Genomic DNA, 72,089 nt, shown 5'->3' with positions numbered 1-72,089 from the left:
TAGTTTTATTTAACTAATTTATTTTATTTTGATGATTTTTGTGGTATAAATCAATTTTTAATTAAAAGTGCATGAAATAATAGAAAAAAATTTGTAAAAATGATTTTCATGATATTGACTGTAGTGTAAAACCTTAACTAGTAATTCAAACAAAATTTCAAAGATTGTGGTAATGAAACATTACGACGATCGTGGTGGCAAATAGTGTTTAAATTCTATAAAATTAGAACGACGTCAGAAAATTATGAGATTTGCCGCAGCTTCATGCTATTATATGTGGAATGTATGGTAAAAATTTGAGCACGATACGAACATTTTGTCACGATGATGCTTACAAATTGAGAGTTTCCCGAAGAAGTTTCAGAGAGAAGAAGAGGATGAGGTTAGATTTGTATGTGTCATGATAGAAAAATTTGAGTTTGACTTTTAAACTTTTTCTATAGACAATATGCGATAATGATTGCTTCATGTTGAATTTTCATATTTTTCGGGTTCATTTGGTATTTTTAATGTATTAATTGCAAGTAAACTATTATAATTGATATAAGTACGTTAAATGTGATTAATAATGACATGAAACAATAGAATGAAATTAGTAAAAAAAATTATCATGTTATTGAGGCCATATAAAAAATTTAAGTGTTTAGATTTAATGATTTTTTGGAAAGTTCATTATCAAACAAGTGCACACGAAATAATGGAAATTTTATTCGCCGTGTGTCTAGACTAAGACAAGCCATGTGTCGCAGATCTGGCACACGGCAGCACACGGCGAATTGTTGCTCGTGACTTAACCAGTGGCCACCACCCGCGCGCGTCACACGCCCACGCACAGCCGCCACCGCCCCCACCCCACCACCACCGCCGCCGCCTTCGACCGCCGCCGTCCGCCGCCGCCCCCTCCTCCTTCGCGCGCCGAGCTTGGCCGGCGCCGCCGCCGCGCACCTAGCCTGGTCCGGCCAGACCCCACCCCCGAGGCCGCCCCCGCCCGCCCCCACGCCGCCCCCGATGCCGCCGTCCGCCCCCTCACTCGCCGGCTACACCGCGTAATTGGCCCCGCGTCACCGTCGGATACTGCTGGCGGCCCCGTCCCCTTCGCTTGTCGGCTCCACCGCTTGGGGAGGCTCTCCGCAGGCACCCGCACCCGTTCTTCCCCACTGCCGGCACACGTGCCGCGGTGGCCGGGCTGGAGCAGGCGCTGTTCACTGCTAGCCCCACGCCCCTGGCCCGCGCGGAACCGGTTCCTCTGCAGTACTGCAGAGGGACTCGGTGCCACTGACTTGCGGGCCCCATGGTTCAGGGGCCACAGGTCAGTGGGAGAGTCTTCTTGCAGTACTGCAGATGAGACTCATCTGGCCCGCGCGCTGTGCAAGGAGCGCGCGGGGGCTCTGTGGTGGCACTGCGGTAGGCGTGCAGCCCCGCCTCCGCCTGTCAGGAGCGCCGCTGCGACGGCCTATCTCTTCTCCTCCGCTCGTCCAAGGCGGTCGTGCGGCCGTGGCTCCGTGCTACGCTCGTCAGCAGGCCTCGGCACCTGGGTTCAACAGCTTCTCCTCGGGCTCGCCACCAGCATTGACGCACGTTCCCAATCTGCAGCCACTTCACCCAGGCAAGCTCATGGACACTTTAAAGATTTCTTTTGTTCTTGTGTTAACTAGAAGCTGCATGCCTGTGTCGACGAGCTATATGATAAATTGAGAGATCGATTGCAAATTGGGTAATGACACCTGGATTGCAGAATGCTTTATTTATAATAGTTAATGTTTGCATCTGAGTTATATTTTGTGGGACATCTGGATAATTATATCAAACTATAATAAATTGCCCCTATCTGCATAATATTTTGTGGCACATCTGGATCGCTCATTGTTTGCCCAAATCAAAAGCTGAATAGTATTTTCCTGTGGCTAGTTGAATATACAGATTACTTAGATAAATGCAAACTATAATAAATTGCCCCTATCGGCATAATATTTTTTGGCACATCTGGATCCCTCATTGTTTGCCGAAATCAAAAGCTGAAGCGTATTTTCCTGTGGCTAGTTGAATATACAGATTACTTAGATAAATGCAGTATTGCTAATTTGCTTTCCCTATTTACTCCTTGTACAAGGTTTCTATTTACTTTGTTTGGCTCTAGGCTTTACTACAATGTATGTGTTGCATGCTGCTTGTACTGTTCTATACAATCTAAAAAAAGCTGCTTTTAGTTGCACGTACTCTACAATGAACACCTGAGTTCAATTCAATTCAGTCCATATTGCTAACATTGTTTTTTTTGCAGGAATTGGTCACTGTGACCTGGTTCCCGCCTTCCTCCGCCACTGGGCCACAGCCGCCATCGCTATCGACTTGTCCGTTTGCAGGACAGCAAGATGAGGCATACTTGACCCTCAATCCGTATTATATTCGTAGATCACGAAACTTAGTTAGACGTCTCCCGTTCGAAAGAGATACGGTTGGAAATATGCATATCTTTGCATATGTATGATCGTATCTGTTTCGAATTGTTCACGTTTTTTGAACAGCCCGAGTATGTGTAGATGGGTTTAGTTTGCATGGTCTGCTCCGATCCGAGACAATTTCGGCATCGCCATCCTGTTGTTCTCCGAATACACAATTTCTTTGTCAGGACGTGTACTCTACACCCTAGGTGTAGAATAGTATTCTACACCCAGCACCAACCAGCCAAACCGACCGTCCTCCGTCCGACTCGATCGAGCCATCTACTTGGCCCACGGCCCACTCGCAGTCCAATTACCCCCACCCCCCTCTGCGCACCTCCCCTTCCCCATCGGCCCCCAACCCAGCCCACGTGACCAGGGGGCATCTAAATGTCATTTTAAGCGACTTCAGGCGACAACATCGTAGAAGCATGGGCGGGCCGCGGGGGGGCGCGCGCCGCGTGCGCGTCAGCATGGTGCGAGCGGCAACGGAAGCTGGGGGCCCGGCCCATAATTGGATGTTAGGACTGCCATTTGCTTCAGAAGTGGACAAGTGGTATTTATTGGGAAATGTTCTGATAAAAATTGTTTGGCAATGTTCTGTACTTCTGAGTTGTTTTCACGGTTCAAAATTCTTTTGTTTTGGCATGCGGATGCGCTTCAAATTGATCGCTTCATTACACTATATCCAATGAAGCGAAATTGTATAAGGGTATTTTGTAAATGTTCTGGAAAATTTATTTTCCTAATGTTTCGATAACAGTTCAAATTGTTTAAGGGTATTTTGTAAACAATTTTAATTGTTTAATACTTTACAGATATACTTGTTTTCATAATGCCGCGGTTTTTCAAAAAGTGTTCTGGAACATTTCAAAAGCGTTTAGGAACAATTTCAAAAATGTTCCGAAACATTTCAAAAATTGTTCTGCAGTATTTTCAAAAGAGTTCCAGAATATTTCTATATTGTTCCAGAACATTAAGACAGTCCTCAAAAGTGTTTCTTTTTCAAAAGTGTTCCGGAAACATTTCAAAAGTATTCCGAAACATTTTAAAAAGTGTTCTGGAACATTCCAAATTGTTCTGGAACATTTTTAAAAGTGTGCTCCGGAACATTATCACAAGTGTTTTGGAATATTGTTCCGGAACATTAAGACGGTTTTCAAAAAGTGTTCCGGAATATTTTCAAAAGTGTTCTGAAACATTTCTTTAGTGTTCCGGAACATTTTCAAAAGTGTTCCTGAGCATTTTCAAAAGTGTTCTGAAATATTTCAAAAGTATTTCGCAATATTTTCAATAGTGTCCGGGAACGAAACATTGTCACAAGTGTTTTGGAACATTGTTCCAAAACATTAAGACGATTTTCAAAAATGTTATGAAATATTTCCAAAAGTGTTCCCGAACGTTTTTCAAAAGTGTTCCGAAACAATTCAAAAAAGTGCTTAGGAACATTATTCCGGAACATTAAGACGGTTCTCAAAAGTGTTCCGGAATATTGTCGAAAGTGTTCCGGAACAATTTCAAAAGTGTTCTGAAATATTTCAAAAAGTGTTCCGCAGTATTTTCAAAAGAGATCCGAAAGAACATTAAGACCGGAACACTTTTGGGAAACATTTTCCAAAAAGTATTTTGGAACATTTTTATAGTGTTTTGGAACATTGTTCCGAAACATTAAGATGATTTTCAAAAATATTATGGAATATTTTCAAAAGTGTTCCCGAATGTTTTTCAAAAGTGTTCCGGAACAATTCAAAAAAGTGCTCAGAAACATTGTTCTGGAACATTAAGACGGTTTTCAAAAATTGTTTCGGAATATTTTCAAAAGTGTTCCGAAACAATTCAAAAAGTTCCGAAACATTTCTATAGTGTTCCGGAACATTTTCAAAAGTGTTCCTAAACATTTTCAAAAGTGTTTCGAAAAATTTTAAAAGTGTTTCGCAATATTTTCAAAAGTATTCTGGAACATTTCTATAGTGTTCCAGAACATTGTCACAAGTGTTTTGGAACATTGTTTCGAAATATTAACACAATTTTCAAAAATATTCTGGAATATTTTCAAAAGTGTTCCCGAACATTTTTCAAAAGTGTTCCGGAACAATTCAAAAAAGTGCTCAGCAACATTGTTCCGAAACATTAAGATGGTTCTCAAAAGTGTTCCGGGACATTTCAAAATGTGTTCCGGAACAATTCAAAAAGTGTTCTGCATTATTTTCAAAAGAGTTTCGAAATATTTCTATAATGTTTCATTGTCACAAGTGTTTTGGAACATTGTTCCGGAACGTTAATATGGTTTTCAAAAAGTCTGTCAGAATATTTTCAAAAGTAATCCGAAACAATTCATAAAGTTCCGGAACATTTCTATAGTGTTCCGGAACGTTTTCAAAAGTGTTCCTGAACTTTTTTCAAAAGTGTTACCGTATGAATGGTTGGCTTAGCTTGCGTGTGCCTGCAGAAGATGATGAATGGTTGCAGAATCAATCGGTCTGGCCCTGGCTGGCGCTGGCTGGAACAGGCTGTCAGTGTTTGCATGAAAAGTACCCAATAAATAGTGTTAAACACTTTATAATGTTTTGAATGATTAAAAAATATTTTTAGGTTTGTTTAGAAATATCTCAGATTGTTTCAAAATATTTCAAATATGGTTGTAAAATATTGCAGATATGTTTGGAGAAATATTTCAGAATTGTACTGGAACATTAGAACATTTGGAAAAAAGTTCTGAAACATTGAGGACTTTCTTTGGGAACATTTCAGAGTGTTCCGGAACATGCTGATTTGTTTGGGAACATGAAAAGTTTCCAATAAATAGTGTTAAACACTTCGTAATGTTTTGAATGATTAAAAAATATTTCAGGTTTGTTTGGATAATATTTCAAATTGTTTCGAAACATTTCATATATGTTTGTAAAACATTTTAGAATTGTACAGAAACATTAGAACATTTGAAAAAGTTCTGAGTAAATGTTATAAACACTTTAAAATGTTCCAGAATTCTAAATGTTGTTTAACACTTCAAGACGCTAAACAGATTGTACAATAGAATAGGGGGAAAGCCTCCGGCGACGCAGCTGCGCGCAAAAAGCACGCGCGATGAATAAACGCCCCGTACCTAATGCACAAAGGCAAAAGCTAAGACTATGTTTGTTTCCATCAGTTTTTTTAGCCCCTATCACATCAAAAGAAATCTTACTGTTTAGGAGTACCAAATAAATTTTGTTTATAAATTTTTTTTGACAGATTAGTGCTAATTTGTGATACGAATCTAATGAGCCTAATTAATCTATGATTTGCTACAGTAATGCTATAGTAACAATTTATTAATTATGAATTAATATACCTCATTAGATTCGTCTCGCAGTTTAGCCCAGAATTCTACAGTTAGTTTTACAATCAAATTTTATTTAATACTAATAAATATCAAGATTCTTTTTGATGTGACAGAGTCTAAAGTTTAGTCCCTGAAACCAAACAACTCCTAAATCAAATTAAAGAAGTAAAATTAGGATTAGAAGAAAGAAACGAGAATCCTACGTGTCATTGGTCCATCCTAATCTATTAACAAAATTAAAATAATGGTAAAATGAGGCCTACAAATTCCATATCACCTCTTAGGTAGAAAATCGAGAACTAAGTAGCTGACGAATTGATACGAGAACATGTGTTGAATTAATATGGACCAATCTAATAAAAAGTGAAATAGTATTAGATGAGCCGGATAAAAAGAAAGAAAAAATCGATGCCACGTCCAGCGTGCGGAACAGCCGAACAACACAGCGGAACTCCGTAGCGACTTCTGCGCTCCTCGGCTTCTGCGACGCGATGGCTGGCAGCCACGCGCGCGATAAATAGAATTGCTCCGTGACCACGCTCCCCGATTCGGCAGCGGCGACGGCAGATTCTAGGGAGCCTGGCGGCGGCGCAACCGAGCGCAGGCGGGAGCGTAGCCCACGAGTGGCGCTCGCGTTGCCGGTTCGAGCGGCAGTGACGGCGAGCGGTGGAGGTGGGCGGCCCCGAGTGCAAGTAGGAGCGCAGCCCACGAGCGGCGGCGACGGCGAGCAGCGGAGGCAAGCGGCCCCGAGCGCAGCCGACGAGTGGCGCTCGCGTAGCCGGTTCGAGCGGCAGTGATGGCAAGTGGTGGAGGTGGGCGGCCTCGAGCACAGGTAGCAGCGCAGCCCACGAGCGGCAGCGACGGCGAGCAACAGAGACAAGCGGCCCCGAGCGCATGCGGGAGCGCTACCCACGAGCTGCGCTCGTGTAGCCTGCTCGGGCGGCGGCAATGGCAAGCTAGCGGCGGAGCAGCAGCCCCGAGCAGCCTCGATCTCGCGTGGCCGGCACGAGTGGCTGCATGATTTGGGTGCGCGCTCTGCCTCGGCGATCGCGGCGGCCTCGAGCGTCCCCTCTGGCCATCACGTAGGCCTCCTACCTCCCCCCCTCCCTTCCTGTTTACTCGCTGCTGAGCTACGCATGGTAAGATCAGGTGAGCATCACACGTATGCCTTTTTTGTCTACAATCCCCCAATCTGTAATTGGTGTGCATATATGTGCATTTTTTGATCGATCAGGAGAGGGTTAGATCATGCAAATAAAGCATGCAATAGTCAGCTCTGATTTAATAACCCATCATGATGTGCTCATGCAGATTTCTATTACGGGATTGGATGAGTGAGACTGAACGAGTGTGTAGAATTGTGATAGTATCCTTCAGAACGGCTTTTCCTTTTTTTTTTGTTGCACCATTTTGGTGTGTGATGGATCTGTGGATGCTCCATCTTTTTTTTTTGAAACCTGTTTGCTCCATCTTGGTGGTGTTGATGTAGAAATACGCTTTGTTTCTTTTTCTGACTGGCTCATGAGGGCATGGCAACCCCCTTTTCGACTCATCGCCTCATCCATAGAATTAGCTATTCGGTATTATGCACTTTTTTAGTAATTACTCAGGTTTTGGTGAATTATTTTTCCAGGAACACACCATGTACAAACTTGGATTTAGTAATAGGAGATTTAGTTATTCAGTTTTTTCTTTTATGTAATAAATATTCAGTAATTGGATTCAGTAACCGGGAGATGCAGTAATAATATTTAATATTCTCTTTTTTTTTACATTGGATGGATTAGTAATTCGGAGAGCTAGTTATTCGGAATTTTTTTATATGGATATGCATTTGTAGATTCAGTAATCAATAGATCCGTCTAATTAGTATTTTACGCGGGCCAGTAATTGTTGCAAATAGTTCATGTGTTTGGATTCGGTAATCGGGAGACTCGGTAATAAATATTCAGCAGATGCCTGCATTCAGTAATCTAGTAATCCAGTTATTCAGTAATAAATATTCAGCAGATGCTTGCATTCAGTAATAAATATTCACCAGATGCTTGCATTCCGTAATAAATATCAGGTCTTGCTCTATTTTTTTCAATGATCTTTTTTAGAGTTTTCCAGTGGCAGGTTCATATGGGCATTGCACCCTTTTTTTCCAACTCATCGCCTCATGCATACGACAGTGATGGTACTGAACTTTACAAGGGAGAGGATTCCAAGTAAAGAGCAAGATGGTTCATGTGTTTTTTGGTGACTTGGGACTTTTCACCTACACTTTTTTCATTACATGGATTCAGTAATCCTGAGATCCAGTTACTCGTAACTTTTTTGTAGATTATTGATTCAGGATTCCATGAAGGTCAGTAATTGTTGCAAATTGTTCATGTATTTGGATTTAGTAACTGAGAGGATTACTAGTAATTGGTTATGCAATCAACAATGGTGTATCTTCCAGTAATGTTGATAATGACCTAGTAGTTTGTTCAGTAGTTATTCTGGCTGCGATGGATGGGAGGCTCCCCCGAGCCTACGCGTGGCTCTCCGGTGAGCATCACAAGCTTGTTGCCCCGTCACACCCTCAAAATCACGTCCTCAATTTGGTGTTCATGGATGTTCTAGGGTCACAATTTGGTGAGCATCACAAGCTTGTTCAGTAGTTTGATTGATTTTTTTATGTTCTAGGGTTTCGATTTCTCGAGATTCTCTAAATTCATGGAGATGGTGGCATGCTGATCACTCGGTTGTGACGTGAGCCCCCCCCCCCCCCCCAAATCTTTTTGATTCTTGTCCAACAACCATAGTATTTCAGTTAGTCCAGTAAATCACATAGTAGTGTTTTTAGTAATTCCTGAACCAGTACCGTTTCAGTTATTCCATACCTGCAGTGCTTCAGTATTTATTATCTCCTTTAAATTTTCATCAGGTCGGCCATAATCTGCACAACAATTACATTTTTACTTCAGTAATATCCTTCCCAGTTATCTAATTCAGTAATTAATCTTCTTTTTTCAGTAATTCATTATAGTAATTTCACTACTTCATCTTATCTGTACTGTTAGCTTTTTAGCTTCAGTAATAGGCTAGTTTAATAGTACAATGCCTTGAAATGCAGCTTCAGTAATATTTCCCTTCAGTAGTTTACAATTCTTCTCTTTTTGTTCAACTTTTTTTAATATACATGTGTTGCTTGGCCCCCTCACACGTTTTCAAATGCTGCTTCTTGAATTCCAGTATAGGGCACAACTTTTTTACTACGTTTAAATTCCACAAGTGCAACATCAAAGGCCCTTTCCTGCTGAGATTGTACAACTTGCTCCAGTCTAGCTGCAACCCATGTGGCTGTGGACATGGCACTGCTTGCTACTTCTTTTGCCTCATGCACACAACACTCCAAGTACATAGCTTCATGTGAATGGCCCCAACAAGTGAATAATAAGACGTACATGATGGAATGCTTTCGGGAGGAAAAATTTTACTTTCAGATTGACGAGCATTTGTATGGACATGCTGAATGTTTGTGCTCAATGTTTTTCTTTGGTAATACTGGTGACGATGTAGCCCAACTGTTGTACTGGCCAACTTCGAGTCACGTGTATACTCTTCAGTAATTTTCCTTGTCACCAATATTTGATGGGTTCAGTAATTCCTTATTCTCTCTGAAAGATGCATCTCCGTCAAGCTTCTCTCTTCCATGGTACTTGCTGGCCTAGCTTGCGCCTGGCAATCTTAATTTGTCCAGTAATTCTTTTTTTTGTACCCTCGGTAATACCAACTTGTCCAGTAACACTTTTTGTGCTCTTATGTTAGGAATTTACTGAAGATTTGTATTTATTGAAGATGCCGAGGAATGCCATCACGCAGTTACTTTACGAAGTTGAGTGCCAGGCTTGATTGACTCGGCGTTGCATCACCACTAGCCATCCCAGAAGCAGATTCTACTGAGATCCGATCCGAGGACTTTTTAAGCATCTGGAAGTCCAGAGATTTAGGATCCGGCTTTTACCTGAACACCTTTTGTGTTTCGCTAAATGCTGTTTTAGTATTACTTGTAAATTACTGCTGAGCTCATGCCATGTTTTTATATTCAGTAATACTATGTAGCACTTCAATTATTCTCAGTAAAGCAGCAACTCAGTAATTCAGTATCCTGCCAGTCTTTATCTATTTTTCTCAACAATCTTATTTCATAGTTGTACTGGTGGTAGGTTCATATGGGCATGGCACTCTTTTTCCAACTCTATCACCTCATGCATGTGACTGTGATAGTACTGAAACTTCACAAGGGAGAGGGTTCCATGTGCACATGAGAAAGAGTCCTCAAGTGTATTTTGAAGATTATTTTCAAGGCTTCACGATACAGTTATTCGTGACAAATATGTGTGCATATGTGTAGTCACCACCGAACAATATATTTGTATATTTGGATTCAGTAATCCATAGAAGCCTTTTCATTTGTATATTATGCAATTCTCCATCTTTTTTGGTGTTGCTGGTGAATCATTATTTTCTCGCAACACCCTTGTACATGCTTGTATGCTTGGATTCAATGAAACGAGATCTATTTTTTTAAGTACAAATCCAATAATGCTTATGCATATGCAAGTTCATTATTCATGCATACGCAGATTTAGTATTCAATTGATTCAGTAAATTAGTATCCCATGGTAGGCTAGTAATTGTTGCAAATTTGAGAGGGGAGGAGAGATCATTTTCTATGGATTCAGTAATTTTGATGTGTATATAGTCACTGTGTTTGGATTTAGTAACCGAGGGACCCAGTAAAAAAATATTCAGTAATCCATAAATATTCGGTATTTTTATACATATCAAGCAATGCTTATACATAAGTCGATTCAGTAATTGATAAATCCAGTAGTATAGTATTTCCATGCACTAAATCCAGTAGTTTAGTATTTCCATGTAGTAAATCCATGGTAGTATCCGCTAAGTTCGGCATTTCCTATATATGCCTTGGATTCAGTAATCAAGAGATGTGGTAATAAATAATTAGCAATCCAGTAATCCATTAGTCCTTTATCATAATCTTTTTATGGGAAAGCTGGCAATCTCAGCTTATGCTCCATACACTGTGTCAGTAACTTTTCACATCATCATAACAGCTAGTTCAGTAATTCATACACATCTATACACTTGCTCTGTAATTACTTGGATCTAGTTTTTTAGGTTACAAGTACCAAAGAAGTAGATGTGTAGCAACACTAGACACATCTCAAGCACACATCTATTCATACATGCTCAGTAATTATTGGCATCCTTTATTTTCAGAAATACAACTATCAAAGAACCCTGATATACTATCTCTTTACTGAAACCATCTTAGAGCCGGATACTGATCTCGGTGGTTCAGAACAAAACTAAAAATCATGTCATAAATTACTGAACTCGAATCACAGAAGAGAAGTTAGAACAAGAGTAATAGCTCACTTACGGAGAGAAGAAGTAATATGCTCCAACATTTTTTTCAAATTCCAGGGGAAGCTTCAGTAATTTTATATTTTTACTACCAGACTACCAATGACTTTCGATGGATCTACATGAGATTAAAAGAGCTTACAGCTTAGTAACTAACACTGCTGAAACTACAAAACAATACAATGTATTACTGGAATAACACAAGCCATCTGAGATTTTAGAGCAGGGCAGATTACTGAACTTGATCGCTTGAAACACACAAGAATACAAAAAGAGCGCCCTGAGCTTCTGCTCCTCGAGATTGACCAAAATTACTTATCAAAATCAAGGGGGTAGTGAAATTTTTGGGTACGAGAGCCCAGTTACAGCAAAATCAGTGGCGATCCCCTGGCCTAGGCCTACATGTGCATCTTCCCAGTTTCAACTGATTAGGGTCAATCATGTCAACCTACCATACTCGGCCTAACTGATTAGGGCCAATCACGTCAACATGCCATACTCAGCCCAACCAGTTAGGGTGGTCTGGGTTTTAGGGTTCGACTCTGTCACCGTATGATTCGTCTACTAGGAATTTGGTATATCAGGGTTGCCCTGTCATACTCATCCCAACTGATTAGGGCCAATCACGTCCACCTGCCATACTCGGCCCAACTGATTAGGGCCAATCACGTCCACTTGTCATACTCCGCCCAATTGATTAGGGTCAATCATGTCAACCTGTCATACTCTGCCCAACTGATTAGGGTCAATCACGTCAAGCTGCCATACTCAGCCCGACCAGTTAGTAATTGTTGCAAATAGTATCCCATGCAGGCTAGTAATTGTTGCAAATTTGAGAGGGGAAGAGAGATCATTTTCTATGGATTCAGTAATTTGGATGTATATAGTCCCTGTGTTTGGATTCATTAACCGAGGAACTTAGTAAAAAGTATTATGTTTAGGATTTCATGCAGGCCAGTACCTATTGCAAATAGATCATGCGTTTGGATTCAGCATTCAGCAGATGCTTGTATTCAGTAATCAAGTTATCAGTATTATGTACATCCAGTAATCATGTTTGGATCCAGTAGTAATCGAGAGCGTCTGACACATCAAGTAATTTTTTTTCCACATTTTTTGATGACTCAACTTTTTCATGTACACCCTTTTTTTTTACATCAAATGGATTCAATAAAATGAGATCCATTTTTTATATACAGATCCGATAATGCTTATGCATACACAGATTCAGTAATCTATAGATTGTGTTAATCAGTATCCCACGTAGACTAGTAATCTATTGCAAATTTGAGGAGGACGGAGAGAGGAGAAATCGTTTTCTATGAATTCAGTAATTTGGATGTATATGTGCCTATGTTTGGATTCAGTAACCAAGAGACTCAGTAAATATTATTCAATAATCAATAAATATTCAGTATTTTTTACGTAGATCCAGTAATGCTTATATATCTATATGTGGATGCAGTAATCCATAAATCCAGTAGTTTAGTATTTCCATGCATGGTAGTATCCATTAAAAGTTCGGCATTTCCTATGTATGTGTTGGATTCAGTAATTCAGAGATGCAGAAATAGATAGCTTGCAATCCAGTAATCCATTGGTCCTTTGTCCTGTTCTTTTTTGTGCCTTTTTATGGGAAAGCCCACAAAAATACTGATCTAGTAAATTTTTAAATTCAGCCCTGTGAGACAGCCTCTCTGAAGAATAGCCCGAGGCATAGTCCGACCTTGCTTTGACTGCGTCGGATAATCCGGCTGATTTGTTTGGATAATCCGAACCTAGGGTCGTCAGATTATCCGACCCCTCTGTCACTTATCAGAACGCGTACAATTCAGTATTTATTTGAGTTCTTTCTTCGTGTTTTGCTTTGCTAGGGCTTTTTACTTCATTCTTGGGACCTGATGAGATACACTTGACAAACACGTTAGTCCCATTGATTGCGTTGTCACTCGATCACCAAAATCACTCGAAATGGCCTAATATGGGGCCATGTTCGTTACATCCTCTCCGACCTGCACTTCGTCGCCGTGCATGTGGCCCATCACCCCGCGCCGCTGATCATTGCCGGCTACCACACAGCCAGCTCGGATCATGGGTTCCTATGCAACATCGTGGACCTCTCTGGGCGCGTCCTTAAGCGGGTGCGCCGGACGTCCGTCGACAACGAGTTGGAGTGGGTGATGTTCACACAGCAGGACCTCATCGGCATCATCAAAGGGTGGTCCACGAGCTTCAACTTGCTCAACCCAGCCAATGGAGCTGTGCTTGCCTTGCCTGAAGGATTGGCAGAAGAACACGCAAAGATGGACACCGACATCCGTCACTACAGGATCGGGATCATCTTCGGACTGGTTGCCTCAACGGGGGAGTACAAGGTGCTTCGTGTGCTTGACTGCATTTTCTTCTGGAAACGGTTGTGCGAGGTCTTGACGCTTGATGCTGGTAGCAACTATTCTCGGTGGAGAGGAAAGGAGGCCCTCCAGGTCGTCTTGAAATGCAGAGCGGAGTGGTCATTAACGGGATTGTGTACTCATTCTCAGTGGAGGTACATCTGATGAGGACATCACTCCTTCGGATACAACCAAGACTCCTCCGATGGACATGCAAGTTCCGATCACAAGAGCTAAAGCATGACAGTCAATTTTATCGGTGAGCTCGTTTCTAATGCCTTCTTTATATGATTTTGAGAATAAATTGCTACCTAATGATTTAATTATTGGTAGGAACCATGGAGATGATGAGAATGATGTTGGAGAGGGGCGTGGAGGCGTGGAGGGGCCAGCAAGGTCGGCCAAGTCCAGTTAGAGGCCCAATACAACTCAACTTTGAGTCCACCTCGGAGTCCAGGAGCTGTCTGCGGTAAAACGGACGCCCAGGCCACATACGGGCTCGGATTTGGACGTTCTATATATGGATGGAAACAGAATTTCATAGATCTTCCAATGGAACTGGTCCCATATCTAAATGAGGCCTGAGTCAACGGGAATCCTCGAAACAAGTGGACGTCCAGAATCTGTCTCAGGCGCTGCGTCGCCGTATTTTGGCCTTTGGGCCATGTTTCAAGTGTGGTCCACTGGGGTGTCGACCAGGGGGTCTAGCCACGACCCTAGGGGCTTCATAAACAGCCGCTTCCTCATCATTAGGGCTTGGGTTTTGTTTAGATTAATCTGTCAAGAACAGTTTCGCCGTTCAACGGTTTGTGAGACCCCAACTCGTGAGTTTAATCATACATCTGCAATTTGGTTGCATCCTTTCGTGTTCTTGCTTGTGTTCTTTGATTCACAGGCAGGGATTAGCCTTCTAGGCGAGGTCGACCGTGCATCCTCCGGTCGATAACCTAAGGAGATGTGGTGCTGCGTTTGCGGGGTTTTGAACGTGTTGTTCGGAAGCCGGATCGACGTGTGTCGCGACTCCACCAAATCGTCACTTATCTAAACCTTTCGGAAGATCGGGAACCCTAGCTTCCATCAATTGGTAATCAGAGCTTCAGGTTTACCATCAGGTTCGCCCTTACCCTAGTTTTGTTTGTGTCATCGTCCTAAAACTCCAGAAAATTGCCCCACAAAAATATATGTTTTTATCGTGCAGCTGTCCTATAACCCTTTTGTGCCCTCAATTTTTCTTTTCAGTTTGCTTCTCTGAATCTTAGTCCCCTGTTGAGTCGTCGTGATTGTTGGTTTAATTAGTCGAGGTCTAGTGTATGCTCGAGTGATCTTTCTTTTCTGGTTGGCCCCGTGCTTTAATTCAGAACTTGTGCCAATAGTTGTGGTGTCGAGTGCTTGCTTCATATGCATGTTGAAGGAGACAGGAAAGAAGGGAATTAAATATTGTGAACTGTAAGCCAATTAGAAAGAAAGAAAAGTCATAAATCTATCAGTCTGGTTTCCTGTTGTCTTTTAACAGAAGCAAAGGGAAGCCCTGCCGTTGTTAGATTTGGTGTAGACCCATATTTTCTATTGGAAACTTAGCTTGTTTTGCTTGGCACCCTGGTGATATATATCTTCTTAAGCAGCTGGCTTTTCTAAAATATTATTTGTATACATGCCTAAGTGTGTGCAGTATTCATCCATATAACTAGCCATCCAAGAGTTATTTTGGTCACGTAGGCAGAGATTTAATGCAGCTGGGAGCTCTATGTTCCATTGAAATTTGCAAGATTTGAGTTACCTTTAGTTGTACTCCTGCATTGTAATTATCTTTGCGGCTATAAGGATCGATGGACCAAGAGGGGTGAATTGGGCCTTTTTCAAATTTCTAAAACAAAATAAGGCAACCTTAACCTATGCAATGCTAGTAAGGCTCAATTCACCAACCGGCTAACTAAGCAACCTACACAAGCTACAAAGGATACAACAAGGTATAAATCTAAGCAAGGTAGAGCTAAGTTATGATCTCTAGGGTCAAGCACCTGAATAAATTGCATGAAAGTAAGTGTTTGAATATAAAGAGTTGGCAAGAGACGACCGGATTTTTTCCCGTGGTGTCGATGTGTTGGCACACACCCCTAATCCACGTTGTGACACTCACTAAGAGTCTTGTCACCTACCATGTCACCAAGACGAGGGTGCTCACTAAAAGTCTCCGTTCACCATCCCGGCGTGGTGGAGCTCAAGCCACGTACAATCTTCTTCGGGCTCCCACAATCAACTTGGCAAGCTCCGCAAAAAGCACCTCAATCACCAAGATCGCCTAGGTGATGCCAATCACCAAGAGTAACAAGCTAGGGCCTTCACTTGAGCAAGAACCGATCACCAAGAATGGATGCACACAAGCTTCTCTCTACTCAAGTCCTTAGCCTTGCTTCTTGGATGATTGAATGATCAAATGAGTGGAATGTGAAGCTCAAGGTGGCTCTCAACAAGAGAATGAGTGTATGAGTGTTGCCTAGTGTCAAGAGACTTCAAAATGACCCATTGGAGGGGTATATATAGGCAGTTCATGTGGATAGAGCCGTTGGAGAAAAGCTGCCAGAAAAGTACGCAACGCCGGTTAATCTGACGGCCCTCCAAAAGTCATCGTCGGTTTAACCGATGAATGTAAACTGCCCATTTGAAATACTAGCCGTTACAGCTCGGGCAATTTAACCAATGTATCATCAGTTTAACCGGTGAGTGTAGTTGTCCACCGATCAACTGAAAAACCAACTCTCTGGACAACTGCACCGACGCTAACTCAAATCATTCGTCGGTTTAACCGGTGAGTGTAAGTCTGAAAACCCTGAAAAACCGACTCTCTGGACAACTGAACCGATGTTAATTTTAAATATCATCGGTTAATCCGGTGAACACTGTGTCCAGACTTCATCAACTGCGTTTAACCGACGTATAGAAAATTGATGCCGTCGGTTAAACCGGTGATAAGACTTTTTCTTGATTTTGCTTTTTCTAATCTGAGTCTTGAATGAAATCCAAATATTCTTGAGATATGAACTGAATAGCACTTGTTTGAGCTTCCAAGAACCTGAGTGACCAATGTGTGCATCCATTTTTGATTGACCATGTCCATGCTCAAGTTACTTGGCATTAACCCCTCTTAATAGTGCGACCTCTACAAAACTATAAACCTATACTAACCTAAGTGTCCTTCTCAACCTTGCGACATTTAGGACTAGAAAGATCCTTAGTCTTGTTATATACTTGAGTTGAATACCGAGATCGCCTTTTTGAATAATGAAATTTAGGGGCCTCTTTAACATATGATCCAATGAGCGATAAGATTTCATTAAGCGGCACAAACTCATTAGTCACAATAATAATTGTCATTAATCACCGAAACATACCTTGAGGGCCTAGATGCTTTCAATCTCCCCCTTTTTGGTGATTAATGACAACACAAATAATAACTTAAACGAGTAAAGCAAGAAAGGTTAACGCGCGAAAAGAAAAGCATCCATAGACATGTCATAAAGAGCAACACGCACAAGAGTCAAATATACATGTCCATGAACCAAAAACCAATGAAGATACACCAATCAAGTCCTGGCATCTACGAGCACTCTGCTAGCTCTACCCTCCCCGTGACTCCCCCTAACTCTCTCCCCCTTTGGCATCAAAGCACCAAAAAGGCGAGCTACGGGTCCTGCTGTCGCGGCACGGCGAGGAAGCGGTCCAGGTCGTCATCGTCGTCGTCGGACGGAGAACCCTCGGTGACGGACAGGAGCTGCGGGTCCGAGCTGACTGGAGGTGTAGCTGTCGTGGAGGCTCTTGTGCTGGCACTGCCTAGGAGAGGATCCGTAGGAGTCGTAATCGGGTCAGCAGAAGAGGTGTCAGCATCTGAAGACGTGACTGCTGAGGCTGCTGGCTGTGTCAATTGTGGAAGTATGGACTCCTCTCCTCCGCCTCCCCCTGAAGGTAGTGCCTGTGGTACGATGGGGAGGGCGACTGACTGAACCGCTAACGGTGAGTCCTAAAAAAGCGTAGTCGCTGGCAGTGGCGAGAAGATCTGACAACTGGTAGACCCAAGAAGTGCGGACAACGAGAATGTGGTCTCCGGTGTTGTCGAAGAAGCTGGAGCTGCAGTAGAGCCTAGAGCTGGAGTGACTGTGAGTGTAGGTGCTCCCATACCTTGAAGACCTGGCTGCTGTGGGGCTAGTCCGGAGTGAGAGTATAGCTGTGTGATCATGCCGAACATAGCCATCATGCCTTGCTGCATCTGCTGAAACTGAGCGTCTGTCCTCTGAGTAACTCTGTCAAGTAGGCCGACAAACCGCTCCTCAGATGCAGCATGCTCTAGAGCAGCCTCCCTCTGGATGGCAGTGAGCCAGGCCTCTGTCGCGAGCCGATCCTCTCTCTGCTGACTGACTAGCTGCTGGAGTAGAGAGGTGAGCTCAGACGGCTGAGTCACCTGAGACAGTAGTGCCTCGTCCTCCTCTGCCACTCGGGCCTGCACCTCAGCTGGTAGCTGTGCCATGGCAGCTCTCTCGGCCTATCTGCCCCTCCTTCGGTCCTGGGGAGCAGTCGGACGGTAAACTGGGAACCGTGGGGCCTCATCCTTATGGTAGACAGCACTGATCGGCGAGTCAGTGGGCACGATCATAGAACAAATATAACTTATCCAGTGTGCATAAGGAAACTGCCTCACGACCCCCATCCCGTCAGTGATCACATCCTCGATCTCAGCCAAAATAAAGTCCACAATGTCAAAAAGGCTCATGAGTGAGGATGTGGAGTAGTAGTAGCTGCTGCAGTCCTGTGAACCCCTTTGGGTAGCCACTCCTCGGTAACAAAGTCCTCCGGAGGGCCATGTGTACTGTGTAAGCCTCGGCTGTCAGCAGGCAGGGAACCCTAGCATAGGTACCAGGGAACGACTGACGGAAACACCGAGAGATCGCCTCGTGAGAAGGTGCTATCCCGCCAATCAATGCCCTGCGAGGTGGATCTGCGTCCTCGTAGACTCTCTCGTGCAAGGAGACATCGGCCAAGTCAACTCCAAGGATTCCTGCAATCATCGCCCTTGTCAAACCAAAGACCTGGCCTCCAAACATGAAATGCACGGCTCTGCGCTCGGGAGCAATCCAGGCTGTGGCATAGAACACTCGAACCCAGTCCTTAATGTACCTGTTCTGCCCCATCTCAAGCAGTCTAGGAAGCCCTCTGAAGTGAGAAAAGTGCTCTCTAACATCTGCCCCTCCTGCTGCTATCCTTAGAGAGACCCAATCAAGCACATGGTGAGGGAAGATCCGGTGGCCCCTCCTCAGATAGGTCTCGTAAAAACTGGCCTGCAACAAGGTCCAAAACCTCCTATCAACACGGCTGTCACGGCCAACTGGGAACCAATCCTCCTCCTCAACGCTCCACCTGAGCTTCTTGACCTTAGCCGCATTGGCTCTAGTCAAGTTCTGGAGCAGGACCCCTGGCTCCAGACGCACGACCATGTCCATACGAAACACTGCACGCTCGGCCTCTAGGGCCTCGGCTCTGCGTGCTACTGCTGCTGCTACAGCGGACCTCCGAGGTGGCTGAGGCTGATGTCCACCTCGTGTCCTAGGTCCGGTGCGACGCTCCGTTGCTGGCGACTTTTTTGCTACTGCTGACATCTGCCGATTGCGGCTAGAACGTCGTGGAGTAGGAGAACTCTGCCCCTCTGACTCAGCTGATGGCTCCCCCTCAGACGAATCTCTCTTTGTCTGCTGTGCAGTGGCCCTGGTGGCCTGCCTACTCTGCCTCTGCCTCTGCCGGGCTGCTTCCTGATCCGGAGCGAACGAGCATGCCCCGAAGCCTGCTCCTTGGCGGCCTTGGCCACCATATCGGCCCTCTCAGCCTCCCTCTCTGCACGGGTCTGCTTGTGGACAGACTTCTCGAGCACGCTCTCCTTGACTTTCCTCTTCTCGCGGCCCATCTCGGTGAGTAGTGGTGAGAACACGGCTGCGGGTGTGCTAAGGCAAGCATGAGGCGACGCAAAAACAGCTCGGACAATTCGTCAAGCAGTTGGCGTGCGTGGTGTGGAAAGCAATGGAGATTGACGTGCGGCGCGTGGGCACTGTGTGGTGCGACGTGGAGCGGCTTGGGCTTGCTTGCGTGGAGCTGTGGTGGCGGCGCAACTTTGCGGAGGCAGTGCTTGGCGGCGGCGCAAGCGGTGCGTGCGCGGGCGCTGCACAGGCGTGCGGGCAGCACGGGCCGGCGGTGAGGTGGCGCGGTGTGCGGCGGTGGCGTGAGCGCACGGCGGCGGCACGAACTAGCGGTGGTGACGGCGTGGAATGGCTGCGAGTCGGTGGCGCGGGCAAACAACGGCGCGTGGAGTCGGGCTAAAACAGAGAGGAAGAGAGGCCGGTGTCCGCAGGCAAGAAACATATGACATGTGGGCCCCCTCTATTTTCTTTAACACCGGTCGTTCCAACGCTTAGGTTTTGAACGCCGGTTGATTGCGTCGGTTCAGTTTACCTGAGACTCCAGCAAATCTGCATCTGAACACCGGTTGAACCGATGAAGTGAAGTTTGAACTCGCCGGTTGAACACTGAAATCATTGGTTGATTGCTAGGTCAGAACTGTGTTATGTTCACCGGTAGATCCGATTCTGTGACATTTGCATATGCCGTTTGAATGCCTGGATTTGACTGAGCTGAGACAGAATTTAGTAACGCCAGTTAAACCGATGGTGAAGATCCATTAAACGTCGGTTTAACCGGTGAACCCGAAAAACCTTTACTCAGCTCACTCTTCTATGCTAAGTCCAATAAACTTACAAAATTCAACTAAACTCAAGTTAATGGACTTGCATAGGCGAGTTTACCCCTCAAAATATTTAGGATAGCATACAAGCCTAATAGTTTTTTCTTTTCAAACACAAGGAAAAGCCGCGAAGCGAGACAAAGCGCCAAACAAAATGTATGAGCCATGTCATAGGAATATTGAAGATAGAGAGCTTCAAACTCATCATGACATGACTCACTAGGCAATAACGCACCTAACACTTTGCTCTATTCACTTCTCATGAATTGAGATCTTGCACATGAAACAAGTCTCATTTTCATCAAGTGATCTCCTTTGTGACCCTTACGCATGCAATGATGGTGCACGCTATAACCACATGAGAGAGAAAGGTAAACATGAAGTGCACATCTATATGACAAGAAATGCATAACAAGAATTTAAGTTCTACGTGTCAAGTTTGAACCCATGGGAAGCTTCTTCATGATGAGCCTTTCTACAAGCCTAGAGGAAAACAAGTGAACCACCACCTCTAGCTAAACCCATGCTCATCACTATCTTACCATGGTTAGACAAGTGTCCTATAAAAATGTATGTATTTTATATGGCATAGCAACATTACATGACGTTTGCCACATCTAAAACATTTAGCTCATTTCTTAGCCTAACAAAGGTACTCTCATCTAAAAGTTTTGTGAAAATATCCGCCAATTTCTCCTCGGATCTCACACCTTGAAGAGATATGTCTCCTTTAGCTTCATGATCACGCAAGAAGTGATGGCGAATATCAATGTGCTTTGTGCGAGAGTGTTGAAACAGATTATTGGCAATTTTTACGGCGCTTTCATTGTCACAAAGGAGTGGAACCCTAACGAGTTTCACACCAAAGTCCAAAAGGGTTTGCGTCATATATAGGATTTGGGCACAACATGCACCGGCCGCTATATATTCCGCTTCCGCGGTGAACAAAGCCACGGAATTTTGCTTCTTCTTGACCAAGAAACTAGAGAACGCCCAAGCAAGTGGCAACCTTCGAAGGTACTCTTGCGATCCACACAGCTTCCGGCAAAATCTGAGTCGGAGTATCCCAAGAGATCTAAGCTAGCACCCTTGGGGTACCACAAGCCTATGCTTGGGGTGTGCTTGAGATACCGAAGGATCCTATTCACAGCCGAGAGGTGTGATTCCTTTGGGTATGCTTGAAAGCAGGCACACAAGCACACACTAAACATTATATCGGGCCTAGATGTGGTAAGGTAAAGCAAAGACCCTATCATAGAATGATAGAGGGATTGATCAACCGGTTTACCGTCCACATCCAAGTCGAGATGCCCATTGGTTGCCATGGGTGTCTTGATCGGCTTGCATTCATCCATCTTGAACTTCTTCAAGATATCTTTAGTATATTTTTCTTGATAGATGAATGTCCCTTCCTTCAATTATTTGACTTGAAAACTAAGGAAGAAGGTCAATTCGCCGATCATGGACATCTCGAATTCCCTAGACATCATGGTAGCAAACTCATGGCTTAGTAAATCATTAGTTGAGCCAAAAATAATATCGTCAACATAAATTTGACAAATGAAAAGATCCATGTTGACGTCTTTTGTGAACAATGTGGTGTCCACCCTCCCGATCTTGAAGCCTTGCATGATTAGGAAGTCACAAAGCCTCTCATACCAAGCCCTTGGAGCTTGTTTGAGCCCATAGAGTGCCTTGTGCAACCTATAAACATGGTTATGATTCCTCGGATCTTCAAACCAGGGAGGTTGCTCAAAATAAACAAGTTCGTTAATAAAGCCATTTAAGAATGCACTTTTCATATCCATTTGATATAATTTGATATTATGATGAGAAGAGTAAGCAAGAAGAATGCGGATAGCTTCAAGTCTTGCAACCGGAGCAAAAGTTTCACCAAAATCCAAACCTTCGACTTGAGAAAACCCTTTTGCCACAAGTCTTGCTTTATTGTGTACCATCACCCCATGTTCATTTTGCTTGTTTCGGAAGACCCACTTAGTGCCGATGATGTTCTTGTTTTTCGGAGGAGCCTCAAGGACCCAAACTTCATTGCGGGTGAAGTTGTTCAATTCTTCTTGCATGGCCATCACCCAATCAGAGTCCTCAAGCGCTTCCTCTATGCTAGTGGGTTCAATACAAGAAACAAACGAGTAATGTTCGCAAAATGAAGCATGCTTAGAACGAGTTCTTACTCCCTTGGAAGGACTACCAATGATTTAATCAATTGGATGATCCTTGGAGATACGACCATGCTTCACTAGCGGTACATGCATGGATGTTTGTTGAGGTGGATCATGGATGACTTGTGCTTGTGGTGGAACATTTTGCTCTTCTTGTTCGTACACTTGGGGTGTTGGCGTTGGAACACTTTCTTGAGATTGTAGATCATCTTTTTCTTTATCTTCATACACTTGGGGTGCCATGGAGGTGCTTGGTGTAGACGAGGAAGGTCCTCCCCCTTGATCATTGCCTTCATGCACCTCTTCCGGCCTGATATCCCCAATGGACATCTTCTTCAAAGCTTTTTCAATCTCCTCATCACCTACATTGTCATAGCCAATAACCTCCTCTTGGGAGCCATTAGATTCATCAAACTCCACATCACATGTTTATTCAACCAACCCGGAGGTTTGATTGAATACTCTATATGCTTTGGAGTTTGATGCATAACCAAGAAAGAATCCTTCATCACATCTACTCTCAAACTTACCGAGCCTTTTATTCTTATAAATGAAGCATTTGCAACCAAAGACTCGAAAGTAGGAGATGTTTGGTTTCTTCCTGGTGATAAGTTCATATGGCATTTTCTTGAGGAGTCGGTGGAGATACACTCGGTTGGATGCATGGCAAGCCGTATTGATTGCTTCCGCCCAAAACCTCTCGGACGTGCCATAATCATCCAACATTGCTCTTGCTAGAGTGATCAGTGTTTTGTTCTTTCTTTCCACCACTCCATTTTGTTGAGGCATGTAGGTGGCGGAAAACTCATGCTTGATGCCATCTTCATCGCACAATTCTTCAATCTTCATATTCTTGAACTCGGTGCCGTTGTCACTCCAGATCTTCACAATTGGGCAGTTGTACTCCCTTTGAGCTCTTCTTGCAAATGTCTTGAAGACTTCCGGAGTTTCACTCTTATCGCCTAGAAACATGACCCATGTGTAACATGAAAAATCATCAACGATTACTAGGCAATAGAGGTTACCACCAACGCTCTTGTATGTGGTTGGACCAAAGAGATCCATGTGAAGTAGCTCGAGCGGCTTGGAGGTAGACAACATCGTCTTGATGGGATGATGTGTTGCAACTTGCTTTCCGGCTTGACATGCACTACATAGTTTGTTCTTGTCAAAGGTGACATCCTTCAAGCCGGTGATCATCCCTCTCTTGTGGGCTTTCTTGAGGTTGCTCATGCCAATATGAGCAATTCTTCTATGCCAAAGCCACCCAAGAGATGACTTGGTGAAGAGGCATGTCATGGGGCTTGTTTGCTTTGAAGAGAAATCCACCAAATAAATGTTGCCATGCCTAAACCCCGTGAATGCCAATGACTTATCTTCTTCAAGGGTTACTACAACACCATTCTTGTCAAAGGTACACGTTAGTCCAAGATCACATAATTGAGCAATTGAAATAAGATTAAAACTAAGTGATTCTATAAATAAGACATTAGAAATGGATAAATCTTTAGAAATTGCTATTCTACCCAAACCTAAAATTTCCCCCCTTGAGTTATCACCATAGGTGACATGTTCATGATCGCCGGGATCTTCAAGAGAGGTGAACATGCTATCATTGCTGGTTATGTGTTGAGAGCAACCGCTATCAAATACCCAATCTTTTCAATCGGTTTTATAGTTCACCTACACAAATGAGAATCATTTTTGAGTTTTTAGAACCCAAACAAGCTTTGGGCCTTGCACATGTGTGACAAGAGCTTTGGGGACCCAAAATTACTTTGGGAGCTTCTTCTTTGCTTCCTTTGTGATCTTGCCAATGAATTTGGCCTTCACCTTGCCCTTTACCTTACTCAAAAGAAAATGGTTATTTTGATGCATAGATGAGTAATTTTTAGGTAAAGTAGGGAGAGGACGTGATGGCAAGGGACACTCCCTAGTGTGGTGGCTGGTGACTTTGCAATGTTGACAATATGATCCAACTTCTTTAATGAAGCTAGTCTTGATCTCCGGCGAAGGAGTAGTGCCTTGGTTTGGCTCCGGAAATGAACCAAGACCTCTCTTGCCATAGTCACGAGCATTGTTGAAGAGAATTTCCTTGTGGTTGTATTCTCCTCGTGAGAGCTTCTCCACACTACTCTTGAGGCTTGCCACTTGATCCATCAATTCCTTTTCCCTAGAGGGAGCAAGCTTGGGCAAAACATTAGTAGCATTTGCATCAATGAGTAGGTCATCACATGAAGTAGAAGCATTGACCTTTTCAACATTTTCATTGATAGAGTTCTCAAGACTCGGGTCAATTGCTTCATAGGCAAACTCAAACTCTTGATATTTGTGAGCCAACTCCCTATGCTCTTGCTTGAGTTTCTTGTGACTCTCTTCAACTTGCTTAGCAAGTGCAAGTGACTCATTGTGCTCTTTAAGCAAGTCATTGTACTTGCCAAGCAAATCGGAGTGAGCTAACTCTAGCTTGGCATGAGTGCTCTCAAGGTGCTTGACCTTACCGTTTTCCCTCTTGATAATGGATGTATACTCATTGATGAGGTTAGCAAATTCGTTTGGATCAAGCTCATCATCACTATCACTATCACTATCCTCCTCACATACCTTTATGTTACCTTTTGCCATGAGGCACATAGGAGGTGGAGGTAGCAATGGTTCTTCATTTGTGAGAGCAATGGTGATGATGTCTTCTTCATCACTTGATTCTTCACTTGATGAGACATCGGTCACCCATTCTTGTTTTTCCACCAAGAAGCTTCTCTTGGTGTTGCCTTTCTTCTTTGGGAAGAGCTTGGTCTTCTTCTCGTGGCTCTTCTTCTTCCCATATTTCTTGTTCTTGATCTTCATCTCATCTTCTTCATCATCGCTCGAATCATGGCGATGCTTGTTCTTGCTTTCTTTCTTTCTTTTGTCCGGCTTGGGGCAATTTGGAGAGATGTGACCCTTTTCTCCACAATTGTAGCAAATTTTGCTCTTGGAATCTCCTCTTCGCCGGAACATCTTTCTTTTAGGGTCAAAATTGTAACCCCTCTTATTGATCTTGTCGCTCAAGCGTGTGAACTTTCTCATCATGAGGGCAAGTTCTCCATCATCATCTTCATCATCGGATGTGCTTTCTTGATGATGAACTTCGTCATCGCTTGGGCTTGATTCTTGCTTGATCATCTTGAGTTTGCGGTGCTTGTCGACCTTGGTCTTGAGAGCGATTGATTTGCTTGAAGGTGGCTCTTCGGACATACCAAGAATACCCATTTCATGAGTGCGAATTTCGCCCACAAGCTCTGCCACTTCCATCGTATCAAGATTCTCCTTTTGAACCATAGCATTGATGATGTTGTACTTGGGTTACGGAAGGAGCATGAGTATCTTGCGGTTGATGGAGCCACTATCAATTTTAGATATTTCAAGCGCATTAATGTCCTTGACAATGACATTCAAGCGAGAATACATATCATTGCAATTTTCATGAGCTAGCATTTTAAAAGAATCATACTTAGCTCTAAATAAGTGATATTTTTGCTCATGAACTTTGGTGGAGCCTTCATGAATTTCAATGAGCTCTTTCCAAATATCACTTGCCAAGTCCATGCCATTAACTCTAGCAAAGACTTCCTCACTAATGGCTTCGAAAATTGCATTTCTAGCCTTGGCATTCCACTTGAGTTGTTCCGAAGTGGGAATTTGGGTGAACCTGGTCTTTGTTGCTAACCACACTTCGGGGGCAATCGCATCAAGGTATGTGGCCATGCGAACTTTCCAATAAGCAAAGTTCTTGCCCTCAAAGTGAGGAGGCGAACCACCCATCTTGGCCATAGCTCTAGGCGGTGAAGCCTAATGATCCAAATGAGCAACGAGGCTCTGATACCAATTGTAAGGATAGATAGACCAAGAGGGGGTGAATTGGGCTTTTTTCAAATTTCTACAACAAAATAAGGCAACCTTAACCTATGCAATGCTAGTAAGGCTCAATTCACCAACCGGCTAACTAAGCAACCTAGACAAGCTACAAAGGATACAACAAGGTATAAATCTAAGTAAGGTAGAGCTAAGTTATAATCTCTAGGGTCAAGCACATGAATAAATTGCATGAAAGTAAGTGCTTGAATATAAAGAGTTGGCAAGAGACGACCGGATTTTTTCCCGTGGTGTCAATGTGTTGGCACACACCCCTAATCCACATTGTGACACTCACTAAGAGTCTTGTAACCTCCTATGTCACCAAGACGAGGGTGCTCACTAAGAGTCTCCATTCACCATCCCGGCGTGGTGGAGCTCAAGCCACGTACAATCTTCTTCGGGCTCCCACAATCAACTTGGCAAGCTCCGCAAGAAGCACCTCAATCACCAAGATCGCCTAGGTGATGCCAATCACCAAAAGTAACAAGCTAGGGCCTTCACTTGAGAAAGAACCGATCACCAAGAATGGATGCACACAAGCTTCTCTGTACTCAAGTCCTTAGCCTTGCTTCTTGGATGATTGAATGATCAAATGAGTGGAATGTGAAGCTCAAGTTGGCTCTCAACAAGAGAATGAGTGTATGAGTGTTGCCTAGTGTCAAGAGACTTCAAAATGATCCATTGGAGGGGTATATATAGGCAGTTCACGTGGATAGAGCCGTTGGAGAAAAGCTACCAGAAAAGTACGCAACGCCGGTTAATCCGACGGCCCTCCAAAAGTCATCGTCCGTTTAATCGATGAATGTAAACTGTCCATTTGAAATACTAGCTGTTATAGCTCGGGCAATTTAACCGACGTATCATCGATTTAACCGATGTGTGTAGTTGTCCACTGATCAACTGAAAAACCAACTCTCTGGACAACAGCACCAGCGCTAACTCAAATCCTTCGTCGGTTTAACCGGTGAGTGTAAGCCTGAAAACCCCTGAAAAACCGACTCTCTGGACAACTGAACCGATGTTAATTTTAAACATTGTCGGTTAATCCGGTGAACACTGTGTCCAGACTTCAGCAACTGCGTTTAACCGACGTATAGAAAATTGATGTCGTTGATTAAACCGGTGATAAGACTTTTTCTTGATTTTGCTTTTTCTAATCTGAGTCTTGAATGAAATCCAAATATTCTTGAGATATGAACTGAATAGCACTTGTTTGAGCTTCCAAGAACCTGAGTGACCAATGTGTGCATCCATTTTTTATTGACCATGTCCATGCTCAAGTTACTTGGCCTTAACCCCTCTTAATAGTGCGACCTCTACAAAACTATAAAACTTATACTAACCTAAGTGTCCTTCTCAACCTTGCGACACTTAGGACTAGAAAGATCCTTAGTCTTGTTATATACTTGAGTTGAATACCGAGATCGTCTTTTTGAATAATGAAATTTAGGGGCCTCTTTAACATATGATCCAATGAGCGATAAGATTTCATTAAGCTGCACAAACTCATTAGTCACAATAATGGTTGTCATTAATCACCGAAACATACCTTGAGGGCCTAGATGCTTTCAGCGGCACTTCCTGACATATATAAAAAAAAGGAAAAGGCAAAGGTGCAGAAAAAAAAGAAGTAGAAAAGCCGCACCAAAAAAGGAACCAAGAAAAAAAAGAAAAATAAAGAAGAAAAAAATTCAGAAGTGTTTGCATCCTTTTGAGTCCTTGGCTGGTTGTATCTTTCGTTTGCTTGAGCTAGGTCCAAGACGAGTTTAGGCCAGTGACATAGACTATAGCTTGGGACTAATTTTCAGCTTTGCAATTTCTGAATTGATTTATTGATATTCCTTGCTACATATATTTAGCCTCCCAAGCTCCACATATTACTTTTGGACAACACAGTTTTTGACCCTTGCAATCGTTGGATCACATCTTCAAGGTAATCCTTTGTTTTGCTGGTAAGAACTTTGTAAGAGCTTGGCAAGGTGTTTCATTTTGCTGTGTTGATTGATTGAGAGGCACCACTATCCTTGCGTAGTACATTATTAGGGAAACTTTCACTGTTTGTTCCTATTTTTGTGTCTACAATGACAGGTCATTCATATCCACCGACTTATGATGGTGTAGGTGTTGATGAGTACATTGAGTGGGAAATAGCAATAGTTAACATATTTGCTACTCGTTAAATGTGTGCACGGAGGAAGGTCGAGAATGCAGCCAGTTCTTGCGAGGTAATGCTTTAACTTGGTGGGAGTCCTTATGTCCATTAGTTAAACCACAATATTGGGATGACATGAAAGTTCTTATGAGAAAAAAATTTGTTCATCCACCTCCTGTTTTGAATTCAAATGATCAGATGCCTCAACTCGAGGAGCAATCTCTTGTTCTTCCTCTTTCTGTGACTAACCTTTTTTAGGATGATATGAGCACTGTAGCACAACAGGTGCTCAGTTCTCAAATGCAGAAGGCAGAACAAAATCAAGTCAACAATTTGTTTCAGACTTTCTTTGTTGTGATGAATCGACGTTGTCCTATCATTATTGATGGTGAGACTAGCCGCAACATTGCAAGTCTAGAGTTGGTCGAGAAGCTTGGCTTAACCATAGAGCCACATCCAGCTCCGTACTACATCCAATCGGTAAATTCTTGTGATATCATAAAGGTAAATAAGATTGCACATATAGAATTTTTTGTTGGTGTTTACAAGGATAGTGCAGAATTTGACATAGTACCTATGCAAGCATGCCATTTGTTATTTGGTGAACCATGGATTTTTGAAAATAATGTTGTGCATAATACAAATGCTAATGATTATTCTTTCAAATATAATGGTAAAAATGTTATTCTTAAACCTTTGAGTGCTGTTGAAATTTTAGAAGCTGATTTGGAAAGATTTGAGAGAAGAAAGACTGAACCTTTTAGAAGAGAATGGAAAATTTTAGATGTTGCAACACATTCATCCAAATATGAATTGATACAAGATGAGAATTTTGTGTTTCCTTTTGTTGGAACTAATAATTTTCTGCAAACACACAAAGAAGAGGATAACACAAAAGAAAAACAAGAGTTTGATGTTTCAGGTAAAAACTCTCTTGATGTGCTTAATTGTTCGACCAACCCTGCTGATTTGAAACGTACACTTGATTTACCTTTGTCACAAGTTGATTTTTCTACTAATCTTTGTGATAAACATGAGTTGTGTGTTGATGTTTCACTTATACCTTTGCCACAACGAGTGAAAGGGAACAATACTTGTGCTGAAATTAAACATTTGATTCCCATTACCTCTAAAAACGATGAACTGAAATTGTTGTCTTCTCTAAATACTTTGGGTTATATTGAATTGGATTTTCTTTGTGATCTAAAAACTGCAGAGAGGAGAATATTTTCCAAAACTGAATTTTCTTTGTTCAAAAGAAACAAATTTCATGCTATGGGCAAATATGATAATAATGGTATGTATATGGTGCGTGGAGTTTATATTTCTTCAGATGTAAAGGATCCTTTTGTCATGCCCCAAAGTAATCAACTAGCTTGCTTTACTAACATTGAACATGTCATGTCAAGTGCTCCTAGTTTTGTTTTTAAGAAACAGGATGGATCACAAGAAGGGGAGCATTGTTCGTTGTCACATCCAAGCACCACAATCGGTCCTTGTGCCTCCATAAAGATGGACAATTTCCACATACCCTTGATCAAACCGAGGTCGGTTTGCTGTCAAGAAGAGGAGAATGATGAGAATATGAAACTTCGGGATACAACCATAAAGTTGAGTATAAGGGGAGCATGTTCCTAGAATTGAGGCCGTACATGGAAGAAGAAGATGAGCTTGAGTCGAGGACGACTCCAATTCAAGAGGGGAAGGATGATGAGGACATCACTCCTTCGGATACAACCAAGACTCCTTCACAGGACATGCTAGTTCCGATCACGAGAGCTAAAGCACGATAGTCAATTTTATTGGTGAGCTCATTTCTAATGCCATTTTATATGATTTTGAGAATAAATTGGTACCTAATGATTTAATTATTGTTAGGAACCATGGAGATGATGAGAATGATGTTGGAGAGGGGCTTGGAGGCGTGGAGGGGCCAGCAAGGTCGGCCAAGTCCAGTTAGAGGCCCAATACAACTCAACTTTGAGTCCACCTCGGAGTCCAGGATCTGTCTGAAGTAAAACGGACGCCGAGGCCGCATACGGGCTCGGATTTGGACGTTCTATATATGGATGGAAACAGAATTTCATAGACCTTCCAATGGCACCGGTCCCATGTCCAAATGAGGCCTGAGTCAACGGGAATCCTCGAAACAAGTGGACGTCCAGAATCTGTCTCAGGCGCTGCGTCGCCGTATTTTGGCCTTTGGGCCATGTTTCAAGTGTGGTCCACTAGGGTGTCGACCAGGGGGTCTAGCCACGACCCTAGGGGCTTCATAAACAGCCGCCGCCTCATCATTAGGGTTTAGGTTTTGCTTAGATTAATCTGTCAAGAATAGTTTCGCCGTTCAACGGTTTGTGAGACCCCAACTCGTGAGTTTAATCATACATCTGCAATTTGGCTGCATCCTTTCGTGTTCTTGCTTGTGTTCTTCGATTCACAGGCAGAGATTAGCCTTCTTGGTGAGGTCGGCCGTGCATCCACCGGTCGATAACTTGAGGAGACATGGTGCTGCGATTGCGGGGTTTTGAACGTGTTGTTCGGAAGTCGGATCGACGTGTGTCGCGACTCCACCAAATCGTCGCTTATCTGAACCTTTCGGAAGATCAGGAACCCTAGCTTCCATCAACATCAATAACTTTAGTATTCTAGTAATTCAAGAAATCATTGGTAACTAAGTATGGTGATGAATTCAGTAATTAATGAGATCACTCAACCAAAATCAATGATTTTTTTTAGCATTTTTTCCTGAAATTACTGAATTGCATCAAAGCAAAACAAGCGGAGAAAAGTTAGAACATGAGTAGTAGCTCAATTACTAATCTCGATGTTCAATGATGGTTCAGTAATTTCAATCACCAATTTGCTGGCTATGGAGATGCCCTAAACTCCATTTTTCCACGAGACCAAAATTAGAACAAAATCAGTTGGGGGTAGAGAGATGTGGGAGATCAGGAGCTGAATTACTGAGGCAAAATGTCCATTACCTAATAGTCAAAACAAAATCAGAGAGATTAGATGGACGGCGGAGCTGCTTGATTCGTAGCACACATAGATTTTTCTTGAAATTTTAATCCTCGTTGCAGCAGCAAGTGCGGCCACGCTGGCCTTGTGCGGCCAGCCGGCCACGTCCCCGTGCAGCAGCAGCCTGGCAGGAAGCCTCCGTCGCCGGCCCGTGCGGCCGCCACCACCGCGCAGCAGCACCTCCGCCTAGTGCCTGGTCGTCGCGCGCGCGAGCCCGGCCTGTGCGGCCTCCTCCCAAGCGGCGCAGCACACGCCGCCGGCCCATGCTCGCTCCCCATGCTGCACGCCTGCGTCAGCCCGTGAGGCTGCCTCCCACACGCCGGAGCATCCCCGCAGGTGGCATCCACCGCCGGTCTCTCCTCGCGCAGGCCCGCACCGGTCCGTGCGACCGCCTTGCCCGCTCCGCCGCTCCCCGCAGGTGACTAGGCCTGCGCGCCGCCGCCCTCGCCGGCCTGCGCGCCGCCACTCCCTGCCGGGCGGCCGCTCCCTCGCCTAGCTGCCGCTTGCACTGCCGCAGCTGTCTTGGCCGGCTCATAGCTGGCCGCGCCGCCACGGCCTCCGCTCCTCCGCGGTCACACGCGCCGCCGCCGCTGGCCCGGTAGCTCCATCTTGCCGCTCGCGGGCCTGCGCGCCACCGCCCTCGCCGTCCTGCCAGGGGCGTAGCCAGGATTTGGATATAGGGGGGCCAAACAGTCATGGGCATGAGTGACAAAAATATGACATGATAAATACACAAGCACATATACTTACTCAAATAGAGCATTGCTAATAAGTAAATCAACACAATTGCAGCATACAATTGTCTACTAATTAGCTCTTAGAAATAACAAAATAAGGTTCCTACAAAATCTCCGCTGATGAATCTTCATGCCTTTAAATGGATATTCTTTCAAAACAGGTTGATATGGACCCTCTGATATATAGAATTGTAGAGCTTCATCTTGTTACACCGTCAAGAGTTTCCAAATTTGTTTGTGTTTACTGGGTCCCTCTCAAATGTTGTAGTTAAAACTCTAGTTTGTTCAATGTCGGAATGTGCAGATTGATTTTGTTGGTTCTGGAACTTGCATTTTCGGTAGCAACAACTGGCTTATACCAACTTGGTCATTGTTGGCACTAGGATTTTCGGTAGCTTTTTTTTATTTTATACTAAGTTCTAAAATTGTTCTCCTTATGAGCTTTGAGACATGAGCTCTATGAAGTGTAATTAGCTTTAGATAATTTTTTTCTAAACCCATTAATGGACTTTACCTCATGCTTTTAAAATATTAAAGAGATAATTTAGTTATAGAATTTAGTTATTAGAGAGAATTTCTATTATTAGTCTTATGTATAGTGTACAATGTTTTCATTATATATAGTGTATAATTTAGTTATAGAATTTAGTTATTAGAGAGACTTTATTTAATTATGTATTTAAATAGAGAGTGAATAATGCTTGTATTTATGTATTTATCATGTATTTCTGTAACTCATGTATTTATGTATTATGAATTCTTCATTCTTAATTATGAAATCAAACACGATGCTCTCTCCTTCTTAACGACTTCTTAACGGCGATCGGTCTCTCGCTAACTCTCGTTGTCTCCTTGTCACCGACGCTCTCTCGCTGTCTCCCCACCGACGCTCTCTCGATGTCTCCTCACCAACACTCAGTCTCTCGCTCACACACACGCACACACACACTCTCTCTCACACACACACACACTCACTCACACACACTCACACTGACTCACACACACTAACTCTCTCTCTCTGTTTCTCTGTCCCACTAACACACAAACACACACACACTGACTCACACACACTCACTAACTCTCTCTGTCTTTCTCTGTCCCTCTAACATACACACACTCTCTCACACTCTCTCTTTCACACACACACTCTCACACTCACACACTCACTCACACACACACCGACTCACACACACACTAACTCTCTCTCTCTCTCTTTCTCTGTCCCACTAACACACAAACACGCACACCCACACACACACTGACTCACACACACACACTCACTAACTCTCTCTCTCTATCCCTCTAACATACACACACACACTCTCTCTCTCCCTCTAACATACACACACACACACACTCACACTCTCACACACACACACACACACACTCACACACACACACACTCACTCACACTCACAAACACACACACACTCTCGCTCTCTCTCCCTCTAACATACACACACACTCTCTCTCTTTCAAACACGCATATTCGTTCAAAGAATTGAATTCTCCTGCTTCATTTAAGGATGGACACATACTCTAACACATTTTTACGATTTCAGTTAAGGATGGACCCCTTCGGTGATGACGAGGCCGCCAGGCAATACATGTTGGACGCAATAAATGAAGATACGAGGGCCAACACCCCCCAGCCAATCGCTGAAGAAGATGCTCGGACAATTGATTCATTACTGAATATGTCTGGAGATGCCGATGAAGAAGATGATGACTTTGCGCCGCCGCCCAATCAACAGCTGGATGTTCCAGTATGAATCTTGAAACTATATGCATGGTGACTTCGGTAGATTAGTTTTGCGATTAACATATCTTTTCTGTAATTTAGTCGACGTCCGCATCGACTTCGTTGAGCCAGTCAAAAGGGAGATGCCAGCCAACCAAGAAAATGGAGGGAAGACAGGTCGTCACAGAAGTGGACGCAGAGGGTTGTCCAAGTGCTCCAGAGGCTGCTAGCACAAAATTTGTCAACCAATGTGAGGTTATTGTTCGGGCAAGAATTCCGATCACCACAAGACTATGGAAAACGAGCAAATCCGAAGAACAGCAACACGCTGTGCCTCAACATTAAAAGGAAATGCTATGGGCAGAACTCAAGGATATGTTCACTCTTCCTGAAGGAGTTGACCAAGAACTTGTGAAGAAATGTGCCTTGAAAAAGATGGCCCTTGCCTTTGCAACTTTCAAGAAGAAGTTGTACATCAATTATATCAAAAAGTATAAGGAGCCGAACTGGGACGATCTTCCTCAGGTTAAACCATACTGGGAGGAGTTCAAACAATACAAACTATCAGAGGAAGCCCAAGAAAAATCCGAACAGGCCAAGGTGAATACAGCAAATAAGAAGTACAGCCACCACCTTGTGGCTGCCGGGTATAAGAAGTCAGTTAAAAAATGGCAGAAGATGGAGCAGGACCTTATGGATAGAGGCATCAGGCCGACAACTTGGGATTGGCCGAATAGATCCAAGTGGTGGTTATTTGCTAATGGCGTGACACTAAACTAGTTAGATGGAAGTTTGGTCGTGGCCGAGCATATGCAAGAAGTGTCCCGCGATCTAGTCGCTGCAATAGATGAGGCCCAACAAGGAACATTTCAGCCTCAAAGGGAGAATGATGAGCTGATAAGGGTATTAAAGAATCCGGAACACCCTGGACGAGCCCGCGGAAAGTTGCTTGGGCCGGAGATTACTCTTACAAGACTCACCGAAAGAGCAAAGTCGAACAGGAAGAGAAACTCCATGCCATACAAGAAGAGATGAACAGGAAGGTTGCATCCTTGGAATCTCATATGGACACCAGGGTCAATGAGGCAGTGCAGCTAGCTCTAAGCCAAAGGGGCACTGCTGGGTCACACCCGGATGTTGTGATAAGCCCGGCCTCACAGCGACGCAGCAGTTGTGCATCCACGGCGGCGCCCGACGTACAAACTGAACAGCAACCCCATATTGTGCCAACGACAGTAGATGACCAGAGGTATCCAGTGGATGATGTCACCATGCCGACACCGTGTGAGCTTCTTGTACGAGCAATGAATATATCCATTCATGTCACATACGGGTCAGCCCTGCCCCTGAATCCTTCTACTACAATTCATGGAAGGCCGATACCCCCTGGCTACACCTCCGTCACAGTCGAGCAGATAGTTGGAAACAATGAGGATCTTGAGCTCTTCATTAGAGGGGATGGAGAGAAGACATTGGGAGACGCACTGCACAGGGTCATTCTATGGCGCAAGGCCGACATCAAACTTACTACAAGCACAACGGCTCCCGTGCAGACCGATCGCCCGTCTCTGCGGCCTCCCTCACCGCCGTCCCCACAACTAGCTCCTTCACCACCGTCTCCGCCAGCGCAAAGGGCTACGAGTACTCCAACTCCTCCTGCACCAGAACAAGGAAAGAAAAAGACAGCATACCTCCCAGCGGCTGGACCCTCAAAGAAGAAGCAGAAAACGGTCGAAAGAAAATTGACCTACGAGAAGACCGCTGAGGAGTTGGAAGAGGACACTGCTCGATATATAAAAGAACAGTTGAAGCCTAAAGTCCCCCCGCCGAGGGAAAATGTACCTCTAGAATTAGGAAAAAAGTTTCTCGCGAGCCTAGACAACCCACCACAACCGAAAAGCTTACCCTCGGACTATGAACGTACTCTAACAAAGGAACACAAGGTGAGAAATGTGAAGAAAAAATGTGGCAAGACCATTCCTCAGCATGGCACACAACAAAAAGAACTCGAGCCCCTCCGGGTGCCAGGGTTGTCACTCCTACACCCGACGGACGTACAACTCCAAGCGGACCTACAGGCCACGATATTTCTTTCTGAAACTGGATTAACGCTAGAGGAGGCAACGGGCCGAGTGGAGACGGAAATCCCTGTCGCTCCCGTTCTTACTCCATTCCAGCATGGAAAACCTTTTGTCACTGAGGAAGAGGAGAAAAGTCTAGGCACGCAGATGTTCAATTTGCATAGATGGTACCTGCGAATGTCGAATGACGAAGGGAAAATGTTTGGAGTCAAGTATCGTGACTATGATTTCTTCCGCGGGGAGGACGACTTCTGGGTGTACTTCAAAAATTTATATCACATTTACCATCGACAAGCTCTCGACGCCTCTATCATCACCATTTGGGTTTTGTAAGTATCACTTACCTCTACATTAATACTTTTTATTAACAAGAACATAATAATATGTGTGCATTATAAAATTTCTATTGTATCGTTTAGACACGAGACCCAAAGAAGCCGAAAACATGGATGGCACCATCAGATCGACTTCATGTCTCCTTTGCTAGTCAACCAGAAAGTGCTCAACGAAAATTACAAGGAAACGTGCCAAAACATGTACGATTCGTTGACTAGGCAAAATTACAAGGGGCAATTGTGTTTTTACCCCTGTTTTGAACTCCAATTGCGATTTTACCCCAACTTTTTTTGACTTTGCATTTTTACCCTTACTGTTCGCAAATGAACACTCATTCTACCCCTACTCCGTGAACAGCAGTTAACGGTGTTAAAGAAGACAATTTTACCCTTGCAAATATACCCCTACTTTTTTTAGAACTTTGTGAATATACCCCTGTTTTCATTATATTTCAGCAGAATTTCAATAAGAATATGAACAAGTATTTGACAGAAATTTGGACAGCAACCTGACATACAAAATTAAGTTGAAACCACATGCATATATGTTGATAGTAGATAGATAACATCCCATCATATATACATATCCAAAAGAGATGTAGCACCAAATCAGAACCCCCCATCATACATATCCAAAAAAGAAGCACCATGAGATCACATCCCAACATAGGTGTCCAACAAAATCGACTGGTATATTACATGATGAGAGGTGACTGCATCACATTCATGCATCTATTCCTAACAATTGAGCCAATCACCCTCCTGATCCTCCCCTTCTTCCTTTTCCCCTTCCTCCTCTAGCATTTTCGGTTCCAGTTTCATTTTCACTTGGATTTCCTCTTCCTCTTCCTCTTCCTCTTCCTCTTCCTCTTGCTCTTGCTCTTCCTCTTCCTCTTCCTCTTCCTCTTCCTCTTCCACTCCCTCTCCCTTTTTCTGTTGCACTTGCACTTCACACAAGCATAGAAAGATGTTCAATTAACAGTTTGACAACATAAAGTAGGAAAAAAATAGAAATAGCTAGAAATCCACCACTCACCCTGAGGTTTGTGAAGATGATCCATTTTGTGAAGCTGAAAGCTTCCTCTTTTAACTAGCAGTGAGACCTCCTTGGCAATGCTTGGCTATGTGGCCTAGTTCATTACATTCAGAACATGGCTTCCTCTTTTTGCTAGTGCCAGCCTCATCATATGACTTCATTCTATCTTGGTCTGCCCGGTTTCCTTCTCAATTTAGGTTTCTTGATTTTGTAGCCTAAATCAACACGTGGCCAACTATCCTTAGATGTCATAGGATTGAAAGTACCTGCATATGCCTTCCTAAACCTATCAACAGAGAAGTAGTCATCAATAAATTCATCCATCTTTGCATGCCTGCTAAGCCTAGCAATAAAAGCTAGAGCATGAGTGCAGGGCTTTCCAGTCACTTGCCAAGCTCTACAAGTACATGTCTTTTGTTCCAAATTAACTGCATGTCTGAATCTGTTCACTGTTACTTTTGCTGTTCCAGCCCCACATATCAACACCTCATGGTCCTTAATAGTCTTGGTTTTATCATTTCGAGCATTGATGATAGCTGGGATGATGTATCCTGACATTTTTCTACCAATTTTAGCCCTCAAAACCATTTTCTTGATGATCATTTGTCTTATCTTGTCATGCATCTCAACAATCTGAAAATCCTTGGTTTTTGACACCCAACTATTGAAACTTTCAGAAAGATTATTGTTGATGTAATCTACCTTGCAATCTTCATAGAATTTGCTTCTACTCCAAACAAATGGATGATGCTCATCCAACCACTCAAGTGCACTAGGATCTTTCTCCTCTATCTTGCCCATGAAGTAGTTGAACTTATCAATTGTGAAGCTCTTGGCAGCACACCACATATTCTTACCATAAAGCTCACTACCATACCCATTCTTCTTCATGTTCTTCCACAAGTGTCTCATACATTCTCTATGCTCAACTCCAGGGTATACATCATATACAGCCACCTCTATACCTTTGCCCGCATCTGTACTAATGACAAGACCAGGATGAGTACCAATAGCCTTCTTCAAGTTATTAACAAACCAAGTCCAGCTTTTTGTAGACTCGGTCTCAATCACACCATAAGCCACTGGAAATAGCCAATTTGTGACCATCCACTGCAACTGCTGCTGCCAACTAACCCCTAGACCTTCCTGTCAAGTGTGTGGCATCCATGGCAATGTAGGGTCTACAACCTTGCAAAAATCCACCAATGCATGGTTTGAGAGCAACAAAGAACCTGCTGAAACAGAAATCACCATTGTCATCTTTTTCGGTGTCTAGCTCAACAATACTTCCAGGTACAACTCTGAGAAGTTCAGCTTGATAGGTCGGTAGCAAGTCGTAACTATCATCCCACTTGCCATATATGGTGTCCATTGCTCTATGTTTGCCTCTATAAACTCTATGATATGGAATATCTATGGAGTACTTTTTTTGCAGCATACTATGCAATTCACTTGGTCCCATTTCAGGGTCATCCCGCAATAAATCCACCACTCTTTCAGCCACCCATTTGTTTGAGACCATTGTTTCACCACAGTTGTTGAAAGAACCACAAGTATGCTTTGGTCCATTTGTCTTAACCTGCAACAAAAGACAGTAAAATGTTCTAATTGCTTGCTGAAAATGACAGAAAAATGGTGCTAATTACTTGCTGAAAATGACAGCAAAATGGTGCTAATTGCTTGCTGAAAATGACAGCAAAATGGTGCTAATTGCTTGCTGAAAATGACAGAAAAATGATGCTAATTACCTTGCAGCCAATGTATTTCGTACTAGTTGATGCAAAAAACGTCCACTTGCAGCCCTGGTTGGCTCTCTTGCATTTAGCTCTAAATCTGCTCTTGTCCTTTTTCACAATCTCAAAGGCATGGTCATGCAAGATTGCATGATGAGTAACTACAGATTTGCACTGATCCACATCTGGAAACACCACATTTACATCAATATTTGGATCAGCAACATCATATGAAAAGGAAGGAGGGTCATATTCATCATCATTGTCAACAACTTCACCATTAGGATCAAACTCAGTGTCAGAGCAATCATCATCAGAGTCAGATGATGCAGACAAATCACTATCATAGCTGCTATCACTTGGCGCTGTAAGCGAATCAGTGTCAGAATATATGCCCTCTTCATCAACTCCTACACCATCATCATCATCATCATCATCATCATCATCATCTCCACCTTTTCCCTTACATTTGGTGCCTCTCCTTTTATTACTTGTGGATGTGACTCTCTCATTGGGGCAGCTCTCATTGATAGGTGTCTCAGTGGCTCTTTCATTGGTGGTGGTGGGTGCTTTATTTCTTACATATGGGTGACACCTACGTTTCATTGGCGAACACTGCAATGGGCCCTCAAAATCATTGATCTGAGCATTAATCCGAACTACTCCCTTGTCTAGATTAAGTTAAAACCACTCAAACAATTCCTCATCAGACTTTATCTCCATAGTATATTCTGACTCACGCAACAAAGTAATGTGCTGTTTTGAACCCCACATATAGTGTTCAGCTATGAAATCAACCAAGTGCAGCAAACTATAGTTATGGATGTCAATCGTTTGAGTTGGCAAAGTTCTACCCTGCATCCATGTTTTTGGTCCCCCATCAGGCAAACTGAAGAATGATCGAACCCTTATAACAAGATTCAAACTCATCTGATTTGGCCTACAAATCAGAGCAATTGAAGAAAATTAGTGCAATTGTCTAAATCCCAAGATTATTTCGTCCCACATTTGTACGATAGACAGTCAAAAATCGAAAAATAGTACCTGAGCACCAACTCCACATCCCTGACCTCTGGATCCATGGCTGCAGCGCATGCTTCGCCCCCTCGAGCGTGGCACCCGCGCGCGCCCCCGCCTCCTGCTCAGCGCCGCTCCCCGCGGGTCTCCCGCTCGCGCCCTCCACGCGAGGCGAGGCGCCGGCCTCCCGCGTGGCCTCCGCGGGCCCTGCCTCCTGTGTGGCGCGGCCTCTGCGCGCCCTCCGCGGGCCCCTGCTCGCGTGGCTCGCGCCCTACCCTCGAGGAGAGGCGAGGCGAGGTGCCGGCCTCCGCGTGGCCCCCGCGGGTCCCCTCCTCCTGCGCGGCGCGGCCTCCTGCACGTGCGCTCGGCGCCGCCCCGCCGCTCAGCCGCTCCTCGCCTGCAAGTTAGATCTAGGGTTCGTGGGTGGCTCAGATGAATAGATAGACAACACGGTGAAAGATAAGGGATTCAAGAGATAAGGGGTATGTTGGTCTTTTTACTGTATTACGAAGAGTTTTCTTATTTTTTTAAAACTCTTAAACTCTCAATGCAACTAACGGAGTCAACTCCAGAGGTAAACGGAAGCTTCGTAGTGGAACAGTAGGGGCAAAAATGCAAAGTAAAGAAAAAGGAGGGTAAAATCGCAATTGAGGTTCAAAACAGGGGTAAAGACGCAATAACCCCCAAATTACAAATCCTATATATTCATACCATACAACTTTGAGTAAGTCTTGGTCGACTCAATCCTCTATTATATTACTAAATAAATACTAAGTCGTCTAATGCATGTATATATATATCCTATCTATATCTGAAGTTATCATTAGATTTTATTCATACTTTCCGTAGAGACCGGCAATCTTATAGTCTTTGACTCAATGAGAAATCCAAAGTCCGCAATCCAACATATCATAGACCCCTTGAACAGGTAAGTTCAGTTTGCACAATCAAATTCTTTTTTTGTTAATAATAATTACTGAATATCAAACTTAACTTTGAGTGCAGGGTTTGGAAAAAAAATTGTGAAAAATAACAAAGGACGTGGTCAATGGAGGCCCGAACTGAACGTTAAAATGGATTATCCGGTATGTTGATCCTCAAAGATTTGTCTAGTTAAGTATATAATCCCAAATTATTCTAAATTGAGTAATTTATTTGTTTCTCCTTAAGTGTGCGAGACAACAACAAGGAACTGATTGGTGCGGGTACTACATATGCGTTGCACATCATGACTCCATGCAGGACGACTACTGATGAGAACACGAGAGTACGTCCAAACCGTTCACTAGTACATTTTCATAATTATACTAACGCACATGATGTTAATCCTTTTTTTCTAAATGATAGATGTCTCAAATGGGGGATGAATGTTACTCTACTGATCGGATCAATGCCGTGTGCGAGCAGCTCGCCGGATTCATTTTGAACGAGATCTTGAATCCTATAGGCGAGTTCTACCACGACGGTCACATCCATAGAGGACTTCCATCGAGCTCCTGAGGGGACTAGTAGTTGGACTACAAACATGACTTGTACATTTGTAAATATTTTTAAACGTGATGCCTTGATGTTTGTATATTTGTAAATATATTAGTTAATCTAATTAGCTTAATTATATGCTCGCATTTCACTTTTAGTTAGTTTCAAATATTCTCTGAAAACGAACACGAACGACCAATGAACGTGTAGTACTGTAGAGCTCGAGTGCGTTTAGCAAGTATAAAAGAATAAATAGTAATAAATATAACAAACAAAACTGGATTTGGAAAAAAAGGAAAAGATCATTGGTACCGGTTGGAAAGACCAACTGATACCAAAGGGGCTGCCACCTTGCGTCAGCGTGGTAACCTCTTTGATACCGGTTGGACTTTCCAACTAGTACCAATGGGTGCCTAAGGCACCGGGTTAAATACCTGGTGTCCTAAGGCGAGGCCATTGGTCTCGGTTGGCGGGAACCGGTTGGAAAACCGATGCCTAAGGCCATTTCCAACCGGTTCCCATAGCCCGTTTTCCAGTAGTGAATACCAATTACTAGTGATACTGCTATCTCTGATACTTCGGCTTCCATTTTGCTTAATTAGTCAACAGCAAAGAAAGATACCGAATGAATATATCTGTATGCTGTTTGGAATAGATTCCGCATTAGTTTCATTTATGTAACCGGTGAGTCGAAATCAAGCAAGATATGATGCTGAGTTTTAGAGAGATCATAACACAAAACTCCTGGATGTCAAAGCTCTGATATACACTTAACAGAAACAAGGCTTGGAAGTCGGATATTCTTTTGGAAATGATGAGGAAATCCGTTAGACTAGACTGTTATTGAGATTAATAAGATTGAAATAACTGACCATTTTGCTCCCAATGTCAAATCACATAGCCTGACTTTTCTGTTCGCGTGCAAACTTTCTACTTGATGCACATGCCTACCACCTAGTTCGTACGACTGAAAAACGAGATATATATATATATATATATATATATATATATATATATATATATATGGAACATATCTGGTGAAAACCACAATTTCATGAAAACTTATACAAATCACGATAAAATAATCGTCTAAATTCACCAAAAAAATCACACATATAGATAATATGATGGTACACAATTTTGTAAAATATCTTATCCAAATTTGACTTCGTTTGTGAGATATAAAAATAATAAATTTCAAGCCAGAAAGCTGTACAAATAATTTGTTAGAAATTTATTATTTTTATATCTCACAGACAAAGTCGAGTTTGGACAAGATATTTTACAAAGTTGTGTATCATCATATCATCTACCTATGTGATTTTTTTAGTGAATTTAGATGATTTTTTTATTGTGATTTGTACAAATTTTCATAAAAATTAAAGTTTGCACATGATACGTTCCTATATATATGAGTATATATATACATATATATATATACATATATATATACACATATATATATAGAACAGCGCTATTCTACACCCTAGCTGTGTAGAATGAAATTCTACACCCAACCGACCTCCTACACACCCGATCCAGCTATTCCAGCCCAACCCACCACGAGCGCGCACTAGCTTCTGCGGCGCGCGGGGCTAGCAGGGCAGTGCGTGCGGGACGCAAGGGGAGCCAAGGGGGGGCGTGCAGGGGCCTGGCCCCCCTAATGCTCCGGTAGCACCACTAGTGCTCCCCAATGAAATGCACTATATGTTACTCCTATTTTTAAAACTAGCTACACAAGGTTTCAAAACAAACTCACAACATCATCATGTAGATCTACTCACAAGGAAAATAACAAAATTAGTTTTGTATTTTTCTAATTTTTTTACAAATTCTTATGAATTTCCAAAGTTCACTAAGAAAAAAATAGAAAAGGGATCGTATCTCTAAATAATTTCTACTAATTATATCAAATAACACAAACACTTTAATTCTCTCTAATTATCTAAGTATCTCTAATTCTCTCTAATTATCTACAATTACCTCTAATTCTCTACTAATTCTCTAATAATTCTCTACTAATTCTCTAATTCTCCACTAATTCTCTACTAATTATCTACTAAATCTCTCTAATTCTCCACTAATTCTCTACTAATTGTCTCTAATTATCTACAATTCTCTCTAATTATCTACAATTACCTCTAATTATCTACAATTGTCATAAAATAAAAAAGGGGCAGCGAAGCTCTGGTGACCCGGCCGGCCGGCCGGCCTGCACTTACGGTGAGGGGGGGCGGCGGAAGTCGAAAGGACGGCGGCGTCGACACGGCGAGAGGGCGGCGGCGGCTGAAGGGGAGGCGGCGTCGAGGCGGCCGGCATCAAGGAGGCACGCAGGGGAGGCCGGCGTCGAGGAGGCGTGCAGAGGAGGCGCCAAGGGGAATGGCGGCGGCGGGGGCGGCGGCGTCGAGGGGGTGCACCGAACAAAAGGGCCGCGCGGGGCCGTCGAGGAGGCGCGTCGGTGGAGGAATGGCGGCGGCGTCGAGTCGGCGTGCCAAGGGACGACCGGGCGCGGCGCGGAGGGGGCGGCGGACGACGATCGGCATCGGAGGAGGAGGCGGAGGACGATCGGCGCAGTGTGTGGAAGGAAGAAGTGAGGAAGAAGAGAAGAAAACAGGGCACGACCTTATATACATCGAAGGCCTAAGGTACCGGGTGATAATATCAACCAGTGTCTTTGAGGGCCAAGGCACCGGTTTGAAACCACCCGGTACCTAAGGTGCCCCAAAGGTACCGGGTGATAATTCCACCCGGTACCTTAGGGCTACAATGGGTGGGAGTTGAAAAGTGCCTAAAGAACTGGTTAGTAAATAAAAACCGGTGCCTAAGGCTGCTGAAATGTTTGTACTTTAAAGCTTTTGCCGCCAAATTTATCGAAAGCACCGTGTAACGCAGTGGTAAACCTAAGTTTTCTAATCTCCGAGGCCCGGGTTCGACTCCCGCGCGCCCCATTTTTTTGCTAGAACTTTGGTACCGGTTGAAACCTCCAACCGGTAACAATAGGTTATTTGCAAAATCGATTTTAATTACGTAATAAATCATAATAAATCAAATAATTGAACAATAAATCATTTGAATGCAAAATAATTACAATTATTACATAATAAATCATTTAGGTGCATAATTAATCTTTTTAGTTGCATAATAAATCATAATAAATCAAATAATTGCATAATAAATCATGTAAATGCTCAATAATTCTAATTATTACATAATAAATTATTTAGGTGCATAATTAATCTATTTAATTGCATAATAAATCATTTAGGTGCATAATTAATCTTTTTAGTTGCATAATAAATCATAATAAATCAAATAATTGCATAATAAATTATTTAAATGCACAATAAATCAGATAATTGCGTAATAAATTATTTAAATTCACAATAAATCAGATAATTGCATAATAAATCATTTAAATGCACAATAAATCAGATAATTGCATAATAAATCGGGTAATTGCATAAAAATCTGATAATGTTCACAAAAAATATTAGAGGACATAATCATTCAACTAAGGGAATATTAACGATGGTTCGATTTACAATCGTCCCTTCATTATGATCATGACATGCGTAAGGAGGCTCCTCTTCGGCTAAAAGAATACTTGTGTCATCCTCCACTGCGAATAATGGTTCGCTTTACAATTTGTAACTAACATTGAATACGCTATTAATAAAACTTAACTTCAAAATTATAACGATACATATGGCCTTCTGACTGCATGACTGTGTAAAAACTTTATTTCTCTATATGCAACTTTATATTTTTGTACAAGAAACGACGTTGTGGCCTTCTGGCTGCATGACGGGGTAAAAAACTTTATTTCTATATATGGACCTTGGTTTGTCTGCCTAGAGCGTTGAGGATTTGGGATCATCGTCTGTGCAACGATTCTCTTTGGCACGATAATTCTGGCTGTATTAATGGCACTGGCAGGATAATGTTTTTTTCTTGTAGACGTGCACGCTGCAGCGCAGCAGTGGTAGGCCTAGCTGAGCTGTGGGTCTCGAATTGGCGCAGCATGCATCTCGAATGTGGAATCTTGTAAAGTTTTGGAATTTTGAAGGGAACTAAATAAAGCCCTCTTGCATACGTAATTGATAATATTTCCATACAAAATTTGAATTCAAATATATAATTGATAATGCATATAATTATAATAAATAGATACTATTCAATTATCATATAAATTGATAAAACATATAAATACAATAATTTGATAGTATTCACATATCAAATAAATTGATAACCCATATAACTACAATAAGATGCTACAACTAAAAATAATTATCACATGTATAAACTAAATTAAGTGATAACTGCTTCTAAAAACCAATTGCTAAGTTATGGAGAAAAATAACTAACCTTTTTTTAAAAAAAACAAAAATTTGCCTCCCCTCCCCTCACTCAGCTGCCATGAACAGTGAGTTCACAGTAGTTTGGAGGGAGGAGGGGTTGGGGTATTTATAGGCGTAGACTAAAGGAACTGGTTGGTGCTCAACAACCGGTGCCAAACAATAGGCATAGGCACCGGTTGATGTTACCAACCGGTGCCTTTGTGGTGGGCACGTGGCAGTACCGGGTCATGGCAAAACCCGATGCCATTGTCCGCTCTTTAGGCACCGGTTGGTGCCACCAACCGGTACCTATTCCTCCTTATTCTTTTGGTACCGGTTGGTAGCACTAACCGTTGCCTATACTGGGGTTTTGGTACCGGGTGATGCTTTAACCCGGTACCAAACCCCTTACCTTTGATCGCCGCTGGCCAAAGGTACCAGCTGCTTTTGCAGCTGGTACTGATGCGTGGCATTAGTACCGGTTACAACAGCTGCTGGTAACTTTGGCCAGGACCTTTGGCCCGTTTTCTAGTATTGATTATACGTGTTACACGGGTGACTATTTAATAGGGAAGATCATTGATTGCTTACAGTTGAGGCGATCTTGAGCAATCAGCATCCTGTGGTCACCGGTTCCATGGCTAGGAGTTAGCAGAGAAAATAATATGTACAGTACTCCATACAATTGATGAACGAAAGCTTCCACCTATTTGGGTGATTTTCTCTGTTGTTGAATAAGAAAAATCGAAGTCAAGAGTCAGAGGTGACCATATCAATTATTATTGCACGTCACCTTTCAGTAATATGTACTCTGTACTATCATGCAGATGCACTATGTATATACTCTATATCATATACGCCGTGGGAGGGGAGTGCTGAGAGCGCACGGAGCCTCTCCGAGCGACACGCGTTGGAGGGAAGCCGTCCGACGCGAGCCATGGATTGGCGGTTCAGTCCTTTGCCCACGCCGATGTCGCTGTGAGTGGGTCGCGCCGCTCCCGTCCACCCCCAGCCCCGCGCACCTTCCTCCCCTGGCCTCCCCTGCCTCTAACCCTAACCCTAGCATCTCCCGCTGCCGCCCGCTGCTGGTCGCCTTCCTCTGTCCCTTACCTTCCTCCCCCGCCACCGGCCGCCGCCCCCTCCCGGGCTCCCCTACCTCTCGACCCCCACCGCCGCCGCCCCTCCGACCCCCGCCGTCCGCTCCGCCCCGCCGCCGGCGGGGGATCCGACTGGCGGCGTGCTGGTGGCCGATGGGTTTGCTCAGCCCTCCGACTCTACTCACATGCTCATCTCCCTTACCCCCTCCGCCCAAACAGATCCTGATGCTCCATGCTGTGGCCGTTGAGGGGTGCTCTAGCACAGCTGCACTAGCTAATCGCCCCTCTTCCTTCCGTGCCATGGATCCCAGGTTTGCCTTTTGCACCTCTCACGCCTTTCCTTCCCCATGGTTTCTAGGCAGTACATGGTAAGATGCGAGCTTTATCGTTTCTGGTGGGTTTGGTAATCAAATGCTGAGATGCAGTATCGTTGCTGCTAAATTGTTTATCCCCAGCGATTTCATCTTTGTGCGGGTGGGTATTTCAGTGCAATATGTTTGGTTCAGTAGGTCTGTTCATGCAATTGGACGCTGATATAATTTAGGCCTGAGCAAGTGCTGGTTCCTAACTTAGGTACATAAGGTGGTACATATCCAGAAAGCTCGCAGTTGTAGCTTCATAGGGTACGAATGGCTACAAATTTGAAGCAGGGAAATACATGGAAATGGGAAATGGCTAACGAAGGGCCTAAAGTAACATGCCTCCATGACATCTTGCGTTAACAAGTTTATTTTGTTCCTTCGTCAGTTCGTAACTCCATGTGAGATATCAGGGATGTATGTGAACCAATAGAAAGCCAATGCCACGTTTGGATCTGATGTGCAGGATGAGTGGCCTCTACAAACAGGGCATCATTATTCATTATTCCAATTGCTCTTCCATATGCTAACTAATCAGTGTAAGTTTTTCTGATCTACTACTAACACAATTGACAAATCCTTATATGACAACATGCATGGGTCCATTGCCTTCTTTGCCTCAGTACCACCATGCTTACTTCCAATATATAAGCTTCAAATCAATGGTAGTAAAAAAATAGATTAAAGAAATTCATGTGCAGGCTTGCAGAAGTCTGCCTATGTATACAATTTATAATTGGATTTCAGTCTAATCAAATTACTTTATTAAGGTTGTACCTCCTTTTGAATACTGGCTTAACTATTGACCAGCTTCCACATTTATGTTAGCATGTGTCCGATCAGTATGGCATCTGCATATTTTTTATCCATGTCATTGGGAGTATGGACTGCTATATCAGACCAAAATTGTATGCTGCTCATTTATTTGCATCAGGTCTGATTGATTACTTCAGCTTATACATTTAGACCGTCATATATAGGCATATAGCTTCAATACCTCATCAGTCAGATATAGCTCTTAGGTATATAATAATGTAATTATTGTAGTATCCATTTACACTTTGATCTTTGTTCATGCTTATCTATATATCTATCATTCATGCATGTTAGCTTTAAGCTTTCCAACATCAATATAATTGCTATGCCCAAACCAATGTGGTGTGGCATATGTCTTTGTCCTTGGAAGTCAATAATCAGTATGTTCGGAGAGTGACATATTTCAGGAGGAGTTTTTCTCTGAGGCCATTAGTTGATTTCAGATAGGTCTCATCGTGTGTGCCTTGGTGCTAATACTTATTTTTTTGACAAGAATTTCTGTTGCCTAATGCCTATTGTATGGTCTAATATTTTGGTTATGGACACATGAGTTGCAAATGTGTGCTTCTTGCACTGTAAGTGAGATAGCAGCTTAAACCTAAGTGATCTTTTGAGTTTCGACACACCTGCAGCTAACCTATCATGTATAGGTAGAAAAATCTACAATCCACCTTGAACGTGTAATATTTTTTAGTGTCATATCTCTTTCCTTAATCTGTATGATACAATCTGTTAACCAATGTATTGGGCTGATAAGGTTTCAAAAAATTGGACCGAACTGCAACATTGGTGTTGACTTATTTTTTTAAAAATACCTTCAAGTTTCAATTTAGTAATTGTGTATTGCCTAATCGTAGTTCATATTTACCTCTTATACATCTTGTTTCCTTTCTAACTTCGCGTGATTCTGTTTCCTTTTGTACCTATGGGTTTCAGATGAAGGCCAACAACTTGAGTACAACTCAAGGGATGGTGAATTTGAAGATCGGTTCCTAAAAAAGGATTAGGTGGCACCACTGCGTTTCTTCAGAAAAAAATATGCACCTTTTTTCATGGTTATCCGTTGAACATAGTTCTCTGTTGAGGGGCCCACCGGCAAAATCTAAACACTGTGTATGATCTGTTTCTTAGTACAACTGTTGTTAGTGCTGCCTGCCATATGCTGATTGCAGTATTGATATAGTCTCTATTACTGATCGGTTGTTTTGATTCAAGTTAGAAACTTTATCATCTACTCACACCCTAATCTTCCAAACATGAATGAAAATACTATAGGGTCTGGTGCATTATTACTCTTTTAACTATTTGCAAGTGTAAGTATTCCGAAAATCATACTAAGCATTTTTTGAAACGGGCGCAGCGTAGCGCGCCTGACATCCTAGTACTAGTACAACTGATAAACAAAAGCCTCCACCTATACAAATAAACGTGGATGACCTAATAGATGTTTGATTTTTGTTTAGACACAATAAACACAGGCGAGGTTTCAGAGATATGATAGTAGCGTAATTGCATAAGTATAGCAACGACTTGATGGTAATGAAGACAAGTTTGAAAGCAGACCAGCCCCTTGGGGATAAAATAAAAAAATGTTTCACTAAAAACAACGATCGATCAATTTGAGAGAAAAAAATTACAACTAACTATGACAATTCTCATGAATATGTACACATCTGGAAAAAATGCTCCTCCTTTCTTGCACGCAAGTTCAAAAGCACGTCAGCAAAATACTACTCCTAGACAGTACCCCAAAAGCAGCATTGCATAAACTAGCTATCTTACCACCTGGCTCAACACGTGGCACCGGCTTCAATCGGTGAACTCAATAGTCAACTCGGTGTTTTATGCAGTTGGACCACTTCAGTTTTTGTTTTTCTCATGAACGCCACCTACTACTTGGCGGCATTTAATTGTACATGTTTGATTGGTCCTTTGCAGCACAATAACCAACAATATCCCTTCCTCATCCTTCATTATTGTGGAACCTAACCTACTACTTGGCAGTTGGCACTTGTGTTGATTGGCAAAGAAATTGTAGAATGAAGCAAGGTTCTGGTGTGCATTCGGATCAGTCGCGAGGTGCAATGGACAAGAGCCATTTTTTCATCTTCTTCTTCTTCTTCTTTCCAACACCGGCACTCCGGCAGTCCAGCTTGGATGCATCGAATCTGAAATCGCCTTGCTTGTCCTGACACTCTAGCTAGGTATTTCCTCTGATTACTTCAACGCTGTCAGAACGAAGCACTGACTGAGACAGCACGAATCTAACATTCCTGGCCCTCAAATTTTGAAAACTAATCTGCTGCCGAACCTCCCGAAATAAACCAGTGCTGCAAAGCTAGATGCTTCGAATCCTCGACGCCATAGCATCGTCATCGGCAACATCACGGAGATCAGGGATTCACAGGTGGGGTCTACCTTGATCAGGAGTCAGGCGTAGCTCGAGGGAGGTCAGCGGCGTCAGGCGAGGGGACCGCGAATCGTCGACCGCCGCGGCACTGTTTGCCGCCGGCCGCCGGGGGAATCCGATCCGAGACGTGGGGGCGTACCGGCGTGGAGAGGAGCGCGCGGAATCAGAATCACTCCCCCGCTTGCTGCTCTTGGGCTCCCTCCTTCGAGGAGGGAGAAAAGAGATGCAAATTCCGCTCGGCTCGGTGGATGGCCTAGACAACGGAGATTCGGCCCAATCTCAGAGTTTCGGTCTATAAAAGTTGATATAAAAGTTGAAACAATCGTGACAATTTTCATCAAGATTAGGACCACCACACTCTTCACGAAAGCTCCATATACTAGCACGGGAGGTTTGTCAGAAGGTGTGAAAACCCACGGTTTTGACATTTTTAAAATGTTTCTTCCAAAAATGTCCAAAACTTTTTACACCAAACAATTTTCTGTACCCACCTTATGCCCGCATGCATGCATTTATCCATATGCCGGTCTCACTTGACATACCATTTCTATCACAAATTTATGCTATAAAAGTTGAAATCTTTTATATCATTTCTTATTAAGATTAGACCCACCATACCATTCACGACGATCCCACTTTTCATACTAAGAGATTTGACAAGAGACGTGGTGAGTGAAGACCCATAGTTTCGATGTTTCTAAAATGTTTGTGCCAAAATTCTAATACTTTGTTACTCGCCTCCCCCCTTACCCTCGCCATATCGCGTCCGACGACTGCCGCAACAGTTGGCCACCCTCCCTGAGCAAGGATGATCGCTTGGCCAAAAGCCCATAAATTTGCATTAGAATACGTGTATGAGTATATGAAGATGCTGCGAGAGTTTTCAAGAAATCAAAACTAAAGAAACTTCATACGAGAACGTGGATTAGTTTAGATTTATAATAGAGTGGATTGCTACAATATTAATAAATATTTAGTCATTTTAATAATGTAATCTAATTTTTAAATAATTTTTAATACTATATGTTATAAATGTGTGGCCAGTTGCTTTGTTATATCTTATTGTAGTATTAAGATAATTAAATTCTCAACATTTTTATATCATGCAAAATTAATTCAGCATCTAACACCGTAAAAATCTATGACAACATCAGGGGAACATTAGCAAACAAAATAGAAACTCTAATTCAAAGTTAGCAAAAAGGTAGTGCGCTAACTTGTGACCTAAATAAGTTCTAGAACTAATAGGTTCCATTAGATTATGAGGAGCCCTTGTATTGATTAGCATTTTTAGACGGAGATACTGCACGCGCGTCAAAAGAACTTACAATGTGGTTTAGCGTTTAACAAAAATCATTTGGTCTAGTTAGGCGTAACTAAAAAAAATTCTCAAACTTTTTCTATAGCAATTAGGAACCAAAGTAAAGATACTGCAAAAGTTTTACTCACGGAACACAGTATAACACCCTGAACAGAAGGATCTAATCAAATATGGCATAAACAAGGATTCAATTAAAACTAAAGCTAAACATGAGAAATGATCATGAAATTTTTACACTAACACTAGATTCACATGTACATACTACCATAAAAAAAATTTCATGGTATAACATGGCTCCAAACATTAGTTATTAAAAAGGTAAGAACAACTAGTCTTTATGCACTATTAAACATAAATATATTTTTGCAGCAAAACATTCTAACTAAAACATGCCATTTTATGGTTCCAGAGGGTAGAGATTTTGATAAGGATTCCAAAAAGTCCTTATTTGCCTTTTTAGGATTTTTCTATGATTTTTAATTGAATTTCCAAATTTACTGCAAAAATGTAAAAACAAAACTAGATATTATGTTTAAGTCCATGGATTTGCAGAAAACCCCCTGGAAAGATTTGGGACCTCGCAATCTGGCCCTTGGCTGGATTTGAAAATAGGGGAGGGGACAGAGAGGTCGGCGCCGCCGTTTCCGGCGAGGGTGAGACTCGCCGGCGGCGAGGGAGGGGTGGAGAGGCTAGAGTAGGTCGCGCTCTACCTCGGGGTGGCCTTGGAGGGGGTCGGGGCGGCGGGGAAAGGCGCTGGCGGTGAGCAGTGAGGGGCGGCAGTGGTGGAGCTTCGCGGCGGCGGCGCACCGGTGAAGGGGAGCGGCCGAGGTCGAGCCGTGGGGCTTCACGGGGCCATGGGCGACTGGTTCAGTGGGCTAAGCTCGAGCGGAGGAGGGTCGGGGATGGACCTCCATGGAGCAGGGCCGACGGCGGCAATGGGGTGCGGTGGCGGTGTTACTCCGGCGGTCGTGGGTGGTGGAGAGCTGGTCGGTGAGATTCCGGGGAACGAGGCGAAGCCGGCTGTGGGGTTTAATTGGACCAAGGAGGGGTGGATGCAGGTGCTCCGCGGTGGGCTAAGGGCGGCGGCAACCATGGCGGCCGGCGGCGCCTCTAGCACAGGGGGGCGCTCGGCCCGGGGCTCTAGCGCGAGGATTAGAGAGGGGAATTCGGAGTTGTCTTGCAAACGGATAAGGACAGCCCGAGCGGCGGCGAGGGCAAAGGCACGGCGACGCGTGGGGCGCCGACGTCGAGACGGCGACGGTGCGAGCGGTCACTGGAGGAGGCTGGGTGCGTGTCGCGCGTGGAAGGCGCCAGGGAGGCGGGTTTCGACGAAACCAGGGGCGCTGAAGACGGGTTTGGCCGGGGGCATGGCGCGTGTCCGGCCAGTGACCGCGCCGGCGCACAGACGCCGTCACAGCGAGAAACAGAGGAGGTAGAGAGATGGAGATGGTGGTGAGGGCAATCTCGTAAATAAACTGAAGTCCAAAATACAATTTATAAATTCAGTTTTTCTCCTTTTTCTTTGCCTCAAATGAAAAACTTTTGAATACCAAACTTGCTTAAAATTTCGAGATCTACAAGTTTTGTTTTAGGCACTTTTTCATTTGAACAATGGTTTGAAAGATAAAATTTGAAACTTGAGTGCATTTGAAAATGTCTTATTCAAAGCAAAATGAAAAGTTTTCTTTAAATTTCGTGCTGAAACTTGAAATTTGGCCAAAATGAAAGTTGCAGAGGAAGCAAAATTCTACAACATTGATGTTGGGCAAAAGTTGATTCGAGTTTTGGATTAGAGAGAAAACAGGGGTCAAAGCTAAGTCAATATTTGAAATTTAACTAAGCCTACATGATTAACGCTAATGACCATGCTTAAGTGATGATTAGCGACTAAGCACGAAATTAGCACCTAAATTAACACTGGGGTGTTACACTTACGCCCTTGGGAATCCAGAGCATCCGGGCCGCACAAGAGGCAAAGGCGTGGTGCCGTGGAAGTATGGGTTCAGGGATTACATTGAATCATATAGAAGCCGGTAAAGAAGAAAGAATGATGAGCAGGAGAACTTGCGAAGGCTAGAGGAACGGCTCATGTCACACGATCAAAGACTGGAGGAAGAGGTTCAACACCAAGTGGCCATAGCAATGAGTCAGCAACAGCAAGCGCAAACGGTGCCTCCTGAGCCTAATGTCGCAGCCGATCATCTGTCTCAGCGGAAAAGCAGCTGTGCTTCCATAGACGTCGCCGTCGAGCCAACGATGATCCAGGCCGCAGTTGAAGCAACGGTCCCGCAGTGATTTCCAGTGGATGAGATCATCCAGCGGACACCTTGTGACCTGCAGACTGCCATTAAGAACTTAATGTTCACTGTTGCGTACAGTACCGCCATGCCAACCCAACCAGGCGACGTGTACCACGGGCAGCAAATTCCGGCAGGATATACAAGAGTTGGCGTGGAGCAGGTGTGCCAGGGTTGGGAGACGCTCGAGCTTGATATTTTTGGAGACGATGGGGAGAGGACACTAGCAGAAGCCATTCAGGGCTACCTCCTATGGGATAAGCGCTACATTGTCATAAAGTCGGATGATCGAACACCAAGACCGTTATCTCAGCATGCCTCTCCAAAGCCGTCATCTCCACAAAACTCCCCAAGGGCAGCACTGTCTCGGCAAGGTTCACCGGCACATTCTCCATCACCATCATCTCATGCGCCGATGAACACTCAAGCGTCACCGTCGCCTCCATGGTCACCCCCTCCTCCGCCGGCAAAGAAGCAGAAACAGCTGCCGGCAAAGAAGGTAGCTGCACCGGCTAAGAAGCCTCCAAAGAAGAAGGAAAAGAAGAAAAAAACCAATGAGGCTCCTATTAAACCCTAGGACCTGAGTATTGAAGAATGCGATCGGAGGGCTGCTGAAAGAGTTAAAGAGCACTTCAAGCCGAAGCCGGAGCCCGAGAAAGTGATAAATCCGGGAGATTTGAAATTTTTATAATAGGAAAACAGTTTGCATGTTTGTTTAAAAAAATCAACAGAAGATCTGTAATTCTGTATGATGCTTCTAGAAAAGTTTGTAACTAATCTCATTAAACATATGACAATAGACGACTTTCACCCTCAATTGCACTCAGGTTCAGGCAAGGGTTTATGGAATGCATATGCTTAGTCAATTATCATATGACAGAAATAGCTGCAATAAAAAAAGAGAAGGCACAACCGCACAATAGCCGAATTCATCCCTGAACTATCGTGCTTGGCTCAATTTCATCCAATCAACTATGAAAACATCCAATTCAGTCCTCGAACTATCCAAATCGGCCCAATTTCATCCATTCAATGATGTGGCACACCATGTTGGCTCGTCTCGTAACTGCCCAGTGAGCTAAGGTGTAAAATACCCTTTTTTAACCCTCCATAGAGCAGCTCACCAATAGATAACTTCCGTCAGTTCTAATGTTTGTTTCATATCAAATGACTTCTGAGAATTATAAGCATGTCTCCAGTTGAAATAATTGATGTAGTAGTTCCATTCAAAGTGACAGACTATGCCAGTGCCATGCAATGGGCATTCTAACTACATGATGCTCTTCTATGATGACATTATGTGTTTTCCTAATCTTTTTCAAGAGGAGCTGCTTAGTCCTCCACGGCCAGTTGAAGTGGGTCGAATCTTGGCTGAGCCAGTTCCTCTAGAAACATTGATGGTTGCCTTTGCAGATGTCCCAGCAGCCATGCCAGCACTTGTCTTGATTATAAAAGATGCACTTCCACCAGCAGCTGCCTTTGCGGATGCTTGAGCAATGGAGGCGGCCATTGATGGGACTAAGTTTTGAAACAAAGGGTGAGCTGCTAGAGGCGGATAGAGGATGGGGATGTGCAGCCTCTAATTGACGGAAGCTGCCTGGGTGTAAGTTGCTCTATGGAGGGTAAAAAGGGTATTTTACACCTTAGCTGACTGGCAAGTGACAAGGCGAGCCAAGGTGGCATGCCATATCAGCAAATGGATGAAATGGGACGTTTTCATAGTTGAGGGACGGAATTGAGACAAGTATAATAGTTCAGGGATGAATTTGGCTATTTTGTCAAAAGAGAATAAGTAGGAATGGAACTATCATGGAACGATGCATCAGAACAACTCTGCAATGAAGTCCATAAATCATGGTTGCTGGGAACTGGAAAAATGAACCTGGAATGCAAAATGTAAATTTATTGGACGAGTAAATTGATTCCTTGGCCCTAAAAAATGTTCGGTTTAGTTCCTTGGCCCTTTTTCAATCGAATTTAGCTATCTGGCCTCAGGTTGAAATTTGTTTGGTTTCTTGGCCCTTTCGTTAGTTTGTCAAGGTAACAGTGTTAAATACAAGGTGAAATGACTATTTTACCCCTGTGGCTAAATGGAGCACTTCATCAGCATACACTAAATTCCAACAAGCATTTTAGGGTATGTTAGGGCCGCCTATTATCAATAATCTACCAAAAGATTTTTTAATTTTATTTTGACATCACACTGACCATTTGATTTGCATATAAATCCACAATTGCAATCCAATCAGCATAGTATAGTATACGTATAATCCCAACCTAGACTCTTGCTGGTACTGTCACAGGAATCGTCCACAATAATGCACGGTAGTCAGCGTATCCCAACACTTAATTGTCACGTTGTTCTTCCTTCCAAGGCGTCGTTGCTGACGAGACAACACTGCTGATCCCCAACCTCCGCTACCTCCTGCTCACCAGCGGGCACTCCAGCCCCACCGCAACATCAATGCCGCCATATCACCTGCCGCCACCGCTGCAGCAGGGCATGCAAGTGCAGCCTGGCCAGCGTCTCGCTGAACCTGCCCAGGTCCAGGCTCACGTTCTGCCTGCCCAGGTACACACGCGCCACCAGGCCTCACCCCCTTTTCCCACTTCGCCCGCTCCGGGTCTGCCACCACCATGTCATACGCCGCGTACCAGCGCGCCAGCAAGCTATCCTCCACGCCCACTAGGGATGTAAGTGGGCTAATCCGCGAATCCACATATAGGTTAAATTTTCGCGGGTTATTGTGGCAACCCACTTTATTAAGCTTATATGTGGGTTTTGTGGGCTACCGCTTGCATCCCGAACGCCCACCTCAGCCGTGTTGGGTTCGCACGTGAAAAATATTTCATTTAGAGAATTTTGCATGCATAACGTACCAAATAAATCTATTTGCAAAAACTTTTCACAGATAGGTGCAACTTTTCGAGCTGAACTTAATGAGCCTAATTAATTCATGACCGGTCAGACCGGGCCGACTGGTCAGACCAGTCTGTCCAGTTCTAGTTCGAGTAGGCTTCATTTTATTTTGTAAATTTTTGTGTAAATCGACTTGGAAAGGATTACGACTTCCCCGGCCTATAAATATAAAGGCTAAGGCCGATTGAGGTATCCCCAATCGAATCAACATAATTTACATCTACTTTTTGTCTCTCTCAAACCCTAGTTTTTCCAAACCCTAATTGTTGTTCTTCCTGCGTCTCGACAGTGTTTGAAGGCGTTCTGAGTGGCCTGCCGACTTCAGAGCAACCCTAACCGCACGAGCTCCAACGGGGTCCCTCCCAAGCTCGCGTTCCTAGACTCGTCGCGGTTCTCTGCACCAGATCGGTTCGCCCAGAGGCTCGCTAGTGTTGATCGTTTTGACGATCGTTCGCACGTTCTAGCGCATTCGAGTGTGTTGGCGCGATTCTGTGTCAACAGTTTCCAACCCAAATCAAGATAAATATGCTGATCTGGTGTGGGCTCGATTTGGACGGATTTGTAACGGATTAATTAATATCTTGGGTTGGTTTGGACAGCTTATTTCACTTGTTATTAAGGTTAGCCCTGCAAATGGATTCGATTGAAATAGTTTAATGGGTTGGATTTTGATATGGATTGTGTTTAGGTGGGTCAAATTGGTTGTATTAGATAATGGGGTGCGGTGGAGCAGGTTCTATGTAAATGCGGATTAGGATGGGTTGGAGTGGGCTGAAATGGATACTTTATACAAAACATTACAACTATATATAAATATCGGTCCCGTAAGAGCCGGATTCTAAAAATAAAATCTTGTGTTCACATTATAAAATTTTATCAAAATTGAATTAAATTTGTTGGAGATGACTCAGTATAACTAGCAGCTACTCTGTGCAAAACAGTGTGGCTAGGATTACATGTGGGCCCCATGTAAAGAGCCGGCTCTAGAAATAAAATCTCGCGTTGACACTATAAAATTTTATCGAAATTGACCGAAATTTATTGGAGATAACTCAGTGTGACTAGCAGCTACTCTGTGCAAAACAGTGTAACTAGAATTACACATGGACCCCACGTCAAGAGCCGGAACTTAAAAATCAAACCACGCACGCACACTATAAAATTTTATCGAAATTGATTAAAATTTGTTGGAAATGACTCAGTATGACTGGCAGCTACTCTGTGCAAAATAGTGTGGCAAAACCTACACTATAATTTTTTTTGAGAAATGGGTTCTTATGGCATTATAACCATAATTTGGCTAATAATTTATTACATTATGATCTGAAATATTTCGAGTGGGTTGGTGAGTTGTGGTGGTGGTTTGGAGTGGGTAGTATTAGGTCATGCTTAGTTCTCAAAATTTTTCCTATAATACCCATCACATCGAATCTTTGGACACATACATAGAGTATTAAATACAGTTGAAAAAATAACCAATCACACAGTTTAACTGTAAATGACGAGATGAATCTTTTTAGATTATTAAATACAGCTAGCTAATTACTACCTTGTTTAGATCCCAAAATTTTATACTCAAAAACATCACATCGAATGTTTAGACATATGTATAGAGTACTAAATAAAATTTATTTGTAAAACTTTTTGTACGGATGGGTTGTAAATTACGAGACGAATCTAATGAGCCCACTTAATCCATGATTTGCAACAGTAATACTACAGTAATCATTCGCTAATCATGAATTAATCCTGAATTAATTAGTCTCATTAAATTCGTCTCGCGATTTACAAACCATCTGTGTAAAAAAATCTATAAATAAATTTTATTTAGTACTCTTTTAAAAACTTACGCCAAAAAAATCTGAACACACCCAATACGGCGGCTCCGCGCTAGTACGTGCGCAACGCTTGCCGCCGTGCTAGCAAGCAGGGAGCCGCTCCTAAGCTGTGATATGCATGGCTGGTGAAGGACGCAGCGAGGAGGCAGAGAAGGTGGCACGGAGGCAGAGGTGGAAAACAACGGGATGCTGAATCTGCGGGTGACCGTAACATACCACCTCCAGCGGTCGATTTTTTTTCCATCCACGTGCGCGGGCCCCACGCGACCTCATCCTCCGCGCTCCTCCTCTCCTTTTTTCCACTGCACACGGTCTTCCCCCTCCCTCCCATCTGGATCTCGAGCCATGGCGCCCCTAGGGTGGCCGCCCGTCCGCGTTCGCTGGACGCGCCATGGACGGCCGCCGCTCAGACGCCATGGTCCCGCGCCGCCGTTATCAGATCCTTCCAACTCCCGCCGGCCACCGCAGCCCCGCGCTCCGCTGCTGCGGCCACGCCCCGCGCTCTTTTTTTTGGTTCTTTGCATACAAATTTTTTTAAAAAAATATTAGCCGAGTTTTTTTATTTGGATTACATTTTTTGTTTCTTCCATTTGATAAATTTCTCTCTGTCAAATTTTTTCTCGTAAATTTTTTTTATCTCACCAATTTGTTTCTTGAATTTTTTTTACCCACCAATTTTTCACTTGAAAAATTATTTGACTCATAAAAATGTCTGAATTTATTTTTCTCAGAAAACAACAAAAAAGTTTCTAAAAACAGAAAAAAAAATTGATGTCGGAAAATTGACCGTACGGACACCTCCCGTACGGTTGACCGTAAACTAGCAATACCCGGAAAACAGCACCGTGCCGGCATAAATTGGGCCCTGTGCCAAACTCGTTTTGTGCGGCTCCAGCCCCACGACTCTGCCCGCAGCTTCAAACTCTAAAAGAAGACTTAGAGCTCGTTTGGTAAGGCTCCAGCCCGCAGCTCTGCCCGCAGCTTTTAAGGAGCCACACCACTCCTACGGATGATTTTTTTAGAGCCGGAACTCTTTTTATGGGAAGACAAGCGAAACCAGAAAACATGGCTCCGCTTGCTCCAGCTCCAACTCCAACTCCATCCTCCCACGGAGCCCGGCTCCCTAATAGACTAGCGAAATAGAAGTCAAATATTAGATATAATATAATAAATTCTATAGAGACAAAATATGTTAAGAATAGCGGTATCTATTTAATCTAGGTTGAATAATTTTTACTTAAACAACTTTATTCTTGTCATGTTTCTTGAAATAAAATCATTAATGATACATAATCAATCTTCTCCAACATGTCGCTCTCAAGTGCTATCATGCCCAAATTAGCAATTTGACGGAATTATAATTTTGGATCAATTCGCATAAGATATGACTTCAATCAATCTTTATGGCAAAAAATATGGAAAGAACAAAAGTAAAACTATTAAAGACTTAAAGGAAACTGGCAAGACGGGAGCACGTGAGTCGTGATGGCATGATTACATGAAGATGAATCGGCAACTGACAAAATTTGAGGGCAACTAGGGCCGCGTTTAGTTCCCAAAAAGTTCCCAAACTTTTCCGTCACATCGAATTTTTCAACACATGCATGAAGTATTAAATGTAGTTAAAAAAATAACTAATTACACAGTCTGACTGATTACCACGAGATGAATCTAACGACGTTAATTAATCTATGATTGGACATTAATTACCAAATAAAAACGAAACATGCTACAGTGTCGTATCCCAAAGTTTTTCGCGATCTAAACGCGGCCTAGGCAAGCTAGTATGCGGTCGGCCTATTGGCCAAAGCCTTACATCCAGCGTATGTTAGTTACGTTTGAGCCGGCTGGTTAGAAAAGCATTGGAGCTAGTTAGTAATTATTGTTGGGTTAATAGAGAGTTGATTGTGATGGGTTGCCAAACTTTTTTGGGGCCCCTAGAAAATGAAAATGGGGGCCCTGTGCGGCCGCGCCGTCCGCACGCCCTCCCGCACGGGCCTGGTGGAAAAGGCTGTCGGGTTTCAACGGGTTCAACGGGCCAAAACCGCATACCATCTACTCAATGCATATTTGTTCGGATTTAAAGCCGTTCCAATCCATCCCGCTCACACACCCGGATGACGGTCCCAACTGGGTTCGGTGTGCAGGGGTCCGATATCTGGCTTTCTTGAACCGATAAACAAGGCGAATCCTGCTGCAAAGAATATAATTGTCGGTGCGCGCGCAACACAAGCACACTCGGACACTTCGTTGCTTATTAGCACCTTCTAGCTAGGCTGCAGGGAACACGTGATTAGTTAATTTTTAGCTTAGCACGCAACACGAGCACACAAGAACACTTGGACATCTTGCTACAACAGTTAATTTTTCTATTTGAAATTGAACAACAGTTAAATTTTAGCTGCACGCGCATGGCGCCTGAACGAGCCAGGCCATGCCGACACGCACGCCCGATTTTCCATACCGCGAGTCTGGTTGGGAAAGCGCTAGTTGCATCTCGCCAGCCTAGCTCAAAGGCTGACCTGGACATCCAATCACCACCATCTTGCATCCGGCGGGCCAGGTCAGGTTCGATTCACCCAACAAATCTCGCCCTTATAGCGGGCCTGATCAAGCTCGATTCACCCAACCAATCTCAACTTTAGGGCAAGTATGGGGGCGATTGGATGACGGTCCCAACTGGGTTCGGTGAGTAGGGGTCCAGTATCTGGTTTTCTCGAACCGATGAACAAGGCAAATCCCGCTGCAAAGAATATAATTGTCGGTGCGCACGCAACACAAGCACACTTGGACACTTGGTTGCTTATTAGCACGTTCTAGCTACGCTGTAGGGAGCACAGTGATTAGCACGAGCACACTTGAACACTTGGACACTTTGACATCTAGCTACAATAGTTAATTTTTCTTTTTGAAATTGAACAACAGTTAAATTTTAGCTGCACGCGCATGGTGCATGAACGAGCTAGGCCACACCGACACGCACGCCCGATTTTCCGTACCGCGAGTCTGGTTGGGAAAGCGCTAGTTGCATCTCGCTAGCCTAGCTCAAAGGCTGACCTGGACATCCAATCACCACCATCTTTCATCCGGCGGGCCTAGTCAGGTTCGATTCACCCAACCAATCTCGCCCTTACAGCGGGCCTGATCAAGCTCGATTCACCCAACCAATCTCACCTTTAGGGCAAGTATGGGGGCGATTGGATGACGGTCCCAACTGGGTTCAGTGGGCAGGGGTCCGGTATTTGGTTTTCTCGAACCGATGAACAAGGTGAATCCCGCTGCAAAGAATATAATTGTCGGTGCGCACGCAACACAAGCACACTCGGACACCTGGTTGCTTATTAGCACGTTCTAGCTAGGCTGTAGGGAGCCACTACTAGAAAAAGGACTATCAGTACCGGTTGAAAATGAACTTAAGTACCAGTTTTGCAACCGGTGCTACCAAACCGAGACTAATGTGGCTATCTAGAACACCGGGTAAAACACCCGGTGCCTAAGGTACCCTTTGCTACCGGTTGGTTAGCAACCGGTACCAATAGCCCCCACGCCCGTTCCGCTCACATCGCTCGCACCCCTCCCGTTACGCTCCCTGTTACGCTCGCATCCTCTCCTGTTACGCTCGCACCCCTCACAGGTAGTACTGAATCAACCACAAAATACTAAATCCATCGATACAAAATTTACAGATCCCACAAATCATTCGAAGAATCAAACACAAATACTGAATCGATCAATACAAAATTTATAGATCCCACAAATCATTTACAAGATCGATACAATCCATACAATCTCTATTTCAGAAAAGTTATGTCAGTGATAGCAATAGACAGCCAGGAGATGAGCATGCCGGTGATGAAGATGACGAGGTTGATGGCGGCGAAGAACCAGCTGAAGAAGGCCCGCTTCAGTTCTGGCCGCTCAGCATCACTGTTCGACGCCGAAGGGGAGCAGTGCCGACTTGACCCCGCACATGCCGATGGAGATCAGGTAGAGCGCAGCGAAGAAGACGGAGAACTGGGTCTTGGTCGCCGGCGCGCACGCCGCCCCCATCGGGCACGCCGTCTCGGGCCACAGCGACAGGACCGCTGCAGACACGGTGAGCAGCACCAGGCCTTGCCGTCCGTCTGGATTCACCACCGGATTGGGCAGAACCAAGGCAGGGGCGCCCCGCAGCGGCGGCAGCCGGCGGCGGCCTGCGTGCCCAGCAGCGGCGCAGCAGCGGCCCGCGCGCCCCGCAGCTTCGGCCAGTGGCCGGACTCCTTCACCCACGCGGCGGCCGGCGCGACCCGCAGCGGCGGCCTGCGCTCCCCACAGTGGCAGTAGCGGCGGCCTGCGCTCCCCAGCACTCCAAAGGATAAGGTAGAGAGATGAGAGAAAGAGAAATGAGAGCGGTAGAGAGAGGACACCCAGAAACTTAGAAATATCTAGAACGGAGAGACCGCGCACCATCTTTTGGTACCGGGTGGTTGTTTCCACTGGTACTGAAACTCGACTTTTAGTGCCGGTGTGTGCTATCACCCGGTACTAAAAGGTATCTCTTTCATTAGTTCCGGGTTCTGGAACAAGCCGGTGCCAACTCTTAATCATTGGTACCGGGTTGTGCCATGACCTGGTGCCAAAGGCTCTCCTGGATACCTCGGGCTATTGGTCCACATCAAAAGTTCCAGCTGGCCGTTGCACCCGGTACTGATGCTCATATTAGTACCGGATGAAACAGCAAGTGGTATTTTTGGTCTGGACCGATGGCCCGTTTTCTAGTAGGGAGCACGTGATTAGTTAATTTTTAGCTTAGCACGCAACACGAGCACACTTGAACACTTGGACATCTAGCTACATCAGTTAATTTTTCTTTTTGAAATTGAACAAGAGTTGAATTTTAGCTGCACGCGCATGACGCCTGAACGAGCCAGGCCACGCCAACACACCCGATTTTTCCGTACCATGAGTTTGGTTGGGAAAGCGCTAGTTGCATATCGCCAGCCTAGCTCAAAGGCTGACCCGGACATCCAATCACCACCATCTTGCATCCGGCGGGCCTAGTTAGGCTCGATTTACCCAACCAATCTCACCTTTAGGGCAAGTATGGGCGTGATTGGTTTCCTTCCCTATGCAGCCTATCTCGCACCTGCCATCCAGGCTCGTGGTGGCCAGGTTCGCTAGATGCAATAGTCTTCAGTTTGGTTGCTAGATCCACAGAGCCTGGTGCAACTTAGAAATTGTTTGGTTTGCTGCTGTTTCCACACCGTTTCTCTCTAGTTGCATGCGGGTGCATGCAGCGAGCCTGGCCCGTGCGATACGAAGAAAAAGGTCGCATCTCAGGATGCAGGCTGGTACCCTTCTTTTGCATCGAGTGAGCCAGGTCCTCGAGGTGCACCAACCGAACAATAGCTAGTTCTTGCATGGGGAGGGCCTGGCTGAGGGCAGATGCAGCCAACCAATCAGGCCCTATATTGCTACACGTCAGCAGTCTCTAGGTCGTCTTATGCAAGTTCACATAGAATTTTTAATTAGATGGCATAGAGAGATAAGGAGAGAGAACAAAGTGGTTGTTTCGAGTGACAACCGTTTCATAGGCTAAAATTTAGGACTATGTGATCACATTCACATCATTAAACAAGTTATTGTTGCCATACAACTCACAACATTTTTTTCTATGCACAAATTATGGAATTATGTATTTACTATGAGACAACCTATAAGACAACTCATTGAATGTATTGTCTGTTACATGGTCTTAAGATGACATGGCAATGCATGAAACCGTCTTACCAGACCAATGTACTTGCCCTAAGTAGCACCAAAACAATTGGTCGTTCTTTAATAAAGAATAAATACTGTCGGAAAATAATTTTATACCTTGCGACGAAGATTAAATACCACGGGTACCCTAAAGACAGATCCTCATAGACCTAAAATGAGGATTGGTTGGTCTCGGACTGGAGAACCAGCCAACCTGCTTGCAACCCGCCATACAGGCCAATGGCGTAAGGGCCTGGACAGGCCAATAACAGACATGTGATGCTCTCCCGACTTGCACCGAGCCGCCGGGTCGGGGAGACCTACGCTGACCTTGGTTAGAGTCTGATCCCTCGAGCCCCATGGGAACGCCCCAAGAGTCATTAAATGCTCTAGCCCGACAAACGGGGTAGGGGCATCGTCTACAGACCGGAGCAACGGCGAAGACACCACGGTCAGACATGTTGTCATGACGCGGTGACCAGCGCTCATGCCGACTGCACCCCCTCCATAAGCTCCATGGGGCAGGCCATGTCTGATCACCCTCCACCACTGGGCGTAGGGTAAGGTGGGGCGCAACAGGCAAGCGGGCCCTACACTATAACGATGGGACGGGAAGCGGGCGCCCGACCCTCCGACCTCCGCAAAGGAGATCAACCTCGTTAAGGAAGCGAGGGACCCACCCCTGACAGATCGGGAAGGGCATACCACAATTACAACGGCGCCATGCTCTGCCACGGGAATGGTGAACAGGACCGGAGCCACGTCAGGTACGGTGGCGCCGCGGAACAGATGGATAAGACTTGACTTCGGGGCGTGATTGAGCACAGCTGACCGGTGGACCCTAACTTAGGATACATGTAGAGCTTCCAACCTTCCTGCTGGGCCCAGGTTGGCATCTCTTCTTTCTCTCAATGTAGCTTGGCCCATCAAGATATATATATATATATATATAAGGTGGAGCCGAGCCTTCTCGAGGGGGTTTCCGATGTTTTAACATCCAACATCTCTCTCACACACACTTGCTCGCTTGCAAGTGCCTCGTTGTAAGCACCCAGAACTCGAACGCAAGAATACGAAGCACACCACCCCATACTGACATAGGGCAATTGTCCAAACCAGTCTAAGTCACTTGCTGTAGTCACTTGTCTTTGAGTGTTAGCCATCGAGCTACTGAGAAGCGCGGCGCAATTTACTGGCCGGTGATCGAAACTGACACTTTGTAATGTACAACCCCTCCACAAAAGCCACGTGTGTAAACAACCGATCTGTCCTCTCGCTCTTAACTTGAATCTAAAATAAAAAAATATATACTATTCTACATTAGTTAGGAAAGAAACAAAAAATAAAAGTCCATGTAAATAAAAAATAGATAGCTATATAAAGAGCGTAGATACCTAAATTTCCATGCTATTACTAGTACTGGTATAATTTTCTTTGTTGCTTTCATAATAAGTTAACTATTATCTCGATTACGTATGTGTGCAGCTTGCTTGAGCAGTTGTCCGGCATTGTAGAGTATAACAACTATCTACGACAATTGCCACCTTCTAACTTTCAATTTCATTACGGTATTAGTTTGAAAAATGTTAGAAAGGTGCATGCTTCTACTTTAGGTCAACCTACAAATAAATAAAAAATATTGAATATTGCAACAATCATCTATCATGGATCGAAAGCTAAGCAATGGTTTAACTATAGCAATCATTGAGTCTTGCATACACTTCATGGTATTGTCAATATTTTAAACACCGGTTGTTTTGGTGATAATAACACAAGTAAACCTTGAAGATTATTAGGATCTATTTACCGGGCTTCTCCAATAGCTTTTCCAGCAAGTTTTGGTAAAGTTCTACCAAATACACTTACAGTAGAGAGGAGAAGACCAAAAAAAAAAGCTTCACCCGCTTCTCCTCACTCCTAGTTCTACAGTAGTCTTAGAATTACTATGTTACCATTAAAAAACTGTTTTGGTAAATATTTTTAAAAAATATATTTTTGACTCCATGAGAAATGTGCTTTCACCATTGAAGCCAAAACCAAAGCAATTTTAGAAAGAGATAAAGCCCAAACCATACAAGTTGTCAGCGTGCAATTTAGGGATTGTGTTAACAACCAAAAAGAAATAATTGACATGACCATGAAGAAGCACAATTCAATAGCATTAGTTTACATGGAACAACTATAAGTAAAAGAAAGTAGAGAAAAAAGCTAACACGAGTAGGATTCCTAGAGAAAAATGTTACCACGTTACCATTAAGAAGAAGTCTGTGCATTGCCATGAGAAATTTTACAATGATCGAAAAAAATAGAAGCCGTTCATCTGATAAAATCATACGGTGGTGAAGATAGGAAGTACCTAGAAATATTTAGGATTAAGCACCAGTTACTTTCAAAATGTGGGACCAAGTACCAAAAAGTGGGACCGAATACTAATTTAATTTAATTTTTATAAATACTTTCCATATATAGATCAAGAGCTCCTTTACAATGATTGTAAAGTACCAATGGGTACTTTCGGATACTTTTACCTTGAAATTTTTTCTATCCGTTGATCTATGAAAAATATTTGTAAAAATTAAATTAAATTAGTACTTGGTCCTATTTTTTTAGTATTTGATCCTATATTTTGAAAGTACCAGATACGTTATTCTAGGTACTTCTAGAGTGTGTTTGGTTGGAGGAATGTGCTAGGATGGAGCCGCTCCGTCCTAGTTTTTACAGTGATTGGTTGAAAATCAGTTAGGATGGAGCCATCAAAAATGAGAATATTCTTTGAAGACTCGGAACCAGCTCGCTCGACAAAATCAGTCGAACCAACTCATCCCACTCGCACGGCGTCAATCCCCGTCTTCTCCGTGCACTTGCTCCTGCTCCTGCTCCGCCGCACCTCCCGAGCCATAGCCCATCCTGCTCCGCCCCCTTCCCGCCCAGCGCCACAGCCCGTCCTGTGCCGCCACTCCTTCCCTGCCGCAAGCCCGGGAGCGCCACCGCCTGTCAAGGTCGGCGTGGAGGACCGTCAGCGGTGCGGCTGGTGGCTTTTTTCTTTTTTTTTCTTTTTTGCTCTTTCGTTGCCGCTGCTGGCATCTCTGTGTTTCGTCGCTTTTCTTTCTTCTCCACGACAGCAAGCAGCAGAGGCCTCTTCTGTTCTTCTTTGTTTGATACCTGCTCCTTCCGCATGCAAGCAAGCAGCCAATCCCCAAAAAAAAAAAAGCACCAGCAGCACCATCTCTATTGCCACACCAATCAGTAGCACGCCATCTCTCCTTCCCCCTCTTTTGCTTCTATTATCAGACTATAACCGCCGAGCAAGCAAATCAACAAGCGAGATGCAGGCGGCGGTCGCGGCCTCTGGAAGGGGAGGGAGGCTGTTATTTGAGTGACATGTGGGTCCAGCAGAACGGTAGCTAACGGAGGGTGTTATCTATCCATTCTAATCCCACCAATCAAACATATATATGGAACCACTCCATCCCTCAAACCAAATATATATATAGAGCCACTCCATTCTTAAAATCAGGAATATATATATAGAGCCACTCCATTCTTAAAATTAGGAATAGAGCCATTCCATTCTGCATCGCACTCCAACCAAACGCGGCCCTAGGTACTTCCTATCTTCACCATCATAGAATTTTATTAGATAGACGGCTTCTATTTTTTTCAATCATTGTAAAATTTCTCATAGATCAACGACTAAAAAAAATTGGGTTTTTTTTGGATTCTTGCCATTATAATTTTTCGACTTTGGAAGAATGCCATTACAATTCACCTATTTTGAAACTTGCCATTACAATTCTTCACTTCTTTGAACCGTGTCATTTTATACGTCTTTGATACCCTTGGACCCACTTGCAGACCCGCGTATTTCCGTATGACCCAAAATACCCCTGCAGCTTCTCTACCTTCAACTCACTAACGTGTGGGGCCCACACGTCATCTTCTTTTTCAACCTCCTTCCTCCTCTCTCCACCACGTGCTGCACCTCCGCCCCCCCCCCTTCTGCCGCCGGCGTGCTCCCTGCGGGAGAGCCCCTACCCGGCCGCGCTCTCGCGCGGGCCTGCTGCCGCTGCCGTGGCATCGCCTGGCCTCGCCGGGGACGGCAGCCGCCGCGCCGGGCCGCTGCTTCTTGTGGCAAGCCGAGCAGGTGCAGTGGCAAGCCGCCGCACAGTGCCCAACCATGGTCGCGCCGGGATCCGGCCACTAGGATCCATCGGCGTAGGGGAGGCCCGACCGTCGCCGCCGCCGCAGCTTGCCCCGCCCGCAACGCAGGGGAGGCGGTGGGGCTGCGGGAGGAGGGGAGGGCGCGGCAGTGGCGGCGGCGAGCCTGTGCGAGAACGCGGCGTGGGATTAGCCCTCCCGGCGGGGAGCAGGCCGACGATGGCAGGGAGCGGAGGTGAGCAGGGGGCCCGCGCGAGGGTGCGGCGTGGGATTAGCCCTCCTGGCGGGGAGCAGGCCGACGGCGGTAGGGGGCGGAGGTGAGCAGGGGGGCCGCGTGAGGGCGCGGCAGGAGAGGGGCTCTCCCGGCGAGGAGCAGCCCGTCGACGGCAGGGGGAGGTGAGCAGCGCGTGGTGGTCTGGTGGAGAGAGGAGGAAGGAGGTTGAAGAAGAAGCTGATGTGTGGGCCCCACACGTCAGTGAGTTGAAGGTAGAGAAGCTGCATGGGTATTTTGGGTCATACGGAAATACGCGGGTCTGCAAATGGGTTCAAGAGCATCAAAGACGTATAAAATAGCACGGTTCAAAGAAGTGAAGAATTGTAATGGAAGTTTCAAAATAGGTGAATTGTAATGGCATTCTTCTAAAGTCGAAAAATTGTAATGGCAAGAATTCAAAAAACCCCAAAAAATTCAAGATAAAAGTACCTGAAAGTGCCCATTTATACTTTATAATTATTTTAAAAGATTCTAGTAAATTTGTAGATTTCGTACACATCACTCCGCGATGGGGAAAGATGCAGCAGAATATATGTGCGCATGAATGTATAAAATTTAGAAACTAGATATGAATAATAAAGAAAAAACTAGCTACATGTGATATTTGCGCGGACCACGTAGTTTGCTTGTTTTAATATAATATTTGCTCGTTTTAATATAGTATAATCCTAACGGCTTCGGCGTTGACCCTTGGTCTGTGGTGGCATGCTCGATCTCGTCGTCTTGGGTAGCATGCTAATATACATATATTAACTAGTGAGGTGACCCGCGCATTTGTGCGTCTAGTATTGTATTCTAAATAGATATTGTATTTTTATATAATTATTATTCATAAGTTTAAATCTTTCTCATCACATGCTACACGCTTCAGTAATCAAGAGTGTTTCTTTGCTGCTAGTGCAGTGGTGACTCCTTTTGTTAACATCTTTCTTTTGTCAGTGATGTAGCCGCATGGCAAGCGCACGATCTTAATCCTGTCACGACTGCCTATCTCTCGATCTTAACTACTACCATTCTCATCATGATTACTGCATGCCGATGGTAGTCTAATATAGTGCAATGCCTAAAATTATCTTGTTTATTTTGACTAATAATAATATAATCGTGAAGCTGCATTTGTGCTTTTGGTAATATAATAAAATATATGTGTGATAAAATATGTTAGTTGTTTGCGTAGCTAGTATCCTATAGGTATGCACGATATGTAGCTTGATATGCAAAACGATGGATATATTTATATTTATAAATAGAAATATATTTTAATGGCACTGATGGGTAATTTATAAATATATATATAAGTATTTTAGGTTAATTTTTTCATAACGGCAGTGGTGGGTAATTTTAATTTTTCTTTTTTCCTCCGATTAATGTGGAATTTTTTAGACCTTGAGAGCGAACGTGGAGGCTCCGTTTGTTGCCCAAATAATAAGATAATAGATGGTAGTAACTAGAGAAGTACTACTCCACTGGTGCTGTCGGCATACTAGTATATCCTATAATCCTAACGTCTGATCGCGTTCGATTCGAATCACCCCCACCAATGAAAAGACGCAAAGCAACTTGCGCAGCGGGTCTACCGGCCGAGACGCAACGCAACGCTTGGCCAGCAGGAACCAGCACGGAACGTTCTCCGCGCAGGGTTTCATTTACCGACCGGACCGGCCAAACCGCCGGGGTCCAGTACCTGTATACTGGTCCGGTTTGGCCGGAAACCGGTCGGTACCGGTCAAATTCAAATTTGAATTAAAAAAACTCAGTTCAACCGGTTCGTACCGGCCGGTTAGACCGGTTTACCGGTCGATTTGACCGGTTTGGAACGGTATACCGGCCAGTTTGACCGGTTTACCAAGTGGGCCTTAATGGGCGGTCTCATTTTTTCCTTTTCTTTTTTGGTTTAACTTTAAATGCCCGAAAAGTATGTTAAACGAATGAATTTTTGAGAAAATTTGACACCATTAAATTTGTCAATCTCAAGGATTAGCTGGCTCGTTCTTCGAAGATGTTCATAGAGGTAGGTAGGGTTTGCGTACGCACGTTCATAATGGCGAGTCAATCAGTGAAATATGTGTACTACGGTAGTGAATGTCTGAGTTGTGCTCTGTAATCGTTAAAAAAAAATAAACCAACGAGTGGCCCACATGGCAATAATCCTGCCCTTCGCGCCCGTACGTCGTGCATTGAACTGCGCGCACCTTAGCTTTCCAGCGTGGCAACATGCATGTTGCGAGTAAAAATAAGCTAGTAGAACGAACTGAAGCACGCAGCAGTTAGGAATTGGGACGATGCAGCGGTCATGGAGATGGATGCAACGGCGCGGCAAGTTGATGGACCAGAGACGAGACGGCATGATTAGCCGAGCGAGCGAGACCGAGCATGCGTGCGCCGATGGAGCAGCCAGAGCCCCAGACTCTCTTCTCGTCGGCTAGGGGACGAGGAGAAGAAGAAGAAGACGCTTGGTTCAAAAGCTAAGTTTCGGCTAGCTTTCCTCTCATTTCCATTTTCCTTCCCGGCCGGCCGCAGCCGCAGCCAAACCAAATTGACCGTAGACTCCATCCAACTCTCCGTCCCCGGCCGGTCGCGCACTCTGACGTCGTCCTCCCCATATCTTCTCACTCCTAACCAGCCTGCAGCACGTGCGCTCCGATCCCCCGGCCGGCCAATCCTGTTTAGTTTCTCCATGCCGCCTCCGAACATGGCTACCTTCTTGATAGCTATAGCCTTTTAGCATCATACCCTACCACTCACTCACTCTCTCT

The 72,089-nt window shown here is 44.0% G+C and overlaps 2 protein-coding genes across 2 annotated transcripts; one reads left to right on the top strand and one right to left on the bottom strand.

The window, feature by feature from the left end:
• Positions 1 to 37,700: 37,700 nt before the first annotated feature.
• Positions 37,701 to 38,910, bottom strand: LOC120662346. The gene is made up of 2 exons (XM_039941514.1): positions 38,727 to 38,910; positions 37,701 to 38,620 (listed from the first exon to the last, which is right to left on the bottom strand). The coding sequence occupies exons 1-2, from the start codon at positions 38,908 to 38,910 to the stop codon at positions 37,701 to 37,703; spliced, it is 1,104 nt and encodes a 367-aa protein (XP_039797448.1).
• A 1,441-nt stretch (positions 38,911 to 40,351) lies between these two features.
• Positions 40,352 to 40,696, top strand: LOC120662345 (lysine-rich arabinogalactan protein 19-like). Its single transcript, XM_039941513.1, has one exon. It carries the CDS (start codon positions 40,352 to 40,354, stop codon positions 40,694 to 40,696), a length of 345 nt encoding a protein of 114 aa, XP_039797447.1.
• The last annotated feature ends 31,393 nt before the right edge of the window (positions 40,697 to 72,089 follow it).

Source organism: Panicum virgatum, chromosome 2N (genome assembly GCF_016808335.1).
Source record: "Panicum virgatum strain AP13 chromosome 2N, P.virgatum_v5, whole genome shotgun sequence".
NCBI classification, from domain to species: Eukaryota; Viridiplantae; Streptophyta; class Magnoliopsida; order Poales; family Poaceae; genus Panicum; species Panicum virgatum.
This window is presented reverse-complemented; position numbering and strand designations above follow the sequence as displayed.

What these genes read in the sequence shown, in the direction of transcription:
- LOC120662345 (XM_039941513.1), top strand. Translation starts at nt 40,352, where the DNA reads ATGGCTGCAGCGCATGCTTCGCCCCCTCGAGCGTGGCACCCGCGCGCG.
- LOC120662346 (XM_039941514.1), bottom strand. Translation starts at nt 38,910, where the DNA reads ATGGACACCATATATGGCAAGTGGGATGATAGTTACGACTTGCTACCG. An exon ending in CATTGGTGGATTTTTGCAAG is followed by an intron (nt 38,621 to 38,726) that starts GTTGTAGACCCT and finishes GGCTATTTCCAG; the next exon opens with TGGCTTATGGTGTGATTGAG.